General features: G+C 37.5%; 1 long non-coding RNA gene across 1 annotated transcript; it reads right to left on the bottom strand.

The window, feature by feature from the left end:
- Positions 1-31,254: 31,254 nt before the first annotated feature.
- Positions 31,255-61,748, bottom strand: LOC131083902 (uncharacterized). Its single transcript, XR_009114491.1, has 4 exons — positions 61,581-61,748; positions 59,368-59,520; positions 54,682-54,748; positions 31,255-31,447 (listed from the first exon to the last, which is right to left on the bottom strand). It is a non-coding gene; the product is annotated as an uncharacterized LOC131083902 (long non-coding RNA).
- Between the last annotated feature and the right edge of the window lie 10,341 nt (positions 61,749-72,089).

Below are 72,089 nucleotides of genomic sequence, written 5' to 3'. Positions count from 1 at the left end.
ATCAGACCGCAGCTATATTTATATTTATATATTGTATATTTATATACTGTATATTTATATATTGTATATTTAAAGAAGCTTTCAGAGAGGGTGGTGCTTATTTATAATGCACAAGAGAATCTGCTATCTGAAAGCAACAAATACCATTAATTCGAGCTGCAACAATAGCTGTGCTAGATGCTACAGAGGCTTCTCCCTAATAAGACGTGGTAAGACAATAGAGTAGATTCCAGGGGAATTATGCCTGGGGCATTTTGGAAATCTCTGATATTGAAAACAGAAGGAGAAGGAAGTTAGAAAAACAGCTTGCAGTAGTCTGTATCTTCAGGTAATAATAGAATTATCAGAAGTAGATGGGGTTGGAAGGGATCTTGAGGATCTTCCAGTTTCAACCTTCCAGTTATGGGCAGGGACACCTTCCACTATGCTGAGAGCCCCATCCAAGCCTGGCCTTGAGCAATTCCAAGAAAGAGGCATCCCAAATGTCCCTTGGGCAACCTGTTCTAACATCTCACTGTCCTCAAAGTAAGGATTTTCTTCCTGACATCTGACCCGAACCAAATCTGTTTCAGTTTGAAGCCATTGCCCTTTGTCTTGATACTACAGGCTCCCTTCAGGTACTGGAAAGCCACAATTAGGTCATCTCAAAGCCTCCTCTCTTTCAGGCTGAAAAAAATCAATGTTCTCAGTTTTTCCTCATAGGAGAAGTGCTCCATCCCTCTGGATTGGTTAACCCCATGGCAGCCCCTGCAGCTCTGTCTTGCACTAGGATTTTTATGAAGCAGAAAGAGCCGTCGCTGGCCAAATTGAGTTATTATCTAAAAACACTTCCAGGTCTTTAGAAATGCTTTAACCATTCTTTTTTTTTAGTGCATTTGAAAAGGTTTTGAGGGTTTTTGAAATACAACATCAGGTTTGTTTTTGTCATTTTAATAATTGTTCACAAGCTTTTGAAGGTAAGTGGAAAGATCAGTAGTTACTCTGGATGGATTTTTCACCTGGTGCTTCTCTGCTGTTTCAGGTTTTACATTCTCCTTGTGCTTTGCTGCAAAGTATACTTTAATACTTTGCTGTGCAGTTAATTGTATTTTAAGAACTTGAAGGCCTTTCAGACATTTGAATAAACTTTTAAAAGTCAAAATCATTTAAAAAATCTCTAAAAACAGTAAAAAATCTCTTTCACTTATGAGGCACACTCATGTTTTCTCTAGTTTAACACAGGGTTAAGGACATCTTTTTGCTGTTCTTAAACTGTGTCATTGATGCTTGAAATATGCTCAGCAGAAGTCTCCCACTTGCCTCTTAAAACATTGTTTTTAAAAAATGCTTTCCATGTACATTCCTGTTCTTTGATGGGAAAAATTTTTTTATGGCATTTGAAAGAGACTCCTGAGGTAAGTACAATGTGTAATATGAATTATCAAGCAGCTTTTTGTGGTTCTGTAAATTTTTAATATTTTTGCATTTGGCTGTTGTTTGGGCAAGGTAACAAAGCCATTTCACCTCTCCTGCTTGCCATGAGGTGTCTGAAGAGCATCCCCAGAGCACTGCAAAGATGTGAAACCACTTTGAACCAACACTTCAGCCCTCCTTGTCCTGCTGCACCCTAAAACCTCAGGCACAATGGTTCAGCACACATGCAATACATGCAATCATCACAGAATGGAGTAAGAATCACTTTTGTCTTTGTTATCCTTTTTTTTTTTTTTTTTTTTTTTTTTTTTTTTTTTTTTTTTTTTTTTTAAACTGGTCAGGTGGCAACCTTATTGTTCTGCCAATTTACAAAGCTGGGTTGAGGAACCAGCTGTGATCTCTCAGCCAGAAATCCACACTGGAAGCTTTTGGCACCTGTTCCTTGCCGAGCACTGGCACAGGGAGCACTCTTGAACTTGTGAGAGGATGGCCTGATTACAGCAAACATCTCTGAAAAAACTCCACATTGCATCAAGAGGTGTCTGCTCCAACAAGTCCTTAAGGTCAGCTGAGGGGAAAAGATAACTTTTTCTCTCTGCAGGTTTAAATTTGATTCTTTCTATCCAGAAAAAAAAAAACAACAAAAAAACAAAAAACACATTGTTTAACTATTCGTATTTATTTATTATGATTCCTAATGTTCTTCCTTCATTTCTGAATGCACACATAGATGGCACCTGGCTGTGTCTCCAGCAGTTCCAAGTTTGACTTTAGCCCACCTGCTGCCATGTGAACGTTGTCACCAATGACATCCCATGGAAGTCACTGTTTCACCTTTCTAAAACATTGGTCATAATGGTGGAATTTACCAAGAGGAGATAATGGATTTAATTTAATAATTTAGCAAGAGAAGATACATGGATTTCCTAGTTTTATAGCTGGATGAAAATAAAATTAGCGTTTAATTATAATTTTCACACGTTTCCATCTCCCGTCACAGAAAGATTCTGCTGTTTTGTCTTTTACAATTCCACACCTTCTCCTACTGATGCTACCCACAAAGCATTTTACCAATAATTCCACTTTCTCTCTCAATTCCTAAATGCAACTAGCTTTAATTCAACTGAAGTTTTGTATTGTTTGATTTTCTCAGTTCAGTAGTTTACTGCAGTTATCCTATTCAGATCAGAACCACTAACACCGTGAGGTTGAAAGCTGCCAATGATATTTCTGTTTGATGTATAAACTTTCAAAGCCTCCTTGAGGAAACTGTGCAGCCTTTTAGTTCTGAAAATTAAATCTCTAAGGGCCATGAAAAATTTGATATACCAGTGGAAGGCATCATCTAAGGTATGGTTTAGAATTTTTGAGATTCATTAACACTAGCCTTCATGTCTTCAAATTATATATATATATATATATATATATAATATATATATGAGTTGCACAGAATGATCGGCTTTGTTTTGACCATTCTCAGTAGTCTGCACACAACTATGCATTTTTATTTAGATGAAAAGCCACCACCTTATGAAATAATTGGTATCTCCTCTCCCCTCCTTTCCCCCCAATTTCTTTAATATATAATGGCTTGTATTGCTATATTGACTCTTTACAAATTTTTCATTTCTAGGTCTGTAAAATGTGTGTCTTTTTATCTCAGTGGAAGCAAGTTCAGATTTGTTTAGTCATATTCATGACTTACACTTTTTTAGCCCATCTGTTAAGTGGTTTGTAAGAGACTACACCTACCAAACACTGCTGTGGCAAGCTGTTTCTTTCTGGTTTACTCTCTCTGATTCTGTGGTTTATTAAAAGCCTTTCACTGCCCAGGGATAGTAACATCAGTGGCTGAGATTAATTCTTCTTGGTCTTTAGCCAATCAACCGGCTAATGTTGTCATTTGGCTAATTTAGTGATGTCCCAGCAAAATCCATAATTACAGCTGAAAGTCTTTGTACTTCTATTGCTTGCTAAGCTAAGGTGACTCCATGAATACCATGTGCTACTTCTGCCCTTCAGTCCAGAAGAACATGTTTAATAAAAAAAAAATGTGGAAGTGGAGCCTATCATCTATTCATTTAAAACTTTTATTGCTTTTGTTTTGCTCTTAGCAGGACACCAGGCCATATCCTACTCTGAGTTACTCAGGAAAGGATTTTTCTCCCCCTGGTTAGAAAATACAGCTTGCAAGGAGACTGTTTTAGACTGAATTTGAAATCCAGATGAGTTAAAACCCTGTTAAATGTGGGAAGAGCATGCCTTTACATATGGTGACCTTACCAAGATGTCATACTTTGTGATTTTGATGTTTTTCACAGGAAAAATAGGATTTAAGGGATGTTTTACTAAGCTTTTACCTATTTTTAAATGAGTAGAAGTTTCCAATAAAATCTTCCATCAAAAAAAAAAAAAAATCATTTCTATAGAGAACTTTTTTTTGGAAGACAGGATTTGAAAGGCCACAGCCCAACTATGAACCTCAATAGGGTGTCTGTTGCACATCAGTTTCACCACCATCATATTTTCTGAAAAATCCCTTCACCAGGATTTGTTCTCCTGGGAAGCTGAGAAGCCTCAGAGAAAAATGAAAACAATAATTATCTAATTGCTTCTCCTGTGTTTTGCTGCTTTAGAATGTGGTTGGAGATTGTTTATCCAACATGTGAATTGTTTTTACTTAATGCCCAATCGTGGTCAGGCTGTGTCAGACTCTGAGGAGTCAGTCACGAGTTTTTAATTAGAATCCTGTTAAACCTTCTGGCTGTATCCTTTCTCTATTCTTTAGTATAGCTTTAGTACAGCATAATATAATATAATATAATATAATATAATATAATATAATATAATATAATATAATATAATATAATATAATATAATATCATATCATATCATATCATATCATATCATATCATATCATATATCATATATCATATCATATATCTACCATAAAATAATAAATTAGCCTTCTAAGAACATGGAGTCAGATTCTCAATTCCTCCTTCATCCTGGGGACCCCAAAAATACCACAACTCCATGCAACCTCCCTCTTCACCAAAAAAAAGGTTGCAGTTAAGACAGAGATGTTTCCCCAAACATTGTTATTGCAGGCTTTTCAATTGAAAATGTTTAATACAAACTTAGCAGTCAGTAAATTAAGAGCATGGCTGTTTTCTAGAATGCTCCATGATTACCTTAAGACCTGATTGAACTGCCTAACACTTTGAGCTGGCACCTGCCCACTTCTAGTAATCAAAACCAAGCCTCCAAAAACCATTCAGCTGCTAAAAACAGAGAAAATATGCCAATATTTGGTGGTTTGTTTTTTTTTTTCCTTTTCTTTGCTGCTCTGTCGATGATAATTCCTCTTTGCCCTTCTTAGTAAGTGCAAGCCTGAAAGAGAAGAGGCAGGCAATAAAAAATAAAGAAGAGTGTCTGGGGAGGAAGGACTGGCAGGGAAGATCCCTCAGCACGAGCCAGGAAAGCAGAGCTCCTCGGGCTGGAGCCAGGAGCAGCAGGTTTGGTACAGAATTAATCCCTGAGTACCTTCTGCTGCCACTGGTGGCATTATGAAAATGCTAAGGGCTGTGCATGTTCACAGGCTGCTCCTCCAGCTGCTTTGGGATTAAAACCCCGCTCCAAAAGACGTGGGATGCTGAGGCGTGCTGTGTCCACATCTGCAGGAGCAGCCCCCAGCACTGCGGGGGTGGAAAGCGTCTGGGGAAGGGAGCAGGGAGAGCTTGGGACTCATCAGGGGCTTGGCAGCCTGGCATGGGCAGCGAGAGGGGTGAAAAAGGCCCTGTGGGAATCCACAAAATCAGAGGGTTTTGGGAGAGCTGCAAAAGGCAGGCCCCAGAGACAGCAGAACTGTGATCAGAGCTAAGCAGCAGCCATGAGATTGGTCAGCAGAAAAATTATTTAAAAAGTAAAAAAGCAAGGGCAAATAGAACAATGGTCTGTGTATTAACACTTGTCTAGAATAACTCTCTAAGCTACAGAAAAGTTTATCTAGCAAGATATTAGGAGGGTTGAAGCTCAATAATGGAGCTCTGTGCATTGTGTTTAATGCTCACAAGCAGGTATTGTATTTGAAATAAGCAAGCATTGTTTCAACCAAAGGTACCTGTGCTTATAGTGGTTGGATAGAACTACTGTCAATGTGCTTTTGCTTTGTGTGATTGGTCAAAAAACTTATAAAGTGAGTTGTAACATTAAGTTTTTTGGCCTTCTGCATGGATTGTGAGCTGCTGGCATCTTCCCATTGTCATAACCATGTAATGAGAGTGATGCTGGAAAATCAAACAGCTCAAGGCCCGTTCCACAGCAGCCCCATCCCGTTTGTGGTCTGTAAATAACCCCTCTCGCTGGTGTCAAGGCCCCACAGCAGGTGGGAGCAGAAATAAGGACCAACAGAGGACCAGAGAGGAGGGCAGAAAAGCACCAAGAGTGTGAAAAGGAAGAGCTCCCACTTGTTAGCATTGCTGACTCCGACTCGATTTGGAAGCTTAGCTGTCATTATGAGAATTGGATCAGAAACAATTTGGGAAGATGATGATATTTACTTGCCAAACCAATCCCTGTCTCTTTTTCTCAGTGCCAGCTCCCTCAGCTCTCAGAAATAGCCTTCTCTAATTTTCTTTAGGCTGGAAGCAAATACCAATTCAATAGGAGTCATGGGCTCTCAGCACTTTTCAGGGGTCGGTATTAGACACATGCTGAACTTAAAAACTGACACGTAAGTCAAGATGGTTTGTTTCAGTATTCTGCCTTCTCTGGAAAACAAATTGTTGTAATACAAAACCATGCATCTCACTTTGATAGTTTCTTTTATTTATCCATGCTGATGCTCCAGGTGGTTCTATTAGGCAGAATTTGACACAGGTTTTTATGGCACATCATTTCTGGCTGAGCTGTGATTGAAGTGACACAGCAGGCTTCCAAAGGACTCACTGAGGTACACAGGCTTCACACAAGCTGATTGTGAGCGCAGGCACAGGAGAGATTTTCAGTGACACCAGAAGCATTCATCCTCTTTCAGCAAGCCTTGTGAACTTCCCCTTTCTGATCCTGCCAATTAGGGGTGCTCTCTGTGTGCTTTTGCATGCTCACCACCTGAGATTCACATTCTCATCACAATTACAGAGGTGCTAACGTCATTTATTCATGTAAGTACATAAATAAACAAATCCAGTGAAGCCCTTATGGTATGGATTATGCTGCAAACAAACCTGCAGACGGAGTGGATATTCTCACTGTTTCCCACTAATTGTTTTTCTATCTAGAAAGCTTTACATTATTCAAATAATCTGTTCATTACTGCAGTACGTGACTCTATCTACAGATGATCCCAACTCTGCCTGTGGTCAGTGGAATTTACAGGATTTTACTGGCAGGGAATCAGCATGAGATTTTATTACAAATTTGTTCACAAATGGCAGAAGCCCCCTGCACTACAAGTCTCTAAAGCAGAGGGATATAAACAGTACCTGTAGGATCTCAGTGTATTGACTAAGGAATGTATTTTTGCCCTAAAACATATTTCAGTCTTTAATCTTAAGTACATGTTTTAGTGCTTAGCCTTACTGTCTTATATAGCCCTGAGTCATGTATTTAAGAAAACATCTTGATTAGTACTGTCCTTTGCTATGTCAGGCAATTGAACTAATCACAGCTACTCCAATTAAATTAATGCACTAGGTAAATGGCACTTACCTTTATGAGCATAATGAATAGAAGAAGAAATGTGTACTGGAAATAAAAACTGGCAAGCAAACACAGTCTGTGGGACAGCTTGTGAATGAGGTCTCACAATTCTGTTGCTTTTTGGTTTTATTCATGTTCTTCAAAGTACATTATGTTCTAGGTAGGATCAAGATACGTCTGGAAATGGCATTTGTCAAGTCAGAAAGGACAGGAAGAAAAAAAGGAGGGGGTGGGAAAATTCTACTGCCAGTGCAATGTTTCATGTCATAACTGTAAGCAAATCTAAATCACAGACAGGGTGTAACAAAAACCAAGAGGGGGAATGAACTGCACACTAATCATTTCTGCAAGGAAGAACAATGATTTGTTTCACTTTCCCCACCTTTTTCATATTGACATCAACATATGATAGCAATGGTTTTCTTTTTTCTATATTAAAAAGTTTCACTGGATTTACATATTTGATATCACTTATGCAAATAAGATTTGTCCAATAGTCAATACATTTTACCTCTCAGATAAGGAAATTATCTAAACCTGAGTATTTCAAACTACAATATAATCAATGAATATTCAGTTTTAACAATATTTTAAGGACTCTAATTAGGGACTTCTAATCATACTTTATTGTTACCAGCCAAGCTCTGCCAACCAGCATTAATGAAACTCAGACTTCAGATGGTTTACTATCAACACTGGAATATGCAGGAATTAATCACCACAAGCATCCTACCCACACAAGTGTCCTGAAATGCATCAGTAAACTCCTAGCCCAGCAGGATTCTGTATTTTCACTCTCCCAGTGGAGTCAATGGAAAGTAGTTTTCAGGATGTTTATCTTCATTTTTTCCCACTTCCCTTTTCGGATGAATTTTAACTTTAAGTTTCCTTTCCCTCTGCTATATTCATTTGTATTCTATGAGATCTGTTCCCCATATCTATTTCCTTCCCAGGTCAGTATCTTGATGCTGCAGTAATAGCTCATGAAGCCTGACACAAACCAAGAGAACTTTAGGAAACCAAAAGACAAAACCTCTATGGTCAAACATCTGTGGTTCCAGTTTGGGGTTTGGGCTGACAATGTCAGTTGTACTTCAGGATTTTCTTTTCCATCTCCCTTAACCACTCACTTTCTTTCTCTTCCCCACCCCACTTCTCCTTTTTCATTCTTGTTATTCTGTCTCCCAGCTTCTTGGTTATTTCCTTTTTCCTCTGCTCCAATGACTTTCATCTTTCCTGAACCACCTTGCAGTTGGCCAGTCCAATTCCACCCCTCACTGTTCTAACCCTGCTCCATCACTCTCCTTTTCCCTCACCTTGCTTTCACAGTCTCTTTGACTCTACCTGTGCACTTAGAATATTTCCTTGCCATCACTCTGTCAGCCTTCAGGCAGTGGGTACCACTCAGATAGCACCTCAGGTGGCTAATTTTGCAAAAGAGGACATTATTTCCTACTCATATCCAAAATCCCCATAACTGGGACGTTTTCCACTGCAAGAGTGACGGTAGAGGCTCCTTCAGAGACAGCTGAAGAATTTAGTGGTTTGTTTGGTTTCCTGGATGAAACAATCTCATTTAATAGTTCTGATAAATCATACAAAGGTAAAAAAGGCAAGTTCTTTATGGGAATCAGAGAATTTACTTGCAGGTAAAAGACAGAGGTGTGTACAGATGTGGCCTCGTTTTATTTATTTTGTAGCCTTTTTCTATTCTAATAAAGAGCAAATGTGAACCCATATTCCACTGGAAAGATTGTGAGCAAAGATGAGAAGGAAAAAAGGAGAAGATATAAATGTTAAATCAACAAAACTATAAAATAATTTAAAAATATCTGTTGCTTGTATGCAAAAGGATCCTCTAGATAGGAACATAGTAAAAGAGAACTACAGTGGCTCTTCAGAGGGGAACAAAAGGAAAAACCTGAGGAAAGACAAAATAAAGGTGCTGCACCTGCAGGAAGGAAAGTGGGAGAGCAGCCTTCCAGTAATTGAATGTTCCCCTGATCAATTACCTGTAGCTGAAAGAGGCAAGAACCTGGGACTGAATTAATCCATCCAACCCCCAGATGGGGGCTGCAGCACCAGCTGGAACTGCTGGTGTGTCCAGAGAAACCAAAGCCATCCAAAGCAGCTAGCAGTTCGATTTCCCCTGCCTCTTCAAGAGGCTGTGGTATTCTTTATTTTGTGTCTTAAACTGTTGGGTAGCAGGTGGTATGTGCTGTTAAGCTGTTGTCACATCTCATCCCAAAGCTGCTGTTATTTCACTGACTGATAAAATGTGACCCTTTAATTCAAAACTTCAGGGACAAGTATTGATAGCACTTTATCCTATTAGGCAATCTACCACTCAGAAGAAGATACTGTTCATTATAAATAAGGTTATCAGAATCTGGCCCACAGAGTAGTGAGGTAAAACATATTACTATACTAAAAGTGTTAGTTTTATTATCAGTTTTGCTATGCAGGTATTGACAGGTTGCTGTGATAACACAAGAAGTCCGGCACTTGACAAGAGCAAAGAAGAATTACAGAGCAGGTGCATGCTGCTGTCACAGGGGTGAAGGGAACATGGCTGCAAAGAGTTCAGGTAGGATCTTTATGTTGTTGGCAGAGATAAAGTCTTCAAAATGACAGAAAATAATTGCCTAATAAAGAGTTATAGTACTGCCCTAAGCTGCAGAATGAAACAATTACTTTTATGTAGCTCCTCGTCTTCAGAATCGAAAATCCTCTTTGTTGTTCTCTCATCTCTCCCTTGATCTTTGAAGACTTTTCCCTGTATATTTAACAGGTATTTTTTGTTTGTTTTCTCTCTCCCCAGTGCTTTCTCTCTCTCTCTCTGCCTCCCTGTGACTGGCTCCGGCAGTGTTGTTACCTTTCTGACTGCAGCATCTCGTCCTGGCCCAGATCATTGCAGGCATCTGTTACCCAGGGCAGCTGACACATTAACCTGCAGATGCCCCCCTGCTCTCCATTATTCTCGCAGGTCAGCACAGTTCAGTGGTGTCCCGTGATAGATGATGCAAAAGGAGAGCAGATTAGAGCATCAGGAGACAGGAGAATGACTCTGAATCTGATTAGTTCAGGCGGAAGGGATTTCATGTGATCCTAAGATGCAGCTGCAGTATAAAAGGAGAGCTGCTTCTCCGTGTCTGTCACAGGGACTGCAAATTCCCAAATGAGCAGAGACACTGTGGGCAGTTGCTCATTTAATTAACCTGCCCTGACTATCAGCTTCCAGGGTCTAATGTCATTTGATAGAGTTTTCACTTTGCTGCTTAGATGAGATCATCCATGGAGACAGTGTATAGAATGGATCTAAACTGTGTTTCACGCAAGAGCCCAAGCTCAGCTCACTTCCAAAACAGCCTGTGTGTCTCTATTCATCCGGAGCGCAGCAGTGGAGAACTGAAAGCTCAAGTCTTTTCTGTCTGCTGTTCAGTATCATGGCTGCAGTCTCAGGGGTCTCTGTGCTCAGGATGACCCTGAGATATGTCAGTCTCTTTTCTTAGCTCAGAAACTCAAGAAGGAGTCAGGATTCTTCTGTTCTGGTTTTCAGGGTTGTTTATTTTCTGTTATCTATAATATTTTTTTCTTTTGACCTGCTGAGATCTGTTCAGCAGGTCAGTCTATGGCACACTGCCTGCCTTCAGGGCGGTGTTGTTTTTTATACTAAAAACTATGTGTACTTTATTAACAATTATTTTCTAATCCCTATCACCTATGTTAGACAGTTCATCTCTACTTTAAACCAATCTCAAAGTGCCACCATCACCTAGAAGATGGAGGCTAGGAAGAAGGAGAAAGAAGGACAAGGCACGCCCAAAAACCTCCATCTTGGGATCCCCATCTCCCATTCTAAAAACCCCAAAATTCTACTTTTCACCCTGTGACAAAGTGGCTATCATTCTACTTAAATTTTCGTGGCTTGCAGATCCTCATATAAAGTTGGTCATTTTTTCCATGGGTCAAAATCAAAGGCACAGGGGTCTTGGGCTCTGTGCTAAGGTCTCCTAGCCATCCAGGGCAGCCAGAGGGATGTCCTGAATTCCAGCATTGCAGCACCTCTATTCCTCAAAATAACAAATATTTCCAAGTGTGCCCTAACAGGCTAAGGTGCCTCAAGCACACAGTGGAGAACACAGGGCCTGGACAAGCAGTAAAGCACTGGGGACACAGCCATCAGTCTTTCAGCCTAAGCTTAATGATAGAGGATAATTGCAGGTTCAAATTCCTAACCATTTTCCTAAGGATTTTTAGAATACCATGCTTTATAAAATTTTGAGACTCTAACACATATTCATCCACCTCTAATATGAAATGGGAAGTTTCATATTCTGTCAAGTTAAACAAACTGTGAGTTTAAACTCCCTGGTGTTGGGAAATAAAGCATATTAGCCAGTTCAGTCCCCTCCCAATTGCTACTCATGCACTTTTTAGTGGATACAGCAGCAGAGAGTATTTCCTAAGGCTATACACCTATGCAAGTCTTAACATTTCCAATGTATATTGTGCTCATTTGAAATTAATTAAAATTAAGAGCACTTCAAGTATATATATATATATATATACATATATATACTGCAAGCTATATCTATATATCTATATCTATATCTATATCTATATCTATATCTATATCTATATCTATATCTATATCTAGCTTGCAGTATAGTTGTTACTTGCCTTATCTCAGTGAGAGCTTTTTTTCTTCTCTGTTTTCCTGATTAGAATAAAGAAAACAATGCAGCTAAATGAAGAATACAAAATAGACACTTTAGCCTACAAACTTTACCCAATGTTTATTCTCTGCTTTTACAATACTGATAAGAAGATAGGAAGATAACAATTTCCTGAGTATATTCATTATCACCTCTCTGGGTAATTTCTTGGAGTATTTAAAATTCACTATTCACTCTGTACAGTTTGCCACTGGTCAGTCAAAGCACACAGCACCTTGTCTGTTCTCTGACTAGCAGATGGAAAAAAAAAAGAAAAATGTTCATGGACTTGTCAAAAAATTTAGTTCTGCACATGGTAATGCCCACTTGGTAAATTCTTTCTACAGCTGCTCGTGAAAATACCATTTCTATTAGAAAGAAGATTGACAAGAAAAAAACCTAATAAAGGGAACCAAACTGCATTAGTTTTTGAAGAAATATTCTCTGAAAGTGATATTCAATATTGCTCCAAATTAAGAAAACTATCCATGATATTGAAGGGAGAGGTCTGGCTCTGCCTAACAATGTTCTGTGATAAATGCAACCATTGTACCTGATTGCCAACCAAATACCAAATTTTCCCAAAGATTGGTTAGTGAACTAAATATGGATTACTGACTATTCAGAAGTATTGAGGTGGCTTTTGTTGCCACACACAAAAAATATTAGAAAGATTACAATAGGAACTGGAAACTTTCCAGTCAGCCTTTTTGTGTCCTACTATGCTTTGTTAGGGATTAATACTTTAACCCTTGCAAAGAGAAGACAAAATGCCAAGTTGTGTGAACACAGAAGCACAGTAAGGAGCAAGCAGGTCATAGATTCATAAAGGCAAAAGAGAAAATCTTTAAAATCTGAATAATACAATTCTGGGCTCATTGATTTTAATGGACTTTGGATCAGGCCATTATTTCTGTTGTGATGACAATATCTGCATAATAGATTCATTTTTACAATCATGACAATGAGTTACTGTCAGATAAGTGCTTTTAATTTTAAAGGAAAAAATATGTCAGTAATTAAATATTATCCCTTGGCATTAATTTTATAAAGTGTGCCATAAAGGTCTTTTTAAAATTAAAAAATAAAATCTAGGCCAATGTAGTGCCAATGAAGAACTTGGTGTGAGTTACAGCCCTGCTGAAAGACAAGGAGGAGACTGCTCAACTCCCTGTTTGGGTTTGACCCCACAGTGATCCCCTTTTCTCAACAGTGCCCTCTCCAAGTACATCATCCAAAAATACATTTCAGCTTCACTGCAATCCAGACTTCAGTCTCTGAAAAATAATTTTTCTATGCCAGGCTGATAGTACAAAGGGCTGGTATAAAGGCATTTACCTCTTTGCCAGCCACTTTTGACTGATAACAATCGTAAGACGTGTTTCTTGGGATTTAAATTTTTTGCCTTGTTTCCTGAATTTATAATGGGTAGAATTTCAACGACCTGATTTATTTTTGTGAAGAAGGAGGAAAACATTTATCTCATTCCATAACTCCTCTAACCAAATAGGAGTGCCTCTTTCCTTCATCTAAGAACCACTTAATGAAATGTTTCATGCAAGTCAATGCAATGTTTAATGAAAATCAAAATGGCAAAAAAAGCAAGCAATAAATACATTAAAACACAACAAAACAAACAAATTAAAAAAAAAAAAAACACAATAGAAACAAAGAACCTGAAGATCTTTGCTCTAAATCTATTAATGCCAGAGAAAGAATCCAAAAAATTTGAAGGCAACTTTAGAACTATGGCTGAATCCAGATGTTTTCCATTAATGCAACCAAAGGACTTCATGTGACAGTTGGATCTCAGTGAAAAATGCCTATGAATATAAGCAATAGGAAGTTAATTGTGTTCATTTAAGTAATATGAAGTGTTGATTTAGGTAATAGGATGATAGAACAATTTGTGCTTGTTTTCAGGACGATTTCAAAGAAACAAGTACAAAAGAAAGCACCCTTCAGCCACAGATATAAGGGATTTTGCTAGTACCTTTTGTGCACATGAATAAAGATGCATATATCCATATATTTTTCTACATAAACTCTTATTGCCAAGGATGGAGAACAAAATCAGGGTGTAGGCTGTAAATCGATGGCCATTTGCTATTCTTTTAGTCTTGAGCAACTTTGCATGGATTTAATCACTGCTAACATCAATATCCGCAATATACTGTGGAAGGTTATTTACTTTCTCTTTCTCAAACCTCAGAAATGAAGATTTCCACATCTGGTTTTTTATGGTGATTTATGTAGAAATTACACAGTCAAAAGAAAAAAAATATAAACAAAATGAAGCACATGCAGTATAAAACATAGGATATCTTTTCTCAGCCTAAGGAAAAATGACAATTTTCCACCAGGACTAGTGAAGTAGAAATTCTGATTTATTGATCTTTGAGGTCAGATGTAAATATTTTCAGTTGGCTTGTTGATTTTTTGTTGTGCTTGCTTTGTTTTCTGTTGCCCTTTATGAATTTATGGAAGGTAAGGTCAAAGTGTTAATGCATTAATTCAGTCAGTATTACAGAACCCATTTTACATCTTTTTGAGCATCCTTGGAAGCTGACATTCTGTTTAATATCTGTATCAGTCATCTCTGGAAAACAATGTCATGGTAAAAATTTAAACTTTCATAAGATAGCAGACAGTTGTGGTCCTGTTTTTTTTACTTTAGCAGAGTTTCACCAGGAAAGGATAAGAGGAGAAAACCCTGAAGGGGGAAGAGATAAGTTTGCTTTCTTGAAAAAAATGTCTTTTATTAAGGACTCAAGCTTCAACAAATCTGATGGAATTAAGCTTGAGCAGTGTGAACACTACTATTTTTTTATGGCTAGCAGCAAGTTCCTACTGCAAAGCAGGTGACTAGTATAATAGGCTTATATCTGATATTCTGCTTTTTTGCACACCAAGGACTTCATTATCAGAGGCCAAGTAATTTTGAGGGCCCTTTTCCTGCAATTTTGGTCTTTTCATGCCCAAATCACTAAGTCCTTTCAAAATAGTTGCATGACATTAATGCATTGTAATACTTAGGTACCATATTAAACAAAAGCAATATTATTAATTTTTTACAGTTGGTACAGTGAAATTATGCCCATATTTCCAAGATATTTGTTTCTCTTAAGTGCTTGGATTTGCAGTTTCTCACAAAAAGAAGAAGAAATACGTCCTGAGATATGACTGTTACTTCAGTAACACTTTATTAAATGCATTTTATTACAATTAATACAAAATATTAAAATGCATTATACAAATTAATACAAAATATTAAATATATAAATACCAAAATTTAAATACATTAATAAATAAAAATATTATATATATTAAATACATTAATACAAAATTTTAAAATGTATTTAATAAAGTGTTACTTCAGTAACACTTTACTAAATCCATTTTAATATTTTGTGTTTGTCTATATCCATGTATATTTACTTATATTTCTATTTATATAAGCCCTATACACGCACAGATTTATAAATCAAATGTATTTTCACTCTATTGTGCTTCTCAGAGCATTGACTCAGATTGAAAAGTACTACTTGATATTTCTTAGAGCGAAATCCATCGTTGTGTGATGGTCTACAAACTACTTGAGGCTCACTTTTTTCAGGGTTTAAGTAGCACTTTGGTGATGCATTGCCTTGTACAGAGAGAATTTTGCCTTTAAAGAACATCCCACGTCTTTTCTTGTGATAGTTTAACTGTGCAGCAGGACTGTAAGAGTTTTGTGAGATAATACTGTAAAATTTGATGTTTCCCTCCTTCTCAGTTATATATACTTTTATTCTGAGTGGACTCTTTTCCTATTTGAAAGAAGAAAAAGAAAAGATTTAAAAGCAAACATGGTCTTTCTTTTCTTTATATTACCAACAGTGCCGATAATACAAATCTCATGAGAAGTGAGGTGCAATGTGATGTGCAAGGAAGAGCATCAACCACATTTTTCCTTAATTTTGCTATTTTGCATTCCTGATAGTAGAAATATCATGTCATTTTTCAGGAAACCAAATACAGGAGCATTCCAAAAGGTGCCTGATGCACACAAATTTATTATCACCACAGCTGGGCATAGCACTAGATTTTCTTTTTTCCTCAGAAAAAGCAAACCAGCTTTTATCTACAATCAGCTTCAAAAAATGCTGAATAGATCCTGCAATTCCCAGGGTACAGGAAGTTGAAATAAGATTAAGATTAGAGAAATGTGTGTGAAAAGGCACTAATTGAAGAACAGGAGCGCTGAGAAGAAAGGATTAAAGAGATTATAAATCTAATGTACAGGGAATTGCTTCATGTATGACTGTGAGTTGCACTGAATGAACTGCTATGTCATGCAGAGAGTTCTGTGATGGCTCAACAGAAACAAGACAAAGCAAAAAAACTTTTTCCATTTTTTTTTTTTTTTTAGTCCTGAATGTATCCAAGTATTGTGCTCCTAAGTGATGATATAAGAGGAAGCCTGGTAAAGTGAATTTTAGGTAACTGTCAGAATTTATTTCCATAAATATAAGGCAAATAGTTTCAAGTCCAGATGAGCAGTTTCATTACCTATGCAGCTTTCTGTCTAATGATCTGTAAAGTTCTATAGTTTTTCTACCCTGTGAACATTTAGATATCACTAAAATGTCTTGTACTATTTCCAAAATTCATGGATATATTAATAATTGTGGGCACAAGATCTTGAAGAAAATAAGTTTCAGAATTTGACAGCTAGGGGTGTTTCTGAGAAAGTGCCCAGGACATTTTAAAAACTTAAGACATTACCTGAAGGAAGCAGATTTCATGAAAGTTGAGATGCATACTATCCTAAAAAATACCAACTGCCAAAAATAAATAAATGACCTGGCAAACAGTGAAATATAAATACTATGTGCATATACACACCTGCAGAGTAGATAAGCAATATTTATTCTCACTCATATATAAATTTTAGATAAACTGAAATAAACATCCCATGTCAATTACAGATTTACAGATACTGCACTTCTTTCTTTTAAAAGATGATTTTTTTGCAAACCACGCAGAATGGGAACACAGAGTCACTCACAGAGAAAGCAGTTGCAGAAAATACCCACACATAATTTATTTCAGCCTATTTCATAAAAGCCAGAGGGTAAAGTTTGCTTTCTCTCATGGCTGCAGTGTTGCTGCTGGTATCAGATTATCAGACAGAGCAACAAAAATTCAGATCCTGATAATGAACCAAACCCATCCATGGCATTCCTATAATTTCCACAGTGGGCAGTAATAAAGAGATATTTACACTCAGATATTTCCCAGTTATTTATTGGTTTTGCTTGACAATTATTCCTTGATTTGGGCAAGCATGCAAATAACCAAGAAAAGCAAGGAGCAAGTATCCAGACTCTGGCTCAGGTTAAGGGCACTGTGGTGGATAATGATGGTTCATATGTTATGAAAGAGTAGAATAATTAATTAAACCATTAGAAACCAGACTCATGAACATACCATCTGGAAGTGTTATTACATTGTGTGCCTAAATTATTCCCCTACACTTAGCACAAATCTCCAAGAGTGGCAATTTAATTATAGAGAGGGTAAAAATTAAATTCCACCAACAATTGGAAGGCCTCCTCTCCAGCACTGTGGTGACAAATCTTAGTGGTTGATGAGTCTATTTCTTATGCCATGAAGATGAAAGCAAGCAATGCCCCCAAGCAGCATTCACTGGGCTGCTTCCCTGTGAAAGCTGCCCGATGAAAAGGACCTGGGGGTGCTGAATCTTCTTCAATCTACTGAATGAATTAATATTTCCACCACAGTGCTATTAAAGGTGCAATGCTTGCTAAGTGAGGTTGCAGAGGGTAATGAAGAAGAACATGTCAAAAGCTGCTCCCTCACAATTTTCATGCCTGCCCTCCAGAAGGGTTATGAAATTCTGCCCACTCTCCACACCACAAAATGGATGAATGAACACCCCAACAATAAAAGACTTCTCAGACTGCTGCCAGAATTCAAAACAACTTTAAACTTGCTTGGTATTTGGAGTGCTGGTGTTCCTCTTTTGGATTTTAATTTGTTTTGTTGGTTGGTTGTTTTGTTTTTTGTTTGTTTTTTTTTTTGTTTTTTTTTTTTTTGTGTTTCATTACATTTGTGTCTTTCCCTCCCTGCTAGAAATCAAAATGAGAAGCAGAAATAACACAGTTATGTAGAAAAGTCAGTCTGTCGGCTGTTTCAACCTGATTTTTCAGATCAGAGATGCCAGGGAGGAACAGGCATTGGGTAAGTACTGGAGTTTGTTCTGGAACTTTTCAGGTTTCTTCATCAAAATCCACAAAATGGAAGAAACCAAAGACTAAAGCTATTATAATAAGAACTGGAACACTCACATGTGTGTTACTCTTGTAAAAGGGCTGAGATTTGGGCCTTTTTTTCACATGTCAGCCTCATTTCAGGGCTGGTGACTTAAACAACAAAAAGAAAACCACCATAAACAAATGTGGTTTCCAAATGGCATTCCCTAGATGCAATTTTATTAGGCTGAGGTTATAGGTGGCTCTTCAAGCCCATCCTCTCTTTTCTTTTTACTAGAAGGTACATTTTTTTACTAGGGAACAAGGGGGAAACATGGTTTGAGAGTACCCTAGCTTGTAAATATACTTCACTGTATTCCTCTATTATTTGTTGTTTCTGAAGATTTGGAAGAACTAATTCAGTGCTATAAATCTCTCAGAAATAAGGGAGGAATTTCACCAGTAGTGTGAAATTTTTAAAATATCAAAATTAGTTTGTGCAGGTCCACATTTTCTCTTATGCATATTATTAGTTGTTTCAGATTAAGTGTAAACTAAAGTTAAGTGTAAACTAAGTGTTTCAGATTAAATGTAAACTAAAAATATTTTGGCTGAATGAAAAGGTATAGCACTATCTGATTTAAAATGCAACCCGCCAATTGACTTGAATACCTTATAAAAAATTAATTGTGTGAGCCACAAACATTTTTGTGAAAACTTTTCAAATTTTATGTAAACAAGCTAAGTGTTAAGTGAGCATTCTGCAGAAATGAAGATATTGTTTTTTTGAAATGGAGGGCTTTAGCTTGATTCCCTAAATAATCCCAGTCCAACAAGTCCATTTGTCACAGACAACTTATATGAAAAATCCTTTCCTTAGGATTTTTCCTCCTGAGAAGCTGGGAGGCCTCAGGAACAAAATGCAAACATTGATTATCTGCTGCTGTGGAATGCAACAGGTGCATCTGTGATTGGTCTCATAGAGTTGTTTCTAATTAATGGCCAATCACAGTGAGCTGGCTCGGACTCTCTGTCTGAGACAGAGTCCTTGTTGTCATTCTTTGCTATTCTATTCTTAGCCAGCCTTCTGATGGAAGCCTTTTCTTCTATTCTTTTAGTATAGTTTTAATGTAATATATATCATAAAATAATAAATCAAGCCTTCTGAAACATGGAGTCAGATCCTCATCTCTTCCCCAATCTGAAAACCCCTGTGAACACTGTCACACTCATTAAAAAACCATCTGCAATAGAAAAGTGTTGAGTGAAGAAATGGAAGAGTGCAAGAGAGCAGTGTGAGTGCAGACAGAGAGTTGTTAGCCTCCCCACACTGTGCTGAACAGATTTCAGCAACCTAAAAAGTCCAATTTAATTAATGGTGTGCAAAAGTAGAACAGAGCAACAGAGACCCTCTTTCACAGACAAGAGTTTGTATAATTGCACCTTAGAATGACTCTCCTGCAACTGCCCCTTAGACCTGGGTCTGTTTGTTTACATTTGCTGGTTGTTTTTTAGAAGGAGCTCTAAAAGGCATAATCACAGCAGCAGCACCAAGCAATGCCATTAACTCTGCTTTGTAAACCCTTGATGCAGCTCTGACACTCAGCCATACTAACTATGCAGTAGAATTTAAGCTGGATCATTTAAATAATGATAAAGCTGTCAAGACTGATGTGATTTTCTTCTTGAGCAATTCACCTTCTATTAGGGGTTTTATTGTACTTTATAGTGGGCATCTGTAAATCTGAGGATCAGCTTAGCTCCCTAATTTACACCCCTTGCACGTACTACATGGTTTTAACTGACTTACTTTAGAGGGATTCACAGTAGTTGCTAGGAAACCTTTCTGTGTTCTTTTCACTTCTTATATAGCATTAGCTTTTCAATTGATAAGGCTGTACCTTTAGGTACAGAGGGATTTAAGCAGAATCAAACAATGACAGTAGGACTGCAGCATAGATAAGCCCGAAAAAAAAGGCGGGGAGGGGGCGTGCAAATCCTTGTTCTTTGTACAGGTAATACAGAGGATTAGAGCAAAAGAAAGGACACTGCACATTTTCCATTAATATTTTTTAAAGGTGTTCTGCATCATATTAAGAAAAGCTGCAAAACAAAACTTCTTGCTGTAGTTTAAAGTTTATGAATTTGCAAATGACTGGATCAGGGAAGCCATTTCATTGTGTTGCATTCGTTGTGTGGCATGTCTGCCCGGGGATAATTTCAAGTGGTGATATTGTAAAGCATTTTTCTCTATGAGGGAGGGATAACTCCCATGCAGCTTTAAGGAAGTAAATGTTCTTGCCAGAAGTCTCTCTCTTGCAAACACATTTTCCCCAAGATAACACAGTTAAGTCATACTTTCTCCTGCTGAAACAGCCTGATAGATGTCCTCAGGTTAGCAGACATACAATCCTGTGTGAGAACAACATAGAGACAGGTAGAGACTGGAGAGATAAAAGAAAACTTCACCCTTATCTACTGTAAACTGCATTATCTCACTGCTTCTCATCTCTACTGGGATAAAATAGTCTCTTTTTCATTAGAAACCTTTTCCCAACCAATTCAAGTATACAAACACATATCTGATGCACAGCACTAATTATAATACATTCAGATGCAGATTTTCCACTATGCTGTGTTTCTCTCCCCCATCTCTTTTCAAAAGTTTCAGATGTTATACGAATAGGAAAACTGTGAGGAGCCCACCACACTCCTCCACCTGCACACCTTCCTGTTCCCACCACATCCAGGTGCCTCAATGTCCCTTGGTGGCACTCAGCCAGGATCCTGGTACACTCAGGAGCCTGAACAGCACCACAACCATCTTTTAAGATGTAGTAAATGTATAAATAGTATATATATAAATGTATAAGTCGTGGAAGATTTTTTTTTTTTTTGCCTTCACAATTGAAGGAGGAAACATAGTTAAAATGGTCTCTTCTATGTCTTTTTAATCTGGGACACGTATAAAACTGTGTCTGTTTCTATAGGTATTTGCTTATTTTTTTCCTTCAAATCCAAAACAGCTTTTTGTTTGTTTGTTTGTTTTTTTCTTCTCCCATCTCCTAGAGGTTAGACAGTTTCATAAGTTTACAGACTCACTTCCAAAAAGAATCTAACTTATTTCTTCTGATACCCTGAACTCAAGTCTCTTGGGTTAGCAAATCTGGGTTTGCATTAACACTGTCTTGGGAAGAGTGAGTTTTTTAAACACCTACTTTCTACCAGCCAATATGAGAAAAGAGAGAAAAGTATTCCCCAGCATCTTGCTTTCAAAACAGCCAAATCAGAGAACATAAAATCATGTGAAATAAGAAGGCTATCTTTGGTCCTAATATGGCTGAAAAAATAAATACTTCAAAAAATAAGACAAAACCATGAATAGTATTTCATAAGTGAGTCTAAAGTGAAGAGTGAAGTTTAAAGGCAAGCAGGACAGCGAAAGAAATAGGGCTAAACTCTATAGATCATTAACAATAACCAGTAATGCCTGTCCCAAATCCTTATCAACCTTCCTGAAAAGTGCATTTCAAAAGCAAATATCACCTCAGAGGAATTTGAAACCACCCTGATATGAAAGAGAATCTGCCACCTCATATAATAAAAAATATCCTTTCCATTTTAAACATTAATCAATTCTAATTGTAGGTTGTGTGTTAATGTTTTAGTCCTTCTCTTATTATCCCTTTTCCCACTACTGCTGAAAAGCCATTAAAGACTCTTAGTACTCAATAGTGTCTTAGCATCAAAACATTCATATAGATACTGCATCTAAATAATCTCTCAATGCTTTTGAGTCGGCCAAAGGGATGGATTTTTAAAAATCTTTTGTTGAAAGGCACTTGATACAGTCTTTCCTCTTCTTTTGTAGCAATTCTCTAAAATGCACTTTGTTTGTAACTAATTTCTAAAACACATTCCATCTTTTAATGACCTTTAGAATAGTGACAATAGTTTTAGGTGCAAAATGGTGATGCCAACCTCTGAATAATGCAAGTTAAAATCCCCACCTCCCTTCCAAGACAAACTCCTCCTTTAAGCAGCACAGTGCTGCAGAACTCCTTTAGCCACAAGATGAGACAGAAACCTTCCTATTGCTGTTGTGAAAGGAAGGCTGAGTTTTAGAAGAACATGCAGAAGTAGAGTTATGTAAGACACCTTTCATTACTGTGTAGCCAAGAATCCAAAGGCCTTACTCTGGTTACTACTTCTCATTGTGGTGTCTCTTTCCTCTTGAAACAGAAGAACCAACTGAAAAGACTAAAAACTAACAAAAGGACCTCCAAAGCAAATAAAACCAGCAATGAAACCCCCAAATCTTAAAAGAACAGCTGTCCATGCAGGTTATGCCCTTACCAACTCTGCTAAGGGTCATTCTGAAATGGCAGAATAAACAGTACCACACAGAGGCTGAGTTCCTCCTGTACCATCACAACTGACTTTGCACAGGATGTTTCCTGTTATTCTTCTGTGTATTTCCAAAATGTCACATGAGTTATTTTACATATCGTTGGTTGATGTTGTTAATAATAAAAGAGAAATGAGGAAGAGGATAAGTGGGCTGTAAACATTATGGGAAAGATTCAGAATAGCTCTTCACTTGAAAAGGAATTTTTATCAACCACAGATGGAAATTTAAAAAATAAAATTTTGAGGAATAACTACTAAAGGCTACTTTCATATTTTGGTTAAATAATTTTAATCACATTGACCTGAAGAGATCACTGATAAAAAATTATATAGATGAGTCTACATTTAAAATGCAGAGACAGAAAAAATTCCCACCAGAACTGATGCAAAACAATATAGAAAATCCAAATTATAACAAAAGGAGAAGTAGAAATTAATATACCTAGAATAAAATTTGCCTGTTTCTCTTTATAAAACAGAGAGAAATTGTATTAGTTAAAAGCATACAGGAAAGATTTCTTTCACTCAGAACTGTGTAATGTTGCTAAGTCCTCTGAAAATACACAGAATTAGACCAGACTGGCTCTTATCTACTTTATTCCCGTCTTCCTTAGAAGGAGAAAAAACAAGGCTATGAAGCACCATATTCCTCCAAGAGGAAATGCCTGAGGAATGTTTCTGTACATCTTAAACCAGCAATGAAAGACAAATTACTATGATTTTGTATGGAACTAGCTCATGTTATCCAGGTAAACACAAGAAGAATCCTGCACCATTGCTATAGAGCTGATTATTGTTTGATCTACTAAGTGTAAGTTAGTACTAAAAGATCAGGGGTACAGAAGGAGTCTTAACGTTTAATTTCTGCTTACCGAAACTACATCACAGATTCCATATTTTGTTTTGGGTTTTTTGGGGATTTTTTTTTTTGGGGTTTTTTTTTTTGTTTTTTTTTTTTTTTTTTTTTTTTTATGTTGTGTAGAAAAGAATAGTTTAATTAAGTCTTAAAATTGTGCTTGAGGAGAATATCACTGCTGGACTAGCCTCGGTTCCACGTTCTCTTTTTCACTCCCTGCACTATCACACACATAAAAATGAAAACAATAGAGAAATCATATTCTTGTGTATGATGATAGCTCTCACTTGAATACTCTACTAAGAGCTCTCATTCAGCCAGTGGCACTATCTCTATCAATACAAAGACATATTAGTGAATTAAATGTGTATAAGACGCATTTGAAACGACCAGAGTCCAGCAATCCCTTCAACATTACAACATGCATGCTAGATGAGTTTACTAAGCCATTAGTGGGATTCCTTCACTTCCAAATGCCTTTTTTGAGTCTTAGAATCAAAATTTATAATTTTTCTTTTATTATGAGTTTCTTTTATTACGATTCATTCCAAGTTTTAAGAGCACAGACAAATGGGGAAGAGCATAACTTTGATATCATAACTCTTACTTTTCCCTTTTGTAGTTTTTAAACACCTAGCAGCTGCTCAGCAGAATTTTCATCTTTTATAACTTCTGCTGCACCACCAATGAATTGGTGGTGAATAATACTCAATGAATGAATTAACAGAATTTGGAATTTTTTTGTGTTCTGCTAGAGTCTCGACAGGTAATACTGCATCCTCCTCAGTTCAAGGCTGTCAGATATTAAGTCTTTTCATCCTTCAGAGAAAAGAAATAGAGAAAGAAAGGCTTCTTTAACAACCAGAGATTAAAAGCACTTAGAAAGAGACTGTTGGCATGCGTAAACTATGCGCATCCTCAACAGAGGAACAAGTTGAAAGACAGATTATACAATATTTTGGCTTTTGTAAAGAAAAGAGAATTCCAAAATAAAACGTAAATGCTGTTCCTTGTCTTATTTCCTTTTTTCTCTTCTCCCTTCAATGATCAGCTTGGTTTAGCAATTCTTTCCAAAAAGATCCTCATAGTATGTTTTCCACTCTCCAATTCAGTGAAGGTTGGCAGACCCTCCACTTCCAGTCAGAAGCAATCTACCAGCACTGTTCTACAAATTTAAAAAACCTCTATGGCCTTTAATTTTATAACAGCTGCAAAGACACCTCTGTAAAGGTGTTGTTGGTTCTTTCCTCTTTAGGCTGCTGGGCTTGACAGGGTACCCATGGAAATGTTTGTGTACTCAGAAATAACTTCTAAATACTTGGGAAGTTGTTGCTGGGGGGAGAGTATCCTACAAAAATCTGTTGATGCACTTGCCCAGACAGTGTCCTTTTCATTGATCTCAAACCTTATATCAGGCTGTGGTGACACACATGGTAAGCATTTGAAAACTGATGATTAAACAAGTTTGTTTTCCTATGCCAAATGTAGGCTTGAGAAGGAAACAGCTCATATGGGTAATCAGGTTTGTTTTGGATCGATACGCAGTAAATTGCCCAGTGCTGATTATTTTGAACAAATGTGCAGCTCTACCCCATATAATAAAAATCTGGCTGCCTTTTCTTACTCATGAAACTCATAAAGGTTAAACCTTTAGCCTGAAGGAAAAAAGATCCTTTTCATCCAATGAAAATTAATAGGACTGAGCATCCCTCCCCTTGTAGGCAGCTGTAATTTTTCAGCTAAGAGACAGAGAGGTCCAAGAAGAATTGATGATGGAAAGTTTTTGTCACCACCATAAACACATTTTAAAAGCAGCTAGCAGTAGGCTCACTCTGAGAATTGCACATCTGAGGCAGTGCCAGTGGTACTTAGCACAGCTGCTCGTGGCTGTGAGCCTAATTCAATGTTGTTTGTCTCAAGATTTTCCAGTGGACCAATTCAAGTGGCAGCACACAGCTGATGGGCCATATTACCATTAACACCTCACCTGCAAAATACATAATTACACTCAGATCTGCTGATTAGAAGCAAAATACAGATGCATTTTGTGGTTGCATTTGAGTGGTATCCATGCCACTGAGAGAAGAAAAGGAGTGGATTGTTATCTAGAAATAGTGCCACATTCTGCCTCTCAAAAAAAAGATTATTGGTAGCTTGTGTAGGTATTAAAATTTCATACAATCCTTTCTTGGATGATGGCTCTTTAAGGCTAGGTAAATCTAATTCTGTTTTTTTCCCACATATTTATTTTGCATCTCAATGTTTTTAAAATATATTTCTGTGATGCTAAGAAAAGGAAACCTTCTGATTAATTATTTCCTATATATACACACACACATGTATATATATATATGTATATATTTTTAAGTGTATATTTATATATGGAATGAGCCAATAAATTATGTGATTACAGGATGTTTATTTAATATAGCGTAGGTGCTACTCTCATGCCAATCTTCTTTACTGGAGCATGTTTGTTCCAGATTTATTTATTTTTAATAACCAGTGTTCACTTCAGAGTGAAGTTTGTGTTTGTATTAAGCTAAATCCAAGTTGAAAGTGCTAAATCCAAGCCATTCCCTTTTTTCAGCTGGGAATACAGTCATGCACAGTCACTTGCCAAATAACTATTTGGAAAATATGTTTTTATTATTGTTGTGTCTTTAGGTGATTATATGCAGCGACTGATCTGAGAGCTCACTGCAGCTATTCCTATTGCAGTGAATAACTAAGCTTTGTTCTACCAGAGCAGGTAATTGCTAAAAAGCTCCAAAAAATCCCCTTAAGCTAACTATACTTTACACATATACGTCAAACTATGCATCAAATATAACTACTTGATTAATCAATATACATTGATAAGATTCCACTGATAAAATAATGCATTTATGTAGCATAATCCATCAAATTGCCATCCACAATGAGGCATGAAACATAGTTTTGATTTTCTTACCTTAAAAGTACAAGCAGATAGTCTAGCACTATTTAGTTTTGCTGAATTCCATGTTTTGAGGTTATCTTCTTGAAAATAATGAATTCTTACATTGATAAAACTATCATTGCTTCAGATACGCTACCCCAGAAAGGACACAACCAACATTGAAAACACATATTTTACTAAAATGATATCTGCTGAACAAACCCAATCTCTTTAAAGAGCTTTGTGACAAAGTCAAAGCTTATAAACATTTTTATAAAGACATTGAGAACTTATGTATTACCCTTTGTGTCTTCCCATTCCTTCTAGGAATGAGCATTCCTCTGAGGAAAATAGTGCTCTGGATGTCTAAGGGAGTCTGGATGTGTTGCATAAAATGGTAAAAATTAAGGTTGGCTAGGCAGTCATATATTCAGACTACACAATCTAATTCTTTAACATTCACAGAGACTCGTAAGCCTGAGATTCTTGCTGAGGGAAACATAAGGAATCGTCTTTTTTACCTATCTGTGTCACCACGATATTTTCTGAAAAATCCCTTTGCCAGGATTTCTTCTCCTGAGAAGCCTCAGAAAAGAAATGTAAACAGTAATTATCTGTTTGCTTGGAATGTGGTCTGGAGGTTGCTCACCAACAGGTGCATCTTGGATTGGTTCCATGTGAATTGTTTTTAATTAATCACCAATCTCAGTCCAGCTGTGTCGGGCTCTCTGAATCTGTCATGGGTTTTTATTATTCATTCTTGTCTAGCCTTCTGATGTCTCATTTATCTTCTTTAGTATAGTTTTAGTATAGCATTTCTTTTAATATAATATAACATCATAATGTAATATATCAGCCTTCTGAGAACTTGGAATTAATTTCTCATCTCTCACCTTGTCCACAACACCACGACAACAATCTGCACTCCATAACAGATCAGCTGAAATGTTTGAACCCTTTTCCTTCAGTCATTTTAAAGCCTGCTGCTCATACTGGCCTTGTCTGGCCAGCTGTGCTTGGGGAACACGCTGCTTGCTGCTGGCAACACCTCAAAGGTGGAAAGCCTTCTCCTACCCTGCTTCCCCACTGATGTCATCCCTGAGCCACAGGCTTTGGAGCTGGCCATGTCTTTTGCAGGTGGGATGCTGCTAAAGGACAACAGAATGCTTTGGAGAGGTGCAAGATTTGGAAATAAAAGCCAGTTCACTTCTCTGCTTTGTCTCTTGCAGTAACTTCTTGGTGACCCTACTGCAAGGAGGAAGCCGCCATCAGTGCTTTGAGGTATGCTCTCTACTGCACAAGCACGGGCTTATTCACTCCCTTTCTAATTTTTACAACATTAATAGATCTCTTAGAGGTTTTTCACACTTAAATCTCTTACTTTGTCAAACTAATTAGCGGCATTTTAATCGTTTTCGCATCTCTGAGCATCCACGTTCTCACAGGTTGCTTAACAGAGTAAAAGGAAAAAAAGAGCCATTCCATAAAAGAATGGCTCCTTCCCTGACAAGCTTGAAGTTCAAGGAAGCAGCAGCTTTACAAACTGTGCTATAAGAAGTTGTAAATGACACATACTGAATTGGTAACCCTTACATTGCACCCACATCATTTCTACGTCAGCTCTCTCTTTGATAAACTGATCAACAATTCCTTTTTAATAAACTGTCTTCTTGAGAACGTCTCTTACCTTGATCAAATAATTGACAGCTCTTTTACACAATTTGTGTATTCCTGCAAAGTATGGTATCACAAGGAAAAACAGAATGGCTTAAAGCAACTTAGGTAAACAAACAAGAGAAACAAGTGCTCCAAGGAACTGATTTTACCAACAACATCCTTTTGGAAGGACACTAGATTCTACCAAGATTCCACCAAGATTAAAGTGAAGTAAGGCACTATAATACACATTGATAACATGCAATTTTAAAGCCTTAGAGAACAAATTACTAAGCTGACATGTTACCATAATAAGATGAAATTAGAAGGGTATTTTAAATTTCTTAATTAGAAATTAATTTCAAGAGAGAATCTGACCAAGGATTATGACTCAGACCTTTGACAGAGCCCTATATTTAATATCTTGAGTGAATTTCAAATTATGATTTATTGTCTGTCACACAAATTCTGTTAGCAAAGTGAATAAACTGCATATTTTTTTTAAAAAAAAAACAACCCTCATCTATTATTCTCAACTCTCAAAAGTCTTTTTAATTTTAAAATCAAATATTTAGGAACGGCAAAATACTGCCTTTAAAAATGCATTTCAATGTACTAATAAGATAAGCTACTGATTACACTAGTCCAGGTGTTCAGAACTGCCTAGACATCTCCATGGAGCGTGGTTCTGTGCTGTATCATCATATTCTGTCTTTTGTCAGGCTCATTTTGTTTAACAGAACATTTCAATAATGTACCAAAAAAACCCAAAAAAAAACCAAAAAAAAAAAAAAAGCTTTTATGTTTCACTTTATTTCATTCATTGCTGTTCTAATCCACACCAGAATTACAGTTTTTTACAGTTTTTATCTGAAGTTGTTATGTGGGAGGTGATGAAGGGCCCAATGAAGCTGCTTTATTCCCTTTCTTCCCACTTGTTGTAACAGGTCATGTTGGGGTTTAGCTGGAGGGAGAATCTGAGCAGCTTCACTTTAACAGGAAAATTACAGTGCCATAGCTGTGCTGATAGAACTCCCCCATGTGGATACTCTATTCTAAGGATAAAACCTATTTTATTCTAGTGTAATTACTTTGCTTTTTAATTCTATCTGAGCAGATCCCTCCGAAGGGAAGCATATCAAGATATCCACAAAGCTTTGTTTCTTCCTGTGGTCCAGCTCTCCCAGGGGAAGATGAGATGCTGGGACACCACCCAAAGGAAGAGCATCATCTGCCACCTAGTCCAGGCAAAGAGCCCTGTCCAGGGAGAAAAAAGGGGATTGAAAATGGGTACCATGAATAGTGGTACCCCTTTTCAATAAGTCAATGGCTCTGGGTAGGTAGAAGACACAGACAGACCTGTCTGCACGTGTTTGCCCGTGCAGAATTTCTGGACTCGGAAACCATTTCTATAATTCCACTTTATGTGTCAAAAAAGACTTCATGCATCAAAAAATTACTAAAAGGGCTAATTAATAGAAATAAAAATAAATAGGAATGTTTTATTACTTATTCAAGCCTTTCTTCTCTCTCTTGGAAAGACTGAAACTCTTCAGTGGTCATGCATATTAAAATCACTCTGATCTAGAAATAGCATAGAAGGTTTTCTTCTGCTGCTATGATAAATAATAATAGTGTGGAAAATCCAGAACTGCCTGATCTCACGTCATTAACTGATCAAGGACACATTTTACATTATCATCATGGGAAGTAATGCTCTTTGTTAATAGCAGAATGCCCACCACACCCTGAATACAAATAGTTACGTACACAGCACCTAAACTTTCCAAATCACCAGGACAGAACTATTTTTAGCTATAAAGCTATTATGTAGCATTTGATTTTTCTTAGGAGTGCAATTTTTTTTTAAAAAGAAAGTGCCTTGGTAACTCTTTTGCAGCTTTACACTTCAGTTACTAAAGTGTCACAGATTTTAGAGACCATCTGAACTTCCCCTTGAAAGGTATGAAAATACTGCTGGATGACTTCTAAACAATCGACTTAAGGGCAGACACAGCTTGTGTAAATCAGTATCACTCCACTTAAGCTGATGGAATTATGCCAGGACACCAACTTTCATCTGGCACGGTCTGTTTTTTGCTTCCAACAATTCTTTTATGGAGTTGGAGAACTAAAGGGTTTCAGAAGAGATTTTTCTGGGTGCTGTCTGACCTCTTTGAGCCTGACTGATGATTTAAAATGGAATTTTAGCTGATGAACCAAACACTGCATCACATTTCCTCCTACAACAACAATCTGAAATAATGATCTATAGGTGCTTACTGTTGCCAGCACTTTTTAAATGTTTCCCCTGGTGCCTCAACAGTTGAAATCCCAGGAAGTTAAATTAGCTTGCAAATTTGACTGAATCAACACCTGCTCATCCAAAACATATTTTAACTACAGGAAGGAATTCTTCACTCTCATTTGGAGCAGCAGAAAAAAAAAATCCCACCCAAGAACACAGAAATCAGGGCCAATTTCAAGGCTCTGCTGGAATACAGAACTAAGCCATAGCAAATTGTTGCTGTTACAGCCTGTTTTCTGTGGTTCCGGTTCGCAAGGCAAAGCTAGGCTAGTAGTAAATTTAATATTTGCCATGTTTCTCCTGAAAAACAGGCAAACCCAGCCAAACATTTTCTCTCAGGCAATGAGATATAATTTGAGAAACAGAAATTAATATCACAGTATCATTAATAATTTCTGCTTCACTTCTGTTTTCTTACATGCCTTTTCATTCATACACACAATAGCATGTATTTTCATTAATACACATAATGACATAAGGCTGTGGGAGACATGCTGGTGAAGAGCTGGTGCTGTGCCTCTCTAAACATGCTCAGCTGGGGTTGTTCCATGAGAGTGGCAGCTGATAAGCCACGGGAGAATGGCTGGAATCAAGTAGGGAAGGAACAAGCACTGTCTCCTATGCACCAAAAAAAAAGTGCCACGGCAAATGGGATTGTGCTGGTTTTAATATTAATCTCTCCCCCATGAATACACAGTTTTAGCGGTAAACATTAAAAACAAAGAGATAAAAATAACATTTTCAGCTAAAACACCCAGGAAACAGATGTTCTGTTTGGCAGGCAGCTCTAGCTGCCATCGTTTCAGAGGATACTTGGGCAGCTGCATTTGTAACACCTGAGTAAACTCCAGGGAAGAGACCACATATGCAAAAAATATAGGTACAAGAGCCTTAAATGCATGGTGTATTCATTTGCCATGCATGAGTACCAAATGTGCTCTCATTCCTAACTTAGGAAACTGCATGGAATTCCTTAAATTACCCACGCTTAGGTTCCCTGAGATACCTGACAATCATTCTGTCACTGTTGAGCCCCAGTACCGCAGGTTCCAGGAGTCCTCACAGCCATCAACACATTCCTGACTGGGTTCACCTTATCTTGAAAACAGTTCCTTGATTTTAAAGTGATTCACTGTTGTGAACACTGTTAATTGTCTTTATTAGTGCATCACCATCTCTCACCATCCAGTAGAGAAGTCATCCTCCCTAGAAATGAATGAAGAAAAGAATGAAAGTCCTATATCCACAGAGAAACAAACAAAAAAAAAAAATTAAAAATTAGAAAAATAAAGAGAGGACAAAAAAAAAATAAAAGGATCTCAACTGAAGATTACCTTTAGTTATTGATAATAAATATCTCAATCGTCTTCACGGAAGTTTCATCAGGGGAGAGGCACATCCATAATTATGCTACACATATATTCTGTATCCTTATATATACACAATACATTCTGCAACAAATATACTCTCTATCCAAAAATGATGCAATATTTTTACTCAAAATTTTGCCGCTGTTTTAGTTTTGTGCCAGCTCTTTATGGAGCCCTGTACTAACTATTATCAAGGGAACTCATTGTATTTTTTCCCATGTAGAAGAGGGTGAGGATTACACTAAGACTTTAAGTAGAGGAGAGATAAGAAAGAAAAAAGGCAATAATGAAGAGACATTGGAAAAAACTAGAACATCGATAATCTTTTAGTTCTCAACCTTTTAAATCAGTCAAGTAAGGATGAACAGTAATTTAGTATTCTAAGACCAAAATGAAGTGAATTTTGGAGAGCTGCACCTTACAGATGTAGGGCAGTCAGTTTTGGGAAAGCTTACAGTCCATGTCAAGTTTCTAAAACAATTTAATAGACAATAAACAGAAGTTTAGCGTTTCTGAGTTTCAGACTGTGTCATAGCAGCCAACATTGTGTGAGGTGCTGTGATGCTGGGGAGGCACAGTCACAGGGCTGGTATGAAATCTCACTGTGAAGGGAACAATAGTTAATAGCCTTATTCTGTCGATGCATTACACCAAGAATCACTAGCTGAACAGCAACTTCTGATCAAGTATCATAATAGTGGTAGAAATAAATGAGAGGGCCTCTGTTTTTCCAGGCAGGCCAGCATCCCACTGTCCCATCCCACTGCTAGGTGCAGCTTTGCACAGGCACAACACAGACACTGAACTTCTCCACCATAAGTACCAGAAATAATGTTTAACTGTTCTCAATGAAACATACTTTTTTTTTTTTTTTCTGGTTGAGGTCTTACAAACACTTAAAACTCCCAAATAATCTATGGTTTCAGTCAAGACTGGAGAACAGGGCAAATGTCTTTTTAGTCAGAGGAATTGATCAGATGATCCTACAAAGGATTTTGTTGCCCACAAAAAAGTCACCTGGCCAGTGATGCACACTAACTTGGGTGATTCAGGGAGAGCACTGCACCTGCCCAGGCTTCTTGGACAATAAAACTTTCCCGGGTTTACTGTGCCAGCTCAATAGATTCTGTAAAGAGTCACTTTGCCTCTGTCTTTTGCCAGTTTTCAGTGCCATAGTGTAAGAACTTCCATTGAAACACATGAAATTTGAAAACTGTGGGAGACTAAAATGTGCAGCGTAGGGATGCCAAACAGTGCCAGGGTCCCCTAGATATTCCTGGGATAATTGCAAGGGATGAGAGCTGGTATTAGACCCACAGTGCTTGAGACAAAAGGCAACTAAACCCCAAATAAAAGTTCCAGAAGCTAAAGATAGAGTTAGAAAATAGTGACAGGATGGAGTGACAACTTGCCCTGCAAAAAAGGGAAGAGAGTGTCAAAACTGACACAGGAGCTGTAAGCCTGAATGACAGGGAAGCTGCTGAAGCTGCTGACGGACAAGCAACAGTGGATGTCAGGAAAATGAGGTGCACCTGTGGAAAAGAGCTAGATCTAAGCCTGGGTACAGAATGCAGCTCAAACAGAACATTTTCTACTCTGGAAGAGTAAGACCATGTTAAGACCTAAGGTAGGAATTGCCTTCTCCAGGAACCAAGGGAGAGAAGAAGAGAGATAGTGGGAAAATTTTCATATCTATTGAGAGAAATTCTAATAGCAGAATTTATATTTTTCTGTCTTGAATTGTTAAATCCATTTTAGATAACCTCATTTAAAGAGCCAGTTTTGCCATGTACTGGATTCTTGTCAAAACTATTTCGGGACAGCCAGACACCAGGTACCCCACAGTGAAGTCCTATATAGAAATGTGCTTGATACATCAGTGTGGTTTTTGTGAGGTTCCCCAGGATGAGGTGAGATATGAGAATCTGTCTTCATGTTCTCAGAAGGCTGATTTATTATTTTATGATTTTATTTTATATTAGACAATGCTATACTATAACTATCCTAAAGGAAGAGAAAGGATACAGACAGAAGGCTTAACAAGAATGAATAATAAAATCTCGTTACTCCTCAGAGTCTGACACAGCTGATGGTGGTTGGTCATTAAGGAAAAACAATTCACATGAAACAATGTTGGCAAACAATGTCCAAACCACATTCCAAAGCAGCAAAACATGGGAGAAGCAAATCAGATAATTATTATTTACATTTTTCTCTGAGGCTTTGCAACTTCCCAGGAGAAGAAATCCTGGGGAAGGGATTTTTCGGAAAATATCACGGTGACCCATTGCAACGTATTATCACTGAGAAACTGCATGGTGATACAGGTACACTGACCTTGGATATCTCAGCTGACCCTCCAGAGTTAATTCTGAGTTTGCTCCTGGGAGGTCTAAACCCTATTATGTGGGCATCAGGAACAAAAAGGAGAGGTGCTTAATCTGCATCATAGTTTGAAAAGTGACTGAAACATAGATGGTAATAATGGAATTCTAGCAGCATAGGGCTCAGTGCCCATGTCTGTCCTTGTGAATACAAACCTTCATGATATAGAATTGTTCAGCTGTGGACTTAATGTTAGACAAACAACAGAAAAGGAGTTGGTAGCTATATGTCTGCTTTTCTATATCCTTTCTGCTTTTCTCTCTCTCTTCTTCTAATTCCCACTTATCAGAGTTTTTGAGTAACTTTAAATCAAACAGTCTTAGAGTTCACTAAAATTGAATAGGCAAAGTTAATGCTTTCGAAGTGTTTTGTGTTGATTGAATATTTCAATAAACCTTTTGCCAAAGTTCTTTGATTTTCTAAAGTTGCCAGTAAAGTATTTGTGTTGTTTTGACCTCTTGGGAACATCTCACTAACATCTCACTCATAGTAGATGAGCAATGGTAAACTCTTTTCTAAAGCCTCATTGAGCAAGTTTGTTTGGGGCCTTAGGTTGTTCCAATATATTTATCTTTCAGTTGACAACAAATTCCTTCCTAACTTGTATTCATTGCACCCCTGAGGTGTGTTCAGTTTTTCTTTCTACTTTGTTCTTTCTCAAGTGTTAAAAGGAAAAGGAAGAATACTCGAAGTCTGATGGACAAACTGCGATATGCAAGTCTGAGATCTTAACTTCAAAGCCTGACTGCACAGAGGACAAATGCAGGAAAAGTGTTAAAGGAGTGAGGGCAGTGGGTGTCTGATGAGGAAGGCTCATCAAAACCTACCTTAAAGTTCAGTGGGAAGTCTTTCCCTGCTATCACTAAACGACTGCTCCAGAATGTTGGACTGCCAGAAATCTCCTTTGAATCTCCACCCTGGAGATTCAAAGGAGATTTCACCTCCACCTCAAGGCTTTTAAGATCCAGTGTCCTTTTTCAGGTCTAACAGATTAAACATTAACAGTGCTCACTTAGCCCCAACAGTTGCTAACCTCCATGAGGCAGTGGCTTTGCTGGTTAGTTTATCTTCCCCTTTCAGATATTACCCTAACCCTCTTTTAAGTTATTTTTTATCTTTTTCAGCCCAAGGTTCATCCTAATAGCTTTTCCTAAATGTGCTGGAAATGAGTATTTTCTGTTTACTTCGCCCAACTGATTTCTAAAATTTCTTTTTTTTTTCCCCCTTTCTTTTGCATGTCTTTAAAGAGAAGCAATAGATTCATCTCTTAACCTCCAGTTTAACTGAATTATTAATCAGGCCATCAAAGTTGATTACAGTTCTTTGTGTTTTGCATTTTTAAAGACTGATCTTCTACAACATGCTCATTACTTTCTAAAACTTTGCTGGTAAGGGAATCTATGCAGAAATACGTGTGCATCCCACCATTATTTATAGTATTTTTCCTCCCAACAACACCTGGAAATTACATAACTCTTGGGAGCATTTATCCTTGTAAACAACATAGAGACTTTACATATCTAAGCCTAATACTTGCCATATGGTGGCTGGAAAGGTGACACAAGGGTTTTTTAGTTTTTTCTAAAAAAGAAGAGAGGAAGAAAAGAAAGACAAGAGCAAAGCAAGGACAGTGTCAGAACAGCTGCTGAGAAAAACAGGCAGAGGAATTGGGGAGAAAGTAAGAAAAAAAAAGTGGTAAAAGAACATGTTGAGTAAGATTTCTAGCTGGTGTCTGTTCCAGGGCTGGAATGAAGGGAGACTTTCTTGTAATTCTCTGTAGATCAGAGGCTGTTAAAATCAATGTACAGGGGAAGAGAAGACACCTCATATGGTACTATCCTTAGACAAAGGGTATAAATTCTATAAATTTATATTATAATTTTATATAATATATAATTATATAGTATATGATTATAATATATAACATATAATGTATAATGTATAATGTATAATGTATAATGTATAATATATTATATATTATATAGAATATAGAATATAGAATATATGATACATAATAGAATATAGAATATAGAATATAGAGTTATATTGTAATCTATTTTAATTTATTTTATAAATATATATTCTACAAATTTTTGGCCCATTTTACAAGTGCACACTAAGGCACTGACTTTAAGGCAATAGACAAATTCAAGTTTACTCAGCTCTGTAGTACCAGCCCAGCAAGATGCCACTCCTGCAGGTCAGGAGAACACAGCTTTGCTATAGTGGCTGCTACTAAATATCCCACTTTCTCTTGGGGAGACTTTCCCAGAGGGTTCAGGCACCAATTGCCACATGGAAAGCAAGGATTTTTAGGCAGTTTGTGATTACTAAATGCAGGGAAATTTGGATTCTACCAGCCATATGTGTCTAGACTGTCATGAGCTTTGGCTTTAGCCCATTACCTGCCTTAGTCTCAAACACAATCCTAGAGTGGCAGGTGAGAAAATAAAATGAGAACAAATCTTATGTAGATCCATTAGAGGTTGTATAAGTAGGACAAAAGACAGAGTTCAATAGACAAAATGACAAAACAAGCTGATTATTAAAGAAGAGAAATTTGCAGCTAGCAGACCATGAAGAAAAAAAAAGGCTTTTAGAAGTCCCACATCCTGAAAAGACTGTGACTGTAAGTGAAGGAACTGATCCAGAACTACAAATAAAATGAAAAGCAGCAAGATGAGGCAAGGTGCAAAGCTAAATAAAAGCTAAGTAACAAAAATTGAAGGGAAATGGCAAAGAACAGAGAGTTCCTGGAGTCAAACTCATTGAAGAAGAAAGAAAAAAAAAAGACAGCTGAAACTACAATAGGACTCTGAAATGTAAGAGAGCCATCATTATTTATAAGTGCCTGAAAAGGGATAGAAAAAGAAATGAAAATGATGCCTGACCTACTATGAGAAACAGAGATCATATTAATTCTAAAAGAAAGGAATTATCTGGCTGTAGCTAGACAGTGCACTAATGGGATTGGCACAATTAATCTTACATACCCATTACTATGAGTAGTATCTAAACACAGGTACTATTGTACCTATCTAGTGCAAGAGCACCAGCAACTCATTTAACCATATAATTCAGTGTGAATGTGCTAAAACAATCTCAGATTCTTTTGAAGAAAAAGCAAACTTAGCCTGCAATACTCTTCTTTGTACATCTCTCTGGGAGAGACACCATTTTGTCATATTTGTCTCAAATATTAATTTCTATACAAATGAGTTTCATGGAAATACATTTAAGTGAAATATATTTGAGAGGAATAAGGATTATTCCTCCTTCATTAGAAGGTAAAATATTTCTAGTTTTAGAAAAGATAAAAAAAGTATATTCCACGTATTGGAATTTGAAAGTGAAATAGACTGTGATTGACTCTTTCAAAATGGGAAAAGTAGGGGTGGTTACACCAAAAATAGCAGCATAATATTTTGTGTTTACTTTTTAAATTTAAAGGATGCAATTTGTTAGCTCCAATTCAGTGTAAGTAAAAGACACTTACATTAAAAGTATGAAGCTAAATTGCTATTACAGGCAGAAACAAGTCCCACAAAATCCTGTAAATACAGATTTTTGTACGCTGCCCATGGAACATCTCAATTGGATGGCACCTCTGTGCACAGAGCTAGGTAGGATGCTCAGTCACTGGAACTTCTCAGCACAGGTAGGAAAGCTAGATTTTTTTTAATTAGATCCCTTCATTATTTTTTCCTAGCCTTTTCTTCTCCTAAGGTGGATTAAAAGAGCAACAGCTATCTCAGGATGTGAGTAAAACATAAAACAAATTAGGAGAGCTCATTTGTCAGATCAGTCCCATCTCCCAAGCCAGGGAGTTCACACCACAGGTTTGTGTTTCTGCTTCTGAGCTGTCAGCAGACAATTAAATGAGTCAAAGTGTGAACTGAGCACTGAAAAAATAACTGGCCTTCACTGGTTTTCATTCCTCACTTCTGAAGCACAGACCACAGACCAAGCTCCATGTCAAATTAAAATTTATATGTGTTTATCCTTTGTCTTTGCACAGAATTCTTTGCGTGACCTACTTGGTACATGTACAACTTGTGACTCAAAACATAGGCATTACATGTATAATGCTATGACTCATACTAAGTCCAAAAGCTTCATGGTTACTTAAAAAAAATGAAATTAAATAAGATGCACTATATGTTTCAGAGTATTCATGACAGATTTTATGCAAAATTCAGGTGCAAAACTGTACTTCCTTTTTCTAGGTTTTGTGATAGATGTGTATTTTATTTATTCTGTGGTGCAGCAAAATGATAATTCTTTATGTGGCTGTAAGAGCCCTAAGGAGTTACAAACACAACCATGGTCAGAATGAGGTCAGGCTATTCCACATCCGTTTTCTCTGGTACAGCAGCAGGAGGAAAAACATATGGCATAACAGACATGAAGTCATATTGCTTGTTCTAAACATAGTTTTCTATTTCTGCCACATGTGGAAAGTTCCATGTGTAATAAATGTCAAGAGACCTTGCATTGCCCCAAAATTTTGAAAATTTATCCACTTTTTCAGGCAGCTGAAACAGGAGGGACACAGACCACAGCCTGAGAACTCTCACACAAAAGCACACAAAGATTTGCATCTTCATTTGGGCTGCAAAGAAATGAACTTACTCACTCCAGCAAACCAGAGAAGAGAACTATGATCACATGTGAAGTGCCTCCAACTGTTTGTTGACCCCACTGATCACCATAACTATAATAAGCTCAGATGGCCACATTTGGGCTCCTTTTCCCATTGCAGGACCAGCCTGAAGCCCTCCTGCAGGTGACACTTGGTGCCAAGAGTGACAGGAAGGGTTACCACAGGCTGAGGTGTGTTGGGAAGGATGAAAATTTGACAAGAAAGTCTCACAGATATCTATGCTTAGCAGAAAGATTTTTAAATGTGGAGTCTGATGAAGGAATAGAGTTGGAAGCAAGTTTTGATATAGAAGAAAAGAATTGCTGAGCCAGCCTTACTGGATATCCAAGGAGGCAAGGTGTGTCAGTTAGAAGGGGTTTTTATGGCTTAGAGCAAACAATAAACCCATCTCAAACAAGAAGATGTTTTTACCAAGCAGAAAGACAGCACAGGCAAACAAGCCTGCCAATGTGGCAAGCAGAAAAAAGGTCTCAGAATTTTCCACTGCAAGAAAACCAAAAAACAACTTCTAGCTTAAACTGTAATGTACTAACTTTTAGTGATTGGAGAACAGTAACATGAATATGGTAATTACAGTAGTTATGACAGGCTATAGATAAAAGTTAAGGTATAGATTGGTGCTACTGTATGAAGATGCTCAAAAAAGGAAAGTATAGAATGCACTGTAACCAAAAGAAAAGTCTATAATGCACTGTAACCAAAACCAAAGGGTCTCCAGGGCTCCCTGCAGCTGGAGCTGACAGCTGTAGCACAGCTCTGTCACCCACGACCCTGGACTGCTGTGACACCTTGGATGGAATAAACTGCATTTTGGAGAGCCCCTGGAGTCCCACACCCCTCATTTTCGGCTCTCACAGAGGCGCAGTTGGCATTTCTGTGCTGTCCCAAGCTCAGCCCTCCTGAGCACACCTGGTGAGACAGCACAGGGCCAGGCACAGCCAGGTGACCTCACCACAGGCTCTGGGCTTGGGTTCCCAGGCTGCATGGATTTGCTCAGCATGCAGAGATCCCTTGGCACACATGAGCAAACACAGCTTAGAGGTGAATTACAGCGGACACTGCATAGATTTGTAAGAGACAGGGCATGAGACTCTCCTTCAGCATTCTAGTACTGAACTTGGGGAGAGTGTTTCAACTTGTACTAGAAACTGCTTATAGAGAGCTAGGATCACAAGCCCATTTATCATTTTACTGGCAACTGCTCCCTTTGCATTCCCAAGGAATGGGGGGAGCCTCACCAGAAAACGTGCTGTGCCTTCTGCAGCGTCCTCTGGGACAGCACGGCCCTTTACTCATACTCAGGAAAATGCCTTAAACCACTTTCATATTATATATGCTTCACTGGGATCCTTGTACAGCCATTCAAGAGGAAAGAAAAATAATGGGTAATTAAAGGCATGGTCATATATTTCTTTAAAAATGGTTTATATATACATATATATATATATATATGTATATATAAAAAAATATATGCGAACATATGAGAGTAATTTTACTGGAAATATCATTAGTAAAATCACAACTTACCCATGGAACTCCACCCTCAGGTGAAGTTTTCATTCACTTCAGTGGTGAAGTGAATGAAATATATATATATTTTTTGAAGTTAATGAAAAATATATATTTATAGCCTATATTCAGGTTATATCTGCCTGAGTAAGGCCACAGGATTTGGATTCGACACAAATCAAGGTACAAAACATTCCCTCACCAAAAGAAAACTGTAAAAGAAAACTGTAAAAGAAAACTGTAAAAGCTCTACCACCATAACACCATTATTCCAAGTGTGTGATATTGGACTGCTATTGTGCCTGATAGTTGCAGGAAAAGCAGAGCACTCTGTTCCATTCTCCCAACACAGATCTCTGCAGGTACTTTTAATGGGGCTGTTAATAAGCTGGCAGCCATCCCAGCCAGATGTAGCACTTTCAAACATTGTCCTCACAGCTTTGTCAGGACTGTTGACACGGCCTGTCAGCAATGGAAAATTGCCACTGCACCCAGCAACCATCTTCATTACAGGGAATCACATTGTTAATCTACAGCCAAATGCAACTGGAGGCAGGGAGGGAGTTTAGATTGCACCCATCTGTACACTATCACTCCAGGTGGCAGGTCGTTCTTCAGGATTAGAGATTGAATCAGTCTCTCCATCATCAATAAGCCCTGCTCCACAACAAGAACCTGTCAATCCAATATTTTACATCCAGCACCGTGAGGGCCGCACAGCATAGTAATGAAATTTCCCTCTAAGCAGGCCGTGGGGATCTGTATCAGAGAGATACATTTCTTTAAAAAGCTCTGGAAAATCAGACAGTGTGCTGCACAATCTGGACACTAACTCAGTTTCCAGCACCACCCTAACTGTTTTGTCTGTTTGGGGGTGAGATCTACCAGATAAATCAGCATTTTAATGCTGATTCTTATTCTTATTCTTATTCTTATTCTTATTCTTATTCTTATTCTTATTCTTATTCTTATTCTTATTCTTATTCTTATTCTTGTTCTTGTTCTTGTTCTTATTCTTATTCTTATTCTTATTCTTATTCTTATTCTATTCTTCTTGTTCTCGTTCTTGTTCTTGTTCTTGTTCTTATTCTTATTCTCATTCTCATTCTTATTCTTTTTCTTATTCTATTCTTATAAAGTAATCTTATTCTTTTGGTAGAAATTCATATTGGGCAATTATTTTCCATTTGGAAATGTTTGACAGCCTCAGAAAAAATTTTCGTCCCTGAAACGAAACAAGCTTGTTGATATACAGCTGCTACATCACATCGTTTTCTCCACTTCTTACAACTATAACGTAGGCTAAAAAATGGTTTCATATTACTCCTTATTAAAACTTGCTGTATATTATATATTATCTTTTCAAAATGCAGTTTAGGACATTCCAGAGCCCACTGGAATTTCCTCAAAGCCTACTTGCAGCAGGCAATTTGTTGCACTGAGAAGTCTTCTGCCCCCTTAAATTACCCATTTTCTCTTATGTATGTGTAATATGCCTACAACTATGGCACCTAATCACCATCTCCAGGACCTTCCTGAATCAGAAGTTTACTTCAATACTTTAGGCATTTTGACTTTCTGATATGTTTATTTTTAAAATATATACTAAAAAATGTATACATGCATGCTAGCTGCAGCACATATGCTTTCATTATTACAAATGAAACTTCATAACAAAAATATCATGAGTGCAAAATTCTCATATTGTAACAGGCATCTAGCTCCTTAAATGTATATTAAATGTATTGCATTCATTCCACTTTGTTAGATTATGGATTGTAAATTCATCTCCCCCATCTTTTTTCTTAAGTGTTCAAGTTTTAGCTGATAATGATTAGTTACAGTATGTGTTTCAAAGCAGATAGAAATAGGAATAAATTCATTTTCTCAGTTTTGCACAATCTATTATTAATTTTTGTAGGTTGTGCATTTATTAAACACCGAACAAGCTCAAGCTAGCAATTATGATCATTAAACAGAAATGACTGTGTGACACTGTCACAGAAACTGCTGAAAACAGGAAAGCAAAGTGGAAGACATTAAAGCTATGGAGATACAGGGACAGAAGACAGACTCTAACCCCTATTTTCTGAAGCAGTAGGACTGGTAGAGCTATATCCTAGAATATGTCTTTTACCTCACTGCATCATTTAGTTTTGGCTTATTGCTTCCACAAATATAGAAAACACATTTGTTTCCAAATATAGTTTCTTTGGAAGCAGTTAATTTGATTATTATCAATGTACTACTGTTGTATTTAACCAGGGGGAAAAAAAACAACACACCAGCTTCCTTTCCTGAGCTCTCCTTTTTAGCCTACTGACACTGTGTTTGGATTAATGATGGTATTTCTTTCCTAACTACAAGGATCACAGTCCAGCACGTACGGAGTGGGCTCTGCCCACAGGACTACAGTGCAGTAATAGAAATCCCTGCTAAACTAAATTTTGTGGCTCATGGAAAAGAATATTAGTAAATATTCCATATGTGGTACCTGTTAAACCCACCTTGAACTGAGAGGAATGCAATGATTCACTTCTTCATGCCCTGATCCTTCAATAAAAAATATCAGATTCAATAAATTATCAGAATGGAATTTAATTTAATCTGAAGGATAAGGAGAGAAATATGGAACTTCTCTCCCATATTCTTCAGTCATTTTATAATTTATAAAATAAGGCAACATCCTTTGCTATATCCTGTTATTTTTTCTTGGAGGCTAAATAACTTGATGCCATGAAAGGCAACATCACATGAAGAGAAATGCTTCTGCCTCAGAAAAAGTTTTCTGTCTAGAACTCAGACTCCTCTATTTATTGTCAGACCCTAATCAGACCTTTTTGATGACCTAGGTCTTGCTTGGCAACACTTATAAGAAAATAAAGGTTACATTTATGCTACATTTACACTAAAAAAACTGTTCTCTACCATCAGACCGCGTGGTACAACACACTTGCATTTCCTTTGGGCTTGATTTCATCAATAAAGGATTAAGTCTGCCCAAAGTGTACTGCAGCCCACACTGTTCAATGCTTGGCTTGAGTGCCTTCGGACCCTTCTGCTCTTTTGTTACCCATCCCAAAAAAGGGAGCTGGTTTTTCTGTTCAAAACATGCAAAACAACAATTCTGGCACAATCTGCTAGAAGGTTATTTTTTAAACACGATGCTGAGTCTATATTTTGTGCCATGGGCATTGCATGTGACCTATGAAGATAATTTAAGGTGCAAGGTTTGCCAAGATAATGTGGGAAGACCATGCAAACACTAATTTTAATACCATTCTTTGTGCAAATGAAACTTCCAATGCAGACAAAGAAAGAGCAGAAGGAGCAAAAGTTAAAGGACATGAAATTGAAATGAACAGGCCGTCTGTCATACCCCAAGGGATTTTGGCTAAATGCTACAAGCATCTTCCAAGAAGATTAAGCATCCATCATTAAATCTGGCCTCCTGCTCTGCCACACACAACTCCAAAGTATGAATTCTGTTACTGAGTTTCCAGGGGGGAAATTTACCACCAAACTTTCAGAATCACCTTTGCATTTCTAGTACTTTCACACTGCCTGGGAACTTGTTGAACTTCTTGCATCAATTAGAGAAAGCTTAATGTTAGTGTTCTGGCTTCCACCATTCCAGAAGAGCCAGATAATGGACCATTCTGAGCCTGCCTGTAACCCCAGAACACCTCTCAAGTAAGGAGTATTTCTAAAGGCTTTTACCCGTTCATGACCTCCTTATATTACCAAAGTGATGTAATTTGCATGAGTCCAATGGAGACTTAACTCTTCCACGTGCATTTTAAGCTGGTGGATGCAGAAATGCACCCCACCACAGTTCATGGTGGATTTATCTGTCACTCAGGCCTAATGAATTTCTTCCACTAAGCAGCCCTGCAGTGAAATTTTCTAGTTATACAACTAGAATGAAATTTTACAATGTATGCTGCCCAGTTACAGCAGTTTAGTGAACACACATGTTTAAATGAAGATAGAGGAAAGGTGGGTGATTTGTGTAGAAAGCAGCACCATCTGAGAAATGATTTTAAAACAATGATTACAGCCATGATATGTGTGGAGGCATAGTGAAAGAAATTGACTTATATGGCCAGTTACAATATATTTCACTTAATGGAGGAAAAGCTGAGTCAATGAACAATTTTGTACCACCGTTATTGCAAAATGATTACAGCCCCCTTTATCATAGCTGTACAATATGCTGACTGAACAGGAAAACATGCAGCACACACAGTGTAGTGATTTCCACCACCATATAAGTAAATGTCAGACTTGCTTCATCTATTCAGTGATTTTCTTAATGAAAACGTCAGCATAATGCTGGCATTTCCCACCTCTCTTTTAATTCCTACTCTCTTCTCTCATCCACTATTTGACCTTTGCACACACTTGGTAGCTTGCCCAAGGTGCTGTCACACCTTCATTGCCCCTCTCTAATGATGCTCTTTCCCTGCCAGATTCAAACAGGATCCTTGGGAAGCAATTGCAGGGCCCTGCTCCCAGTAGGATGACGAAAATCTGAACACCTCAATATTTTAGGTGACTTTTCACTTCCGCTCTGAAAAGACTTAACTAGGAAAGCAGTGACACACAATTTGAATGTTTTACCCAAGACAGTGACAAATTTGGAGTAATGTGAGTTTTATAAGGTAGGAACATGCCATATGTATGGCATGTAAGATAGGAACATTTTGGCAGCAGCTCTCTGGCCACAGAGAGCAACACAACTTTCCCCGGCCTTTCTGGGAAAGGCTGTGAGAAGATCAAAGCAAAAAATGAGAAAAAATTCTTATCTTCCCTTTCTGCACCTGTTGTTGTCAACATGTGGAATGTGTTATGGAGATTTGTTTACCAAAGAGGGGTTTCTTAATTAGCTAATGGAGATGGTGTTTGGACTGGAGGACCAATAAGGTCCAGGTGTATCATAAATGTCTATAAAAACAATGGGTTTCTTAATAGCTATAACTGTAATATTCTAATTTTAATAAAATTTTAATAAAATTTTAATATTCTTTTATAACACAATTAAAATTTTAATTTTAATATAATTTATTTTAACTTTTATTTTTAATTTTTTAATTTTAATTTTTTAATTTTAATAAAATTACCATTTTAATATTATTTTATATTTTTATAAAATATAATATACTATATATAAAATATATATTTTATATATATATACCAAATATACATATATAAAAAAATATATATACATACATATATATACATATATGCACACACACATATATATGTGTGTGTATATATATATACATACACACACATATTTTTTATATATATATATATATATCTATATATATATATATATAGATATATATATATATAAACATATACATGTACATATAAAAAATAAAGGGATTGATCAGCCTTCTGTGAATCATGGAGTCAATGCTAATTATTACCCAGCCAGAAAATGGCATATACATGGCATACAAGTGCCATATTGACCCCATTTTGGTCACCACAATACAAGAAATATATTTAGCTAAGAGAGAGCATTGAAAAGAGAGCATCCAAGATGATGAAGGGCCTTGAGGGGAAACCATATGAGGAGCAGATGAGGTCCTTTGGTCTGTCCTGGAGGAGGCTGAGAGGAGACCTCACCACAGTTACAATTTCATTGTGAGGTGAAGATGAGGGGCAGACACTGACCTGTTCTTTGTTCTCAGTGACGGGACCCAAGGGATGGCCTGGACTTGTGTCAGGGGAGGTTCAGGTTGGATATCAGGAAAAGGTTCTTCATCCAGAGGGTGTGTCAGGTGCTGGAATGGGCTCCCCAGGGAAGAGGTCACAGCACCAAGCCTGACAGAGTTCACAAAGTGTTTGAACAACCCTCTTTGGCACATGGTGTGATCCTTGGGGATGATCGTCTGCAGGGGCAGGAGCTGGACTCGATAATCCTTGTGGGTCCCCTCCAACTCAGCATATTCTTTGATTCTGTGAAAATCAGGCCATGTTAGTTGCATTTATAGCACCATGTTGCAAAGAAAAGACTTGATAATACTCTTGAGCTGGTAGCTGCCCTGAAAGATCAACATTTTATCTGGATCCTATTGCCTCCTGTAGAAATACAAATGAATCATGGTTCAAATAGGAAATAGGTTCAAATAGCTGAAGTAGGAAGAAAGATAAAAATCTTTATTTTTTTTTTAATCCACATCCTGATTGTGCACCATTTTTCCTGGGGATCTGAGGCAATTTGTCTCCACTGTACTGTGCTTAAGAGCCCCTTGCATGTATTAGCCAAAAACTGACCTCACAGCAGAGCCAGAAAGGAAGGGCAAGGGTGTACAATAAATCCTGGAGTGACTTGAAGAAGGAATTAGTAAAAGTTGGCCAAATCCAAAGCTTTCTTCCTCATCAATGCATTCTGAGAGTTTGTTCTCTCCTTCCAGGTCCTATACATACTCAAAGACTAAGTTTCCATTGCAGAAGCTCCTTCTCCTGCCTATTGGAATGAAAAGACCGGAGGCAATTACCTTTTCTATAGTAACCTCCCATTTCTATATGATATTCTCTTACATTGTCTGTGGTTTAAGAAAGGAATGGGCTAAGTGCAAGGGCAAATAGTTCATAGCTAGTGGATTTCACAAGGTTCAACAAGAGCCAGAGCTGTCTGGGCTGCACAAGTACCCTTGCTGATATTGTGCTATGTCAGCATGCTCATTTATTTACACACAGAAACACAAAGAATTCCTGCCTTGGGCAGAAAGTAGTTACCAGCAGCAGTTAAGTCTAAACCAAAGATAAACTGTTTGGGGAACAGAATTAGAATCTATTTAAATTCCTTTCTACACAGCATAACAAAATAGATCTCCTAAAAACAGCTAGTTTATGAATTTGACAGGTCTCTTCTATGCCACAATCTCTTACTGTTAGCCAGGTTATCTATAATCAGCTTTTCCTCATGAAAACATGGAAAAAATAAGTTGAAATGAGGCTTACAGCAAGGTATTGAACATAATAAGTAGGATGAAATAGTTAAAGCTTTAGCTAAATATTTTTCATTTTTATCAGTTCACTGGGTGCTGAGAAAAAATAATGTACAAAAGAAGAAAAAGTATTCCACATAACATAGGAAAATGTTCACCATCTAAAAAAAAGAGAGCAAAAGGATCAGAAGTCAGCAAATGACTGCAGTAGGATCCTCTCTGCCACAGACCAGATGAGCATCTCTGAAGTTTGGAACAGCAACAACTTCTTTAAGCAACTTTAGACACCTGTGATTGAGATTTTTGGCCATGTGCTCTGCACAGGAGCATAATCGAATGACAAAGTTCTGCAGTAATAAATGACTCCATGTAATGGTGAGTGCTACAGAGCAGATTGCTTATTTCTGGGAGTGAAAGATACAGCACTTGTTCAAGGATAATCTGATAATAGATCACAAGGAATTCCAATGCCACAAAAGACTAAGCAGGGCCTTGGGATTTCACCAAGAAGAGGGACATAACTAACCTAGCACAATCTAATGATGAAGGAGACTCAGTGCAAGCTGATTTACTGCTGAACAACCTTCTCTTGTCTCGCCTCATCTTAAGGAACTGAAATGTTTTCCATAACAGGTCATAAAGGCTCTGTTTTTCCCCTGCAGCAAAAGCCAACAGGTTTTACTTTGTAGGAAGGAAATCTGCGCAAGCACTCCCAGACTATGAAAACAAACCACTTCTTTCAACTAAACAAAATCAGTGCAGTAATACAAATTCCCTGTGTTCCCCCATGAGAAAACAATCTTTATCAAACCCTGCAAAAACGGCATTAAAAAAAAGATGATCTGGTTGTAGCACATCTTTCAAAACTATTAGTTTTACCCCATCTCCTATTTTATTAGACAGCATTTGTTTGTTTGGAGGGGCAGGCTGCACTGGCGTGGTAGAGAATTTTCCACATTGGGAAGTTTCCATAGGAAATATTTTCTCTTTTTATATTGGTAAAAATGAGTTGGTGGCAACCAAGATATCACTTGGCTAAAAAATGTATGAGGAAAGGCAAAAGGTGCAAAGCTTAGAGTCACGGGAAAGAGAGAATTTGAGCTTTCTGCACCTTCCAGAAGAGGAAAATGCATAAACAGTGGATTTTAAATAGGAATAAAAAAATAGGGAGAGTAAAGCCATAGTAGATAAAGAGAAAAGCTGAGTTCTTTTCACAAGTGATATTTCTACAGAATGCTTTCAAAGGAAAAGGATTGAACACACACTTTTCCCTCTCCCTTCAAAGTCTGGGACCATTATTCCATAATGATAAAGGGAAAAAGTAGAAAGCTCAAATAATTACAAAATAGTAAGCATCACCATTAGGCCTGGATGGCCTTTTTTGTTTGCCAGGAGATGTGTTGTCGTTAGATTTAATCAATGTCCTATTTCATTCAAAATAAGCAATTTTGCTTCCTACTTTAGCAATTTTTAACTGGAAATTTACCAAAGCTTATAACCTTAAATTGATGGATGATCTTTTTAAAGCTGCATACTTGACATTGCCAGCTACCTAATGCATAAGTGACAGAGTTTTTAGGATTGAATTAAATATTATCCAATCCATACAGACAGAAAGTTTTTAGGGTGTTGTTACCCAAGAGGCTTCTCTAATAGTGACTCTTGCCTCTGCCCTAAAGTTTTAAATAATTTCTGGGTTATATTTTTTAATTCAAACTTGCTCCTTCCCATCTGTTATCCTGTGCCATAGTTGATCAAGACTACCTGCATGTGTTTTGCTGTGGAAAAATGAAAAAAAAATATAATCTATTATTTTTTCCTTTTTTATCCAGTTCAAGATACAAATAATTCAGTTTTATTCAGTTTTTTGTTCCTCTCTTATCTTTCTTTTTTCTGATCCTGTATTTCTGTCATTAAAACTCCTTAAATAAAAGTGCATAAAAGTATGTAAAGTTATATTTACATACTTTATGCACTTTTATTTAAGGAGTTTTAATGACTGAGAAATTTTTGAAATAGCTGTTTCTACTGCAACACATTAGTGAAGTTTGCCTATGATATTTTTTTCACTACACAAATTTTTAATCTAACAGATCACTTGCTAATTTAAATATCTTATTCTGTTTTGTAGCTTGGACCCCCAAGTTCTCTTTTAACATATTGTGGAATTACCTATGAGCAATCCTGTAAAGTTTCAAGTATAAAGTTATTAACATTTAAAGTAGATACCCTTAGGTAGTTAGAAGAAATGATTCTATGACATAAATCAAGTAATTTTAGCAGAAATTAACGAAAAAGAATTTTTGAAGTGCCATAATTTTCATGAGAATTCCCCATATTTGAAAAAGATTGACTGAGATTTGCACTTTACACGTTCTTTTTCTCTTGCTTAAGAGGTTGTCCTTTATTCATTTATAATAATAGGCCACTTTATAGGGTATTATTATTCTCAGGGAATAATTTTGAATGAGAGCATAGTGAGGACCTAACAAACCAAGAGTTCAGAATTTGAAAATCAGACAGGAAAATTTATTTGATAATATTTCTCAACGAAGAGAAAAGTCTAAAGTTCTATTTGAGAACTTTCTTGATTGCCACGTTCTCAGCCTCATGGCTGATTCTAAGCCCAAACAGCCTGAATGACAACTCATATGCTTAATGTTAAAATAGCAATGAAGTGCTTTAAACCAGGATCTAAATATTTCATACAGATATGATCAGAAGCATGTATTCATCTTGGACAGGGAATCACATTCCATTTACATACCTCCTTGTCTTTGAGTGCATGGTCTGAAGTTCAGAGCCTTAAAAATACATTTATTTCAAAGGGTGCTGGATCTGGCATTAATGAATAACTCTGGCTGCAGTAATATGCTATTCGAAAATATTTAATTGAGGTCTGAAAACTCTGTGGAATACCAAAGAAATTTTCAGTACACTCTGACTAAATTCAATGGCCAAAACTTTCAAACTCTTGTGGGTCAAGCCCTAAAAGAACTGAAACTGGAAGACTTGATGGTACAACCCTTATTACAAGAAAACCAAGGTCTAATTGTGGCCTTCCAGCTACCTGAGGGAACTTAGAAGAAAGCTGGGGAGGCTTTACAAGAGCCTGGAGTGAAGGACAAAGGGGAATGGCTTCAAACTGAAGGAAAGTAGGTTTAGATCACACTTGAGAAAGAAATTCTTTACTATGAGGATTGTGAGGCCCTGGCACTTGTTATTGTAAATGCAATAACATATGCCAACCCCAATGAGGGGAAAGAATGATGCTTTCTTATCTTATATAAAGAATCTTATCAGAAGGCTAATTTATTACTTTATTATACTATATTATATTAAAGAATGCTATACTATACTAAAGAATACAAAAAATACTTAATGAATGTTAAAAAGATAATAATAAAAAACCTTGTGACTCTTTCCTGAGTCCCAACACAGCCCCAATCGGCCAATGAGTTAAGACAACTCACACCAGAGTCCAATCAAGCAATCACCTGTGGGTAAAAAATTTCCAAACCCATTCCACACGAACACAACACAAGCAAATTAAATAAAATTTGTTTCCTTTTTTTCTGAAGTCTCTTGTTGCCTTTCTGCTTCCCAATGGAAAAAAAAACCCTAGACAGAGAAATCATGTTTACAAAATGTGGATATCACAACATGTTGCCTGGAGAAGCTGTGGATGCCCCATCCATGGAAATGTTCAAGGCCAGGCTGGATAGATCTTTGAGCAACATGGTCTAGTGAAAAACGTCCCTGTCCATGGCACAGGGATTGGAACTAGGCGATGTTTAAAGTCCCTTCTAACCTAAACCATTCTATGATTCCACTCCTGGGGCTTATACTGAACACAGTCAATAAATTTGCTGCCTTGGAAGCAAATGCTGGCTATAAGCAATACCAGCACACTACTGCAAGTTTTCAAAGTTAATTCAATCAGCATATAAAAATGTTTTCCCTGTGTAATAAATCTCACTATAATCAACCTCTCTATGGCAGGCACTTCCATATGATATGCAAATTTCAATTATTTATTTAGAATGTATTCAGCATTTTCATATGACTCCATTTTCTGTTTAAAAAAATTTGGGAGTTGAATTAAATACCAGCTCTCCTTTGGAAAATGCTATTAACAACATTGAATGCCAACATAATAATGGAGCTTTTCAAATAATCAGACTACAAATATACTTTGGAAGTGAAAAAAGGGTTTCACTCAAACTTCCTTTAGGATCTTCCTGGGTAAATCTGCTATGCTGACTTCTTTACAATACGCAACACAAAAAGAGATAAAGGTTTAAGGATATTTTACCTATTTTTCCCTGACACAAGAGAAAAACTGAATGATGTAATCATTATTTATTTCCATTTTAAAGTTCAGTCTCAATGGACTCATGCTGGATTTCCAAGTGTAAAAACATGAACACCTTGAAGGAGAAATATAGGCCCGTGACAAAAATGTACTAGTGACCCACTGACATTATGAATCTGTTTCTCATTGTTGTTAAACACTCTGGAGAAAAGCTAGGTGACCTTATTCAAGGTAAAAAAATAAAAAGGAAGCACCAGAAAACAGATGTTATCTAATGGAACTTTTTCACAGTGTACTGAATTTCTCATTGTTTCTTGAGAGACAGGAAAACCATGGCAAAAAAAAAATCAAATGTAAGCCACACAACAAAATTACAAGTTACAGACAGAGATAGGGAGTTCTTTTTATTCCCTGAGCAGCAAATTATTCCCCTCCATCAGAGTAACTCAATATAGAACAAAACCACAACTTGTCCCATGGCTAGTTACTATTTAAATTTGTACAAAGCATGTTTTCTTTTGTGATTATGATCATGTAATCTCACAAGGAATGAAAGAATTTTCATGATGATGGCCTTCTCTTAAAATTGCAAAACTCAAGTTGTGAATTTCTGTTCTTTTTCTTTTTTGTTGTTTTTGCAGAAAATGGTATCGAATTTATAATATGCATTACTTCAGTGCAGACCAGACTCGCTAAAAATATTTTCTAAATGAGCATTTGCATTTAATAAATTTTTCACACTTGTTTATTTTTTGGGATTCACATGCAAAAATTAAATTTATATGAAAGAAATAACTGAAATATATGTATCACATGGCCAAAAAACGGATCAGTGATACATACAGCAAGAAAACAAAAATTCATAATTAAAGTAGATTAAATCATATGCCTCATCAAAATGAGGGGTGTGTAATTAAAAAAACTTAAATACAAAACTTTTATGTATAGTCAGTGTATATACACCTCCACATATCACAGGAAGTTTGATTATAGGTAAGTGATGAATGCTAAACTGTGGTAGAAGGATACATCAAAAAAGATATTGGAAGGTCCATAAATAAGAATTGTTTGTTGCTAGATCCAAAAAAATCAGCATGTGAATGATTAGTTGCACCTATGACAGATATTTCTCCTCTTTTTTCTTTCTGGCCCCTTGAATATTTAATTTCACTCTTTAAAAGAGAAGAAATTCAAAAGGGGAATAATTGTAGAAAATCCACTGGACAAAGACAGCAGACACACAGAGGGTGTAGATTTCAATTTCCCCTGATCCCACCCTTCTGGCTGTGCCTCATTGTGAGAGACATGAGAAAAATAAGTAACTGCAGAAAAGGAGAATCTGGTGAGGACAGGAAACACCATCTGAAGCTGTTCATACGTATTCTTACCATCAGCATTTCCTATTAAATGGAGATAATTGATATGGGTTCTCTGGATTCCATTCTGAACCTTCCCTTGTCCAAGGGAGCAAAGACAACTTGTAGATTTTTGACCTGGTGATTGGTTTTTAGAATGGTGCCATGTTTAATGCCATGCTGCTGAAATGCCATTGGATATGTGTGTGCCCCTTGGCCACCCCCTAATCAAACAGGAACCTCTTAACTGGTACAAGCTAAGAGGAATCTTTGACTGTTACTAGAAACACATTCTGGCAACACTGTATGGACTCAACTTCCGTGAAAATTCCCATAAACTATTTCTGAATACAATCCCTACATTCAATTTGGCAAGGACAACAAGAAACTCAGGATTCTAGTTTAGGTTGGCAGTATCTCTTTCCCTGCAGGTGAAGGTTTTGCCTGTGATTTTTGCCTTCATAGAGGAAGAAAAGTGATTGTTTTTGTCTGCCTGTGTGGCTTTGAGGTCTGCCTTCTCCCTTTCCAAACTAATCCAATAAAATTAAAAGTGTTATGGAAAGCATGACTCCTATGAGAGAGGAGTAGTCTGACTTTGAGGGAGAAAAAGTGTCTGCATTAGGATGATAAATGACTGACTATAATTAATTGTTCAATTAATTGATTTTACAATAAAATCCAGTATTAGAAGTAGTGGCCTTAAATACACCATGACCTGCAGTTTTATCTGATAAATTATGCTCCATCAAAATCCACACTCAGCAATTATTTATTGTGCAAAGTTCCAAATTGGATCTTCTACTTCTGAATTAATTTGGATCTTAAGTATTTTGCATTTGTATTGCCCTCCAAAAGGGTTTGTGTAAAAATCATGTTTAAAAAAGGGATATACAATATTTACAGTAGGAACATGCTTGACTTTCTATGATATTAAAAAGGCTTAGCAAAAGGGAACAATGATCATCATCTAAATGTCTGCTCTAGAAAAATTATTCCTAGGTTACTTTCAAGATGCTGCTCTCCCTGGATTCAATTTATGTTCTGCATCTACAATAAAGGGCAAATGTCTCTGCAGTTCCCTGCTGAAATCAGTGTTGGGCTTGTACTTCTCAGTCTCACAGCTTGGAAGAATGCCATTGCAAAGGAGCACGGAAAAGGGAAATGAGCCACCGCAGAGAAAGTCAAGAGTGAGGATGCACTTCAAATCAATTTTGCCATGAAGTTGAGCTCTTGTTATGTCTGCTAGGAATGGATTTTAACAGATAGGAGAGAATAATCTCAGGGTGACTATTCTCCTAACCACATAGATTATGGGGTTTTTTTCCTTTTTTTTAGTCTTTTCTAGAAAAACCAAAATTTTAAAGATTTTTTAAAACGTATATTTTTCAATGGTGCTAAATGTCTAATTGATTTCCACAACATTGGTTCTATCTTGGAAAAAAGGTGCTATTTAACCTATAAAATGTTCTAGACAGATTATTAAATCAGGCTTTGATACTCTTACTGCTATGTTGTAATGGTGGAAGAGACAATGGAAGAGATAAAAGATGATGGAATCAATCTGATGAAGTATTGGAAAGAAATTTGAAAAGGCATTTGACAACATATCAAATTAAGGGCACAATTCAATAAGGGATCACAATTCAAACGTTCAGTAGTGTATAGAAGACTACACCATTTTAAAACCACTAAAATATGTTTTTATAAGTGCTATCCTACTGCACAGGACAAAAACTGAGGAATAAGATTTCAGAATAGCTGAAAAATCACAAGAATTGCTCATAACCACTCCAAGGGTATTCCACAACTAACTGAAATATAGGTCATAAGACTTAAAAAGAAAAAAAAAAAAAGGAAAATTCAGCTTCAAATACTTACCATAAACCCATCACTACAGTTACACACATCAGCATCTTTGAATTCAGCTTGCAGCAGCAGTTAGGCGCTGTTGGCAAAAAGAGAAAGCAAAGTTTGTTGCTACAAATTTCTGGATTATCGCTCAAAATATCCATGTCTGCAGTCTGGTTTAGAGCAGCCCCATGGTAAGAATGTATTTGGGATTTGTTATCGTTTGGGCAAGCATGACAAGATAAGATCTTAACAACTATATTCGAAACGTGCACAAGTTGGTTTACGCTGCCTGCAGTGCTGCATTGATTCCTATCTCCTTCCTGAGTAATTTCACTAACAAAAGGGTCATAGCAAATGTACACAGAGCCAATAAGCCTACAGACATTAACTCCCCCCTGCTCCCCAAAGTCTTTATATAACAAAAATTGTGAGTGGTTGATTGTGGCTTAGATACACTGCCAAAGGAGTTTTCATCGACTCGCCGTTTATTCACATTGCAACATTCTCAAATTCACTTCATCTATTTTTAGAGACAGATAATAAACATTTATGTGATCAAAATAAATAATACAGGACTGCTGAAACACATCTCAAAGGCTTTGCTATTCAGAATGCCACCAGCTCCTGCCAAGGAAGTACACTCAGCACTAGCCACACTTCAGGTTTCAGCCATTTATTTTTGACATAATGAAAATGCCTTCTCTACGAGTACATGGCCACTCTTCCTCTCTTGCATCAGAGTCTACAAGCTATTGAGGGTAAAAGATGTATGAGCCTGTTCAGCCTAAGAGCCAGCAACTTAGTCAGTATGTTTCTTTTTTTAGTATTTAATATCTTTCCTGACTGCAGCAGATTTAGTGTGCTTGGAAGTTAACACTGAAGTATTTGGACTGCCACTGCTTGAGCGACAGCAACCACTGAGAAAGGACAGCAAATCAGAATTTCTGCTTGTTCTACATTTAAACACATTGTTCAAGAGACAGGATAAATACTTTTTTTTTTAAAAAAAAAGAATCCCACCCATCAGGCCACTGTGCCACTGTGAACACACGTTGCTGCTCAGCAGACACGTCTCTGTAACCACAGCTGCTCACATTCCTTTGTGGATGCTTACAGCCTGCAGACAGAAAGTCCTGAAATGAAGATGAAAAGGAGAAAAAAACCACTGGATTCCAGATGATCTGACTGGCTTCAGACCCAGGAATCTGAGGAAGCAGCTGCTTAAATCTTCGGACGGGGGTTATCTAAATAAATCTGAGGGATTAATACATTACACCATTCCCAGATAACCTATCTGCAAAGGCGTTAACTAAGAGTTTGGAACACAAGTAAAAGCATTCACCACTTCTACCTCAGCAGCCCAAAACTGCAGCCAAGCCACATGAGAGTGCATACTGACACCAGATCAGTCCTTTCTAAAGATCTATTCAAAACTGCATTGTTCCCTGCAATCAGCAGTTTTAGGCTAAATTCTATGAATCCCACTGACCTTGTCTTTTATCAAATAAAATATGAAGCACTGGTGAATGGAATGGAAATTTTAACTAAGCCCAACAACAGTTTAAGCATTCCATGCTGGGATATGCAAAAGAACAAGGCTATTCTGTAAAAGTACAAGCAGACATGTAGCAGATTAGATTGTCTGCACCAGCATCTCTGAAATTCAATCCTTTCTTAAATCATTTCAAAGGCAGATGGACAGTGTTTTGCCAAGTCTGCAATTTGGTGGCAATGAAATTGCCTCATGAATGTGAAGTTAGATGACTGCTTAGAATTTCATATATTTGTGAGAGAACAGAGGCAGAATTATCTGAGGTCTTCTAAACTGCAAGAAAAGAGAGGAAATTGGCTACATGCTGAAGCATTGACAAAAGGACAAGTTGAATCTGTTTATAAGAATGCTGGCAGAAGATTTAAGTGCCTTACAATTTCAAATCAAAGGCCTGCAGGTGGAGAAAAGCTGGAGAGAAAAAAGAGAAATCTGCAAATACACTTACACTTTGCTTCTGATATGAGACAGAAAAGTGGAACAGAGAAACTAAGAGAGGAGGAGGAATATCAGGAATTTTTAATATAGGTAAGTATTTCTGAGCTCAAATTTGAAAAAATTTAGGAGATAATGGGGGGAAAATGACTATGGTAAATACATTTGAAAGAATCCCCTGGCACATAAAACAGAAAAAAAGAAAAATTACAGGCTATTTAGTTTTGTATGATAGCAAGGATATTTAAATACCTAGTGGCTATATTTTGGTTTTATGACTTTGTTAGGATACTTGCAGTATAAGCTGTGAAAGCCACTTGTAGTTTACTTTGCAATACTACCCTTCAGTTGTCTTCTTCAGTGTTATATCTGAAGGAGAGGCTTTATAACAGATTTTCCTACAGTTGGTTTTAGTTTGTGCAAAGAGTACCTGTGCAAAAGATGACAACATTGGTAGATAACAGAGCTCAAATGTACTTCTATCTTTATAATGATACAAAAATCTCATTACTCTTGATATGCTGTACTGGGTACTTTTCTACAAGGGAGACAGGGAAAAGGAGGACATCCCCAGATATCCTCTTGTTTGGAACATCAACATCCCTACAGTTACTAAACATTAATAAGAGTGCTCAAAAATGGCAGATCATTTCTGAAGAAAGGGATGAGAAGCCTAAAAACCATTTTTTAAAGGACTCAGACTTCTGAAATAGATATGACTTTAGGTATCTGACTTCAGCTCTGTGATCCAAGAAGTTTCTGTTCATTGTCACTTTAATAGTAAGGCTTTGCAAACACTGTCTATCTGATTTTGATTTGAAACTTTATTCCTGCATTTACTTGTCTCAATTTCACCCTGTTTCAATGTCAGAAGAATAAGAAAAATTGACAGGATAATGTTTAGGTTTTTAGACTCATTTTTGAGCTCATAGCATGTTCACACACCCACTCATGGCATGCTTGACCCACAGGTTTAACCCTCTGCCTCTTCAAAAGTCTCTCAGTGGTTTGGCTGACACTTGTCGCAGACATCCTTCAATGAAAAATCCTTTCCTTAGGATTTTCCTCCTGAGAAGCTGGGAGGCCTCAGGAACAAAATGCAAACATTGATTATCTGCTGCTGTGGAATGCAACAGGTACATCTGGGATTGGCCCATGTTGGATGTTTGTAATTAATGGCCAATCACAGTCAGCTGGCTCGGACAGAGAGTCTGAGACACAAGCTTTTTTTATTCATTCTTTGTTTTTCTATTCTTAGCCAGCCTTCTGGTGAAACCTTTCCTTCTATTTTTTTAGTATAGTTTTAATGTAATATATATAATAAAATAATAAATCAAGCCTTGTGAAACATGGAGTCAGGTCCTCATCTCTTCCGCAATCCAAGAGCCCCTGTGAGCATCGTCACAGACACTCATCTTGGGTAACACCCTCATGCAGAAACAGGAGTGTTCAGATCCACCTCAGCCAAATTTCAAGGAATCCAGTCCCCAGCTTCCCTCTGTGATGCCTCTGCCAGAAAACAAGGCAGCCTGGATCAGAGCACCACAGAATGATGCAGTCTGTCCTGCAATATCTGGACCTGTCTACTTTCATCATCCCCAGTAGGCACAGTGATTACCGTCTGGCGATTCAAGAAACATCTGTGACATATTTTTAGAACTTATTTCAGTCCTCTCCATTTTCTTTCATCACAATCTTTTGTCTTTACTCCGTGTTACTTACCTATTGCAACACTGGAACTGGAAATTCAGTTTTGCTAGTCTCTCTTTTTATTTTGCCTCACTTTCCCATCCTTTCATGTCACAGCACAAATAAACTTGTCCCACCCCCTAGCCTCTTTAACTACCATTTCTCCTCTCTATTCAATCTCTTTACACTCAGAAATAGCACTCTGTATCCTGCCTTGAACTGCCAGCTCCCTTCAATACAGCTAAGTAACTCTTGAAATCAGTCCCCTTTTGGCTTCTCTGACTCTGCACTATGACAATTTTCTCCTGCTGCCTTTCTTCTACAGAACTCTCTAGATTTTGTTGTGGTTCTTGGTGGGAAATTCAAAATACATATTATTTTGTCTCCTTCACTCTTGCCTTTAAATTTTTCTCAGGCTACCCTTACCTGCAAATTTAAATTTAAATACTTTTTAAATACAACTAACAGCCCTCAGCATCCCAGACCCACTGCCCCCTTGTCTCTCTGACATCTTTCAAATTCCACAAAATTAAAATAGGCATCTTGATATTCACTTGCACCACTTTTTAATCTGAATGGCGAGCATTTCACTGCCATGTTTGTATATAAATACAAAACAAATTTGGTCCCATTTATTAAAAGTGCTGCTGCAAAGACTGGTCTTCTACGACAAAGTTGTGTCCATGTCACCCCTCTCTTTTCATTCTTGTAATACTGGGTCACTTTTTTGTATGAAACCCAATCTCCTTGTGTTTATTCCTCATGCCAAGAACATAATGGATTCATCCAATTCCCCATTCAGCAATTTCCAGTAATTCAGCAGCAGGAACTCCAAATGACTTCTCAGCTCGATCTCCATATTTTAACTGCTCCACCTCTCAGGTGACAAAGTAAAAAACATCCCCATCATTCATGAAAAAATCTCCATTACTATGAAGCCTCAGAAAACCTGATAGTGTGTCTTGTTAAGGTCTGTGAGTACAGGGTGCCTTGACTGTGTTTGTGCACTGCACTTTTTAGCACCTGGTATTTCATTTTACCCTTGGATCAGCTTGGCAGGGGCGTTCATTCATGCACTGATGCAAACTTCCACATTTATGATGCTGTGTAGGAATGTTCTCATAGTGGGGACGCCTGGTTGCAGCTCCTGGTTCATGCTCAAGACTGATCCTTGTTCATGTTCAAAGCTGGTCCTGAAAGGGGAAGGAGAGAGGGAATTATAAGGAATTTTTATAGTGATAGATGTCTTCATAAAGAATATAGAGTCTGGAAAACTGACACAAGTTGCTGAGGACCAAATAGAAAAGTCAAGTGAAGAATCTTTTCACCAAGAGAAAAACTGGATTCCCAGAAGGGCTTCAAGCAAAAAGTCACTTCCCTTCTTTTTGCCTTTCTCCCTGCCCTAGCCTTGCAGACGTGAGTTGTTCTAAAGGCAGGAGTCACATTCATGTTCACAGATTGAAAATCATGCAGAGCAATGCAGCATCTATTGTCATGACCAGAGAGCAAGGAGAGGAGTGAGGAGCTAAAAAACCTATTTCTCTTCTAGACGTATTTAGGTATGTAAATTGTTCATTTTGATGGCTTTATTCTAAACTGATGCACCTATCAATACCGTTGCTGGTGTTCCAAGCAACTAAAAAAATCTGTCCAATTCTTTTCAGTGTAAATTTCTCTGACTCTTTTGGATTTGCAGGATCAGTATTACCTCTTGAGTTGTTTGCCATTTTGAACTAAAAGCTTAAGGTATTTTTAATACTCTTTGTGAAACAATATTTGCAGTGAAATGGTACTTGGGAAAGTAGTAGAAATATGTCACAGGAAGCAAGAATGTTTATACTGAATTACCTGATTTATGTCTTTTGTGATTCTGCATATTTAGCATCATTTGGTTTAGGATTAAAGACCAGCAAAAATGACTGCTAAAGCCTTATAAGTACATTTAATCCTATTTTATACTGAGGCCTTTATTGAATCATGTATTTTAAGTTACACTCATGAGAAGTGCAGAGAAATGCACACTGAACTGGTCTTATATAGCAGTTAAAAGCCTTCTTCAAATGCTAATCATTTATAATTAGTCTACTTCAATTAGTAATGAACAAATTGCCCTCTCCAAGAAAAGAGAATATATTCCATGTGCTGATTAAAAGGGAAGAGTGATCTTCAAATTCTGAAGCAAATGATTGATGCGAAGCAAAACTCTCTCACAATTTTGTTCTTTTAACTCTTTGATGAACTGATCAACAAAAGCAAGTTTCCCAAAAGTCTTAGAAACATTATTAGCAATTCACATAAAGAAAAGCACATCTGTGTTCATACGTTCTCACTTTAAATACATCCTTACTTTAGAGCTATTTTATGTCATTTACTAAGCAGGTGTTATATTTCCTCTTTTTTCTCTCAAGGAATCAGCTTTTAATGGGCTACTTTCTAATGTGCAAAATAAAAATCAAAAAGCAATTGGCTGGTTGGGAACTGATTGTTAGGCAGTAGTCCCAAAAAGCCTTTGGGCAGGAATAAAGGCATCTGACTGATTCAGTACAACTTCAATCACTAAAGATTACACAGTTTAGGAGAAAATATCTAAGCTGAATTTTGATACAGGACTTCTTTCACTTGCTCAGTGTCTATTCTAAATAGCCCAGGCAGTGTTTACCAGTAGAATGGTTTTGCTTAGTCCTGTTGTAGGATTTATTCAGCCAATAGTGTACTTCAAGCATATGCAAATCAATAGTTTTGAAACACCTATTCTGAAATGGGGTAGGCACAAGGCAAAGGAAATTGGATAATTCATTCAGAAAGTAAGTTTCTGCTTTCTGCTGATATGACAACTGGTGAATTGCAGAAAATCAATGTTCAGCTCCTTGTGTTCTGTTATTAGGTGTCCTGCTTCCAGGTGTTTGGAGTGGTCTTGTATAACTGGGGTTTTGTTCATTTGTTTTGGTGGCATTTTTACTTTATCAGGAGTGTGTGGGGGATATTAAATGAAAATATACAGGACAATGCTGCATGTTAAAATGTAGAGAAAACCCTTCTCACTGATATGGTTGTGTAGGCAAATGCTGTAGGACTGGTAAGGAATAATATTAACAAAAATATTGCAAATAGAAAAATGCATACCTGACAAAATGAGATAAACTTCTTCAATGACAAGTCTGTCTCAATAAGAGCAGCAGAACAAGGGAGAGAGTTTCTCCAGTATAAATAATGGAATTTAACTGAGATTTCTAGTACTTCAGTTTGGTTTTACCTTCCTTTCACCAATTAAAGCTCTATTCAGTCCTTCCCCTAAGGACCCACGGCATGGTCTCTGAAGGAGGAGGTGGAATTCCTTCAGCCAACTTCCAAAAGCACTGGCTGCCCTCCCTGAATTTGAGGAGGCCGGTGAAGGCACTGAAGAATTGCTTGGGATCTGATATAAACTGTAAAGCATTAAAATACTGTTAGATCATTTGAAAGCATGTAGACATGTATTAAATTGTAATCACTCTCCTCTGTATGCGAACGGGGAAAATGATATCTCACATTACACCAACATACAGCTACAGCACTAATTAATTTCCTGGTTAAAGCCATAGATAACTCCGTAAAATAATTAATAATAGCTTCATAGATAATTTACCAAGTATCTGGAATTCAGACATATTTTCTCTAGGAGAATGGTTAGTTTTTCTGTTAGTCTGCTTCTTCTTTAGCTATCAACTACATCAATAACATTATGGGGAGCTCACAACAACTCCATAACTGTTTTATCAGACTTGAACAAAGATCATTATCCCATAAAACAACAGTGTAAGCCACTCTCACTTCGCTCACTTTACCCTTTGTCTTAATTCACTTGAAAACTTAATGGTTCTTAAAAAGTAATTTATTGTGTCCAAGAACAATAATTTTCCAAAGGATTTGTTGTTTGATTGCAGGTGATTTCACAGCCTTATTAAGATGTTAGAATCTCTATATTCAGCAGTAGATTGAATTTTTGTTCTTTCAAGGTTTCCAGACACAGCAGCAATAAAATGTCCTCAAGACAATGGACTACAATGTAAAGTAGCCATATTATAATTTATCTGTTTGTACTTTTATACAGAATAATTTACAGAACCACTGTTTGTTCAGAGATTATTCAAGAGGTTACTTAGGGATGGACTTTTGGTCAAGTGCTTTAGTTTCACCACATAGAGTCAGTTTTAACTTCTACCCCAGACATTATACCTGACTTTTCTGAAGGAGCAAGTTTAGGGATTTTCTCTCTGGGGCAAACACAGTTATATGTGTTTCCATGTTACCTCCTCCACCTTTGGAAATGAAAGTGAAATAAGGAACTGAAGAAAAAAATCTATTTAATGAAAAAAAATCTGTATTGTTCTAAGAATGGCCTTCTCTCTGGCCTCATGATGTGAATACTGTTTTGTCTGACAGAAGATGTAGTAGTATTGTGTGGTATTATCAGACTATTAATGAAGTTCCAGAGTTGTCATCAATAGTACTAATTCTGCACAAATGAAAAATAATTACCCAGGAGTCAATCAATTTGACACCTATAACACAGAGAGTACTCTGAGAAGAAACAGGAAAAATATCTTTGCAAAATGAAAGTTGTAATAAAAAATTAAATATTATCTTTAATGAAGGGGCTTTTCATATAACAAAAGTTCTCACAGCACCAGCTTCAGAATGCATGCGTTGTTTCATTAAAAAAACATGTATGGAAAAAGGAACTGTGTGCACATAAAATACCCAGTAGACATGAACTCTTGTTATGTTCTGTGAACACGAGATAGGAAAAAGACCTGTTCCAAAGAATTAGTGAAAATATACAGATTTCAAAAAGCAGCCTGGTTGCCTGGGAACTCAGTGAGAAACTCAGAGCAGTTTTATAGCTGATCAAGGTTCATTCAGAAAGAGATAAAAAGTTCTCATCTAGAAAGAAATGAAGATGCATTTCCACTATACACAATATAATCTGCTGTTCAGGCATTCCATAAACATCCTCATGGTAAACCTTAAGGATTTTTTTTTTCTTTTGTGGCAAAACATCACAGAATACCTTAATACAGCTGGAAAATTTGTCTTCATATCTAAAGCACAAAGAGATAAACACCTAAGGAAATACTAAGAATGCAACACAATGATGGATTTTTGTGGAGAGAGGAACTGGAAAGAAAATTATTACTTCTTTGTCAGTGATACTCTAGAAGTACAGCTAGTTGTATAATGAAAAGAAAATAGAAAAAAAAAAGGGAATAAATTTAATCTGATAATGAATTCTGGATTATAGAAAAATTCTTGATGGAAATTACTTCTCCTGGAATTTGGACAAAGCAATGTGTGGATACACTGATGGATTGGTGGAACAGGAGCTGGAAGAGCTCTTAGTAGTTTTCCTCCTCTTTCCTAATTCTTTTCTCTTATAATTGAAAACATGAAGTATTTATAGCATTTTTGATGCCATTTCTATAGTAGGAAAAAGTTAATTCCACATTTTATGTGAAGGAACTCCCAATTGCTACAGGAACATCTTGCAGTGAGCTACCAATATTAAAAATAAAAGATGAGAACTATCAGCATTTAGTTTAACATCTACATAAGGGCTATTTTTACAGAAATCCTTTATATACTGTAGAGATATGCACTCCTATTGCCTACATCATTTTATATTGCAAACAGCTTTTTTATGAGCCATATCAACAGAACAACCCACAGCCAGAGGGGGAAGCCATATAAGTTGTACAAGTTAGAGTACAAATGGTAAGGTTATTAGGATGTAATTAGACATGAGGATGTAAAGACATTAAATGGACATCAAACACCAAGTTCTTGTAGTGTGGGGCAGGATGGTGTGGGGTTTTTTGAGTGGGATGAATGGGTGAAGCAGAATGCAGAGGCCAATTCTCCTGAGCTCAGGGCTGGCAGGACCCTTCTGCCTTCAAGCACATGGCATCCTTAGCAGCAGCCCAGATCTCCAAAGAAGTTCAGAGAGCAGCATGATCCTTCATGAGAGGTAGGGACGCCGGGAGGGATCTCTGTACAAATCACAAACGGGATGGGGCTGCTGTGGAACTGCCTTGAGCTGTTTCATTTTCCAGCATCACTCTCATTACATGGTTATGACAATGGGAAGATGTCACCAGCTCACATCCCAGGCAACAGACAAAGAACTTAATGTTACAACTCACTTTATAAGTTTTTTGACCAATCACACAAAGCAAAAGCACATTGACAGTAGTTCTATCCAACCACTATAAGCACAGGTACCTTTGGTTGAAACAATGCTTGCTTATTTCAAATACAATATCTGCTTGTAAGCCTTAAAACACAGAGCTCCATTATTAAGCTTCAAACTTCCTAATATCTTGCTAGATAAACTTTTCTGCAGCTTAGAGAGTTATTCTAGACAAGCGTTAATACACAGACCATTGTTCTATTTGTCCTTGCTTTTCTGCTTTTTTAAATAATTTTTCTGCTGACCAATCTCATGGCTGCTGCTTAGCTCTGATCACAGTTCTGCTGTCTCTGGGGCCTGCCTTTTGCAGCTTTCCCAAAACCCTCTGATTTTGTAGATTCCCACAGGTAGAAGCTCTCTTCAGGAGCCAGGCTTTTCACAAGAATGTCCTTTGCTCTCTTTAACAGATACAGAGAATACTTTTGGATGTTCCCAATTACTTCAGGAATCAAACTTCCTCATTTGTCTCCCACTTGTTCTTCAGCTACACCCAACTGTGTAACAGACTGGCAAGCAGGCTGCACCATAAAGGAACTGTCTGCTCTTTGCGTAAACTGCCATTGATGACTCCTAATAAACCTGAATTTTGAGCCGTGCACATTCAGATTCAAAAGTGTAAAGCCAAGACTGCTGGCTGTGATCCCATCACACGACAGTATGCCTGTATTCTACCAGGATGATATTTTGTATAGTTATGTCTTCTTGTCACATGAAAAAAACCTGAAAATGGAAAGTTAGCAAGGATGAAGAGGTTTTACTTACATTTTGCAGCACTCAAAACTCAAATCACCCTGATTATAGAGCAGTGAATTTCGGTATATTACAGAACACATGGAGACAAATGCAGCCCAAAATCAATCTTTGCAGAAGGTAAGGTCTTGATTGTCCCCTCAGATTTCAATCAATTCACAAAGTTGTGTCTTCTTAGGGTAAATTTTGTAGGTCCAGAACTGATGTATTTCCTGGAATACTTTTTTCCTACTTTTTCATCATGTAAGGGAATTTTAATGATGTTTGTTTTTTTCTGGTTATCTACATTAACAGGCATAAAAAAATGTCCTTTATATGGATGGATGGATGGATGGATGGATGGATGGATGGATGGATGGATGGATGGATGGATGGATGGATGGATGGATGGGAGGGAGGGAGGAAGGAAGGAAGGAAGGAAGGAAGGAAGGAAGGAAGGAAGGAAGGAAGGAAGGAAGGAAGGAAGGAAGGAAGGAAGGAAGGAAGGAAGGAAGGAAGGAAGGAAGGAAGGAAAAGAAAAAGAAAAAGAAAAAGAAAAAGAAAAAGAAAAAGAAAAAGAAAAAGAAAAAGAAAAAGAAAAAGAAAAAGAAAAAGAAAAAGAAAAAGAAAAAGAAAAAGAAAAAGAAAAAGAAAAAGAAGGTTTTATCTTTTTGTAAATGGGTACATTAAAAATGCATTCTCTATTTTGTAAATTTTTAAATTAAAAATACATTCTATATTTGTGGAAAGCAAGAGCTTACTCCTCCTCACTGCATGTTTTAAGTCAATATTATTAATCTTGAAATGCCAAGAAGTTCCAAGTGTACCATTGCCAACCAAAAGACTTTCTCACTGGAAAAGGGAAACTCACAGGCAGGTTTTCAGATTTTCTAGGCTCCCAAAATGACTCTTACATTATTCTATCTCTTGGCCACTAATATAAGGAACGAGCCAAGCAAAAGAAGATGGACACTCCTGTTGCAGACATCTTTTCATGGAAAATCCTTTCCTTAGGATTTTTCCTCCTGAGAAGCTGGGAGGCCTCAGGAACAAAATGCAAACATTGATTATCTGCTGCTGTGGAATGCAACAGGTGCATCTGTGATTGGCCCATGTTGGATGCTTGTAATTAATGGCCAATCACAGTCAGCTGGCTTGGACAGAGAGCCGAGCCACAAACCTTTGTTATCATTCTTTGCTATTCTATTCTTAGCCAGCCTTCTGATGAAATCCTTTCTTCTATTCTTTTAGTATAGTTGTAATGTAATATATATCATAAAATAATAAATCAAGCCTTCTGAAACATGGAGTCAGATCCTCGTCTCTTCCCTCACCCTGAGACCCCTGAGAACACTGTCACCCACTCCCAAATCTGGATGACCTGGAGCTCTCAGAAAATCCATCCAGGGCAGCAGGCAGCCAGACACAGTTTAGTGTAGACTGACACAGCTCTAATTTCAGCCAGCAGTAGGGATCTATCTGGATCTTGGCCAGCATCAGGCATGAGACACTGAAAAGCTCTTTTTGTTCTCATTCTGTTTGGGTTTCTTTTTTTTCCAAATAAAGCCTGCACACACTACCCAACCTGATTTTCTATTTATATCCCTATTTAGACATATATAGGTGACTCTGCAGACCTTTCAGTGAACACATACTTCATGGCAGACACTTGGCCAGGACACACAGTGCAGGAAGCAAAGCTCCATCAGCCCCATTCCCTGCAACAAACTCACCACAGGCCTTCCACATCACCCAGTTGCCTTTCATTCCAGTTAGAAATGAGCTGGAGAATGGATATGGGGAAGTGACGCATTTCCAACCTAAATTTTGGTCTCTTTCAGTTTAGAGGCTGTGTGCAGTGAGTAGATAATCAGACCTGACAAGCTGGAATGGCTCATGTACTGCTGTTTATATGTAGCAGAAGATGCTCCTTTGTGGAGTTACATGCACTGTGAACATATTTTACTTTTGAAATATTATTGTTTACAAGATTAGAAATAATAAAATAATAGCAAGCCCAGCAGAAATATCAGAGCTGGTGTTTAAATATGAGTTTTCCTCTCCTAATGGGTATATATTTATAATTTACTAACCCTGCAGTGATAATGAGGGTAACCTGCCACAGCAAAGTAAGCTCTCTGACTTTCCAGCTTAGAGTTCTGTTTGCTCAGGTGAGAGAGCTGCTTTCCTCCTCAGATGAAGGTGTAACTCTCCTCACAGGCTGATGTCATGATCCGTACTTACGAATGGGTTTTGTGATGGTTCCTGGATTGATCTCAGGGTGCAAAAACCAACACGACACAAGGGGGGTTTGCAATGATAATCAAAACAAATGCACCTTTATTGAATGACCACAGCAAAATGCAGTAGAGGGATTAAGGGAGAGAAAAATACAGAGAGAGAAGAGAAAGAGGGGATATAGCTACCAAACGTAGAGACAAAGTCCTTTGGTCCAGTCCAGCCGAGGATCCGCCTGTTACGTTGGGGAGATCTCAAATCTCTAACTAACTCAGAGGCTTTTATTATGATAACTCTATTGGAAATTGTAAGGGGGAGGAAACAGATACAATAAGGAATAGATGAAACAGGTAGTCCATGCTCTCAGCAGTAAATGAGAGCCATTGTTTTCTTCATGGTCCAGTGGTCACAACCTGCAGGCAAAAATCTCGCTTTGGTCAGCTTGCCTCCCCGTCACACCTCCACAGGCTGGGGGTTTCATGTCCCAGTCCTTGGAAGGAGCAGAGGGGCCTTTCCACATGGAAGTTTCATGTCTCAGTCCTTGATGGAGCAGAGGGGCCTTTCCACATGGGGGTTCCATGTCTCAGTCCTTGATGGAGCAGAGGGGCCTTTCCACATGGGGGTTTCATGTCTCAGTCCTTGGAAGGAGTAGAGGGGCCTTTTAACATGGAAGTTTCATGTCTCAGTCCTTGGAAGGAGCAGAGGGGCCTTTCCAAATGGAGGTTTCAGTCCCAGTCCTTGGAAGGAGCGGAGAGGCCTTTCCACATGGGGGTTTCATGTCTCAGTCCTTGGAAGGAGCAGAGGGGCCTTTTCGGAGTTTCATGTCTCAGTTCTTGGTGGAGAGGCTCCTTACATCTCAGTCTGTCTGTCACGATGGTTGTAAAGCATGTGAAGGTCTTCTGTGGGAGACTCAGGAGAAGTCCAGCCAGGCTGAGAGGTGGGACAGCTCCCCAGGCTGTTGTTGCAAAAAGGACATGGTTCCCCTCTTCTCATTGGGCTCAGTGGAGCATACAGCAAACAACACCTGTGAACGAGAACTTAGCACTGCGCTCTCAGGTCTCAGGGCCCTTGGCATGTGTAACTTACTCCTACAGAGCCAGAGATTTTAGGCAGGGGATGTCTTTGCTTCAGTGGTCCCCAAATTGTTTGAGGGATTGTGGGGCAGATGAGGGATATTTCAGACAGACTCTCACAGCTGCTCAGCACAGGAAGTTTGGTCTCTGAAGTTTCTCTGCAGACAATGTGCCAGGAGGGTCTCAGTGAGACTCCTCCACACAGCCCAGGGACAGCTGGAGGCTGGGACACCGTGGGAGAAAGGACAGCAGCTGTGACTTGTTGGGGGACAGAGAGGACCCCGTGTGGGTGTCACACTGTGCAGGCAAGCTGGGGGTGGTCCTTGGCCTCTCCTCAGCTACTATTCTTCTCATCTCTCTGTTATGTGGTGTCACTACACCACCGGTTTCCCTGGTGTATTTGAGAGGCTGATACATTGACAAGGCGCAGTTCTGCTGAAGGTGATAAATGCTGCCTGGTCAGCCTGGCACTGCCCCACCACCCAGGCTGATAATATTTGTTAGCTTTCTCAAGTTCCATAAAGTACAAACCCAGACATGTTGCACCCTTTTCTTGATGCTGACTTGGTCTCTGATGACCCAGAGACTGCTGGACATCACTTGCCTACAGCTGGACCTACTGATTTCCCATACTCTTGGCTAAAAAGACCTGCAGCTCTGCTTTCCAAAGGCACCAGGTGTTTAGGTAAGAAATAGCCTACACAGGGCCATGAAATGAAACATTTGAAGACTATAGGATGGTGGGTTTGGAAGGGTTTTTGGGGTGGGCATGTGTAGTGGATATTTTTGCCCCCGATGAGGGGGAGAGAATGATGCATCTGACTCCACCTTATCAAAAGGCTAATTAAGTACTTTATTATACTATATTATTCTGTATTATATTATACTATATTACATTGCATCTAAACTGAATCTGCCAAGCACTCAGCTCTGCACACACTGCCCAGAATCTCGTGACTCTCACCCAACAGTCCTAACTCACAAACACTCTTGGCCCTGATAGACCAAGGAAACAAAACCCCATCACTTTGGGTAAACAATCTCCATATTGCATTCTGCTTTGGCACAACCACAGGCATAGCAAATGAGATAAGAATTGTTTTTTCCTTTGTCTGAGGTTCAGAGAATGGGAATCTCAGGAATATTCTTGGGGAGAATTGTGCCTTGCTTTTCTCTGTGAAGAGAAATGTGGCTCTAGGCTACATACAACACATAACAGACACAATTCCCTCCTATGTCTGTATGGGGATATACAGGATAATCAGGCTTTTTGCACAGGTGTATTAGAGTCACTCTAAAAAAAAGATCAAAATCTCTTGGTGTCCATACTACTTCCCCTGTATTTTAAAAAGAAAATAAGCCTCTAATCTTATCTAGACTAGACTTCTAAGACTTCCTTCTTGTCGTGTCCAAACAAGCAACATTCGTGTAATAGGTAATGCCTTGATATTAACTAAATCTCCAAGGTATCTTTTCATGGAGTTTTCGTAGCATGGGCTGATTTATTTAATTGATGAATAGCTTTGTATGTACTTATTTTTAATCCTACCCATTTATCTTATGAAGAATTGCTGTTTGTAATTATTCCAACGACCCAATATAAATATTTTTAAGATAATAATGAATGGCATAGCTTTTAGCAAGCCTTTTAATGTTTGTAAAACAATACTCTAATTATTCTGAATAAAATATTTACTCAGTTATTACAAAGAGCTTGATATTTTACTTGGACTCCCATGAATACAATGAATCCAACAGGCTGAATTTCTCTTTGAAATCCGTGAGCACATACCTTCCTTTTAATCACATTCTCATACTTCAAAACCTGTAGAATACACTTGAAGATCTCTGTGTTATGAGTTAAATACTACCAAAAAGACCCCTACAGCATTTTACCTGCTCTATCATCTCCTGCATCCAACTGTTGTGTCACATTGAGAATTTAAATTGGAAGGTCTTTCTGCCAGAGGAGGTTTTTTTACTAACTGGCAGAACAGCTTCATTGTCCATGGCTAAGGCTCCTTGTGCTAATGCACTACAAAGAGTGATTATTATTTAATGAATACCTGCAGTCTCCAGGATGGTTCATTGAGGTTATCACTGTCAGTTACATTTTCTAAGCTCATATTAAAAATTACAGGAATAGCTAATCCCTTGTTCACTAAAGAGGACAGAATATTTTACCACTTAAGCAAAGAGTGTGCATAGATACCATCCATAGTTGCAGTCTCAAGAGTTCTTAAAAATAGCAAGGAATCCATCTCTGGGTGCCTGATCCTAGCCTGTGATTCAAAATCCATTTTTAGGCCATTAAATAGGCAAAGGAGTTTGTAAAAGCCCTTATTATCCAGTCATGTCACACAAGTCACTGTCTGGCAGTGGAATCCATCAGTCCCCTATCATTGGAGATGAGTCATTTCTCTTTATCCAAGTTCACAGACTGTAGAGGCTATTATTTTGATAATAGGCCTTCAGGTGTTTCCATTTTGACATCTGAAGCTTTTCAAAAGACTTCTGAAGACTTTTAAGAAATATTCAAACCATCCAGACTCAAATATGAAGAGAGAGTCACCTATTGCTTTCAATTCTCCCCATCTTCCCTCTTTTCTTTTGAATCTTCCAGACAAAAATTCGAGTGAGATTTGCATTTTTTCAAATTCTTTTCAACAAGTGAGCTATTGATTTGAGATTGTAACGCACAATTTTAATCACTTAATTTTTGGCCAGTCGAATCAGTATTTTTAGCTTGTGAAATGAAGCATTTTTGTAGGAAAACACTAAGAAAAATGGTTGCAAATTGCAACAAATTTTTTTTAAGTTTTTCATTCATGTGTGCTTCACTATCTCATATCTTCATTCCCAGCTCACTGTGAGGTTTCTTGATCATTAAGGAAATTGTCATGACTGCACTTGATATTGCTTTGACTAATCTCATAATAGTCATAAATTTTCTGAACTTTATGTCCATTATTTTAAAATAGTAATCAACAGCAGATCACATTTATTGTAATAATTTTATCTCTCTGCAGCATTCATGCAACTTACAATCACCTTTGAGCAAGAACTGAGGTGTTTTGAACATCAATGTGTACTGAAAAATGGTAAAACCAGTATGGAAGTTCTTTCAGCCTTCAAGAAAATTCTTCATTGTGAAAAAGCACTGGTAATTTTGCTTCAAATTTTTGGGAGCTTTCATTCCTTGGTTCCTGCTGTTTAAACAAAATGAGATTTCATATTATCATGTCTATTAAACTAAATCTCACCTATGTTTTTCTTATTCTACGTTTTGTGTCTAACTGCATCTTCCCATAAAAGCTCTCAAGTGGAAATGCAACTCCTTGACTTTTTGGGTTATAAGAACTTCTTTGTCTCTTTTCTGTTAAAGGAAAAAAAGACTGAAAAGCTATAACTGTTCATAAAATTTATTGTGCTCGTAATCCTGTAAATTCCAATTTCACTGTTGTTTTTATTGGCTGAAAAACTTACTCAAGCTTTA

The sequence above is a fragment of the Melospiza georgiana genome, chromosome 5 (assembly GCF_028018845.1).
Source record: "Melospiza georgiana isolate bMelGeo1 chromosome 5, bMelGeo1.pri, whole genome shotgun sequence".
Classification (NCBI taxonomy): domain Eukaryota; kingdom Metazoa; phylum Chordata; class Aves; order Passeriformes; family Passerellidae; genus Melospiza; species Melospiza georgiana.
The sequence above is the reverse complement of the archived record's forward strand: the minus strand, read 5'-3'. Positions and strand labels throughout refer to the sequence as shown.